Here is a 57,689-nt window from a genome sequence, read left to right on the forward strand (position 1 = left end):
TGTCCTGTGGGAGAACGACTGAGGAGGGCATGAAGGAACTTACAGAGGTGATTGGACAGTTCAAAATTCATCAAACTCTATAGTGAAAATGGGCACATTTTATTGAATGTAAAATATACCTTATGTTAAAAGTGCATGGCAAAAAAAATGGTTTTAAACCTAATTCTAAATATTTAGACTTCTTACAAATTATTGATTAGAGAAATGGTTTTGAAAAATTCTCTTTTCTGAAATTGAATCCCTGGACCCCACCCCATCTCCCAGTGCAGGAGCCATACCCCCACATTGGGTCAGGAACAACTCCAGTGGGAGCTCAGTGAAGGGGCTCCAAAATGCTCACCAAAAGGAAGAAGAATTTTGGGGCCAGTGCAGTGCATTTTATTTTTTAATATATTTTTACTAGAGGCCTGGTGCATGGAATTCATGCATGGGGGGGGGGACCTCAGACCGGCCTGCACCCTCTCCAATCCAGGACATCCCTCTCACAACCCAGGACTGCTGGCTCCTAACCACTCACCTGCCTGCCTGCCTGATTGCCCCTAACTGCTCTCCCCTGCCAGCCTGATCACCCCTAACTGCCTCTGCCTTGACCCCTGCCACCGTGGCTTTGTCCAGAAGGATGTCTGGATGTCCAGAAGACGTCCTGTCTAATTAGCATATTACCCATTTATTAGTATAGATTGATTACAGAGAGGAAGGGAGAGGGAGAGAGAGAGAAAAAAAAACACATCAGTGATGAGAGAGAATCATGGATCCGCTGCCTCCTGCACTTTCCACACTGGGGATCAAGCCCACAACCTGGGCATGTGCCCTGACTGGGAATTGAACCGTGACCTCCTGGTTCGTGGGTCAATACTCAAACACTGAGCCACACCAGCTGGGCAGTATTATTTATTTTTAAAACTTTAATTTCTAGACAGTGTTTGAAGACAGATTGCTGGCTCTGTTGCACGTTTACAAAAAGATGAGCAAAATGTCACATGCTGTGCAGAGAGGAGGGATGGAGGGTGAAGGGGGTAAGGGATCACTCAAGGGCAATGTTTTCTTTCTCAAGGACCCACGCCAAATCCATCCCAACTGGCACTTCAGCCAGGTACTTCTTCACAGGTACTTGACAAGTCGTGAAGGCCTTAAATTAATTTGAATTTTCATGACCATTGTCATCACATTAAAACCATCAGGTGCACCATGTATTAAAACAAAAATTAAAACCTGGACTAGCAGATTATGGTTTTCTGACATCCACCTAGAAAATATCCATCGGGAAATTAAGATTTAAAGTGGTTGTTGGCTTTTATTGTTGTTGATTTTAAATTCTTAGAAACATGTCTGGAAAACATACACAATCTGAAGTGTTCACTGACTGCGGTTGTAATCCTACCCATTTCACAGCTGAGCAAATTGAGGTTCAGGCTGCCCCAACCGGAGGGACAGAGGAGAGAGAGCTCCAGCACTTCAAGCTTGATAATAGGTATTCAAACAGCCCTGATTGGTTTGGCTCAGTGAATAGAGCGTCGGCCTGCGGACTGAAGGGTCCTGGGTTCGATTCTGGTCAAAGGCACATGCCCGGGTTATGGGCTCTATCCCCATTAGGGGGTGTGCAGAAGCAGCCAATCAATGATTCTCTCTCATCATTGATGTTTCTATCTCTCTCTCCCTCTCCCTTCCTCTCTGAAATCAATAAAAATGTATTTTTTTTTAAAAAAAGGTGTTTGAACAGGGTGCAGGCCAGGGGCACCTCCCTAAGGAATCTTGGATCCACCCAGCAGTCCTGCATGCCTGAGCCACTCCTACGAACGCCACCTCTGGGAACCCATCGCGCAGCCTTTCTCTCAGCTACCCATTTTGGGAGACGTGACCGTGACCGTGACCGTGACCGTGCACACCCCCAGATACAGCTGCGGTCCCCGCTGGCCTGACTCACCGGTCTCAACTACTGGCTTCGCTGGGCTGCCGTCTGCAGGGAGCCATTCTGCGCTCCAGGCCCCCGACAGGCAGCGAGATCAGCCAATGGCAATGCAGTGGAGGGCTGGCATGCAGTGTGAGAACGGACTTCAAATTCAGAGGAGCCACCGGCAGACCAATAGCTACGCATAAGAGGTGGGCTTTGGGCCGCCCCAGCCAATGGGAGGCGGTGCAGGTCTGAGACTTGCTACAAACCAGCAACTTAAAGTCAACAAAATAATAATGAAAATAAACTGTAATTGAAAAAAAAATAAAGATACTTTTAAATGAGTAGAAATGCAACTATAAGTTTTCCATCTAGAGCAGAGTATGGACGTTTCAACTTCTGAATATTTCTTTTTTTTAAAATATATTTTATTGATTTTTTTACAGAGAGGAAGGGAGAGGGATAGTTAGAAACATCCATCAGCTGCCTCCTGCACACTCCGCACTGGGTATGTGCCCACAACCATGGTACATGCCCTTGACTGGAATTGAACCTGGGACCCTTGAGTCCGCAGGCCGACACTCTATCCACTGAGCCAAACAGGTTAGGGCTGAATATGTCTTGAAGACATTTTTAATATATAGCCCTGGGGTCAGAGTGTGGGAAATTTACAAGTAAACCTAAACATTATTTTAGGAAAAGTCCAGCGCACTCTTCCTCCGGGGAGTACACCCCACCTCTCCCTTGCCCCTCTTCTTCCTCCATAGGTATGCATCTCTTAAACTCTAAGTGACCCCCTGAGACTTGCACCCAGGGGAGCAATGGGGAATAGCAGCTGTCAGGGGCTAACCCCCTACACCTGTCTCCAAGGCTCCTTTTCTCTGACTTTGCAGTGAGCTGACAGCAGCCCCACCTGGGCTCACTTTCCTATAACATTTCTGGAGATCCAAAGCAGCCTTCCTAGTCTCTCCCCAGTTGCTTCTACTGTCCTTGTTTCACTGTCCCCAGCGTTAATAACAAACTCTCAAAGTAAAAAGTCTTTCCTAACAAAATGTATTGAACATAATTTGAATTTGTTATCACTGTAATCCAAATTGGTGAAAAACACCATTAAACCAACAGATAAGATTCTTTTTTTCCAATTAACTTTTTAAAAGTTCATCATATGCTACATATAGTATTTCCATGTTTTTGTGAAATTATGCAAATGTGCAGGCTTGTACATTTTCAATTTTCAAGCCCAATGGTCAGAATACTAGAAAAACTAATTCTCAGTTATTTCTCAATAAAGCTGGGGACAATTTTATTGATTATTCTAGAGACCCAGTGCACAAATTGGTGCACCTTGAAAGGAACTGTGGGCCTTGAGGCTGCGGTTGGCACAGGGGCGGGTCTCAGCCCATCCTCCGCACCCCTGCCTAGCCCCTCCCGCTGCAGCCCCGGGTCCCCTTTCTGCCGGCAGCCCTGCACCAGCTGCTGCCGCTCCCAAGCGCTGATGGCACAGGTCCCGCTTGCACCTGCTGATGGCCCGGAGTGATTGGGACTGGCTCCAGCAGCGCGTGTGAGTGGCAGCTGCTGCCCCAATCACCCCTCAGGAGCAGGGGGAGGTGGAGAAACCCTCAGGGGAAATTGGGGCTGGCAGCCTCCGTTCACACCTGCTGATGGTGCCAAGTGATCAGGGCTGGCGCCAGATGCCGGCAGCGGGTGCGAGTGCCGGGTGGGGCCATGGCATGCAGGAGCAAAGAATTTTCAGTAACCACCAGAGGCTCACCCCAATGACAGCAACTGGCACCCTGCATTGGTCTGGTGCCCCCACTCACCTGCTCCACCATCCCTCCGCGGCCCACATCCACCATGTTCCATGCTCTCCTGCCTGCTGCCGATGCCTGCCATGTTCCACGCACGGCCCCTGGCGGTCAGCACACTTCACAGCAACCGGTTGTTCGGTTGTTCAGTTGTTCCGCCGTTCGGTCTATTTGCATATTAGGGTTTTATATACATAGATACATAAATATACAAAAAATTTCCAGTCTAAAAAAATCCAGTCTAAATAGCATTCTATCTCATGGAAACACTTTTCTAAAACAGAAGGAAAAAGAGATGTCTTATAGCATTAATGTAGAGTGAGGTGTCTAAAATTGGGATCAATCCACGTAGAGGCTGACATAGTTGAGGTTAGAGCAAGAGAGGAAAATCAGACCTCCCTTCTTCCTTCCTTGGTCCCAAGGATGAGGAGGTCAAACTTGCCAGGGAGAGCATTGAGTTTTCAACATATGAATTTGGGGTCAATGAAAACATTCAGTCTATACCAGTGCCTTAGAATAAAATACAATTATTAAATGTGGAAAAAATAATAGAGTTAAAAATCACCATTTTTCAGCCATTCTGTTTTTATTATTATTGATTTTAGAGAAAGAGAGAGAGAGAGACATTGATTTGTTGTTCCACTTATTTAAGAATTCATTGGTTGATTCTTTTTCAAAATATGTTTTTATTGATTTCAGAGAGAGGAGGGAAGAGGGAGAGATAGAAACATCAATGATGAAGGTGAATCATTGATCAGCTGCCTCCTGCACGGCCTCTACTGGGAATGGAGCCCCCAACCCGGGCATGTGTCCTGACAGGAATCGAACCATGACCTCCTGGTTCATGGGTCAATGCCCAGCCACTGTGCCACACCAGCCAGGCTCATTGGTTGATTCTTATATGTGCCCTGACCAGGGATCGAACCCACAGCCTTAGCATATCCAAACAATACTCGAACTCATTGAACTGTCCAGCCACGACTTTCAACCATTCTTGATTTAGGCGAGAATAATCACCTGGCAGTCGTCACCTTAACCACATGATCAAAGCTAATGTTGGAACAAATCTACTGTTCCAGATTAAACATGCCTACAAAGAATGTAATAATTAAATGAAATATGTGATGCCCTGGACATTGTGGCTCGGTTGGTTGGAGCATCTCATACACCAAAAGGTTGTGAGTTGGATTCCCAGTCAGGGCACATTCCCAGGTTGCAGGTTCGATCCCTGATCAGGGCATGTGTGGGAGGTGGCCGATTGATATTTCTCTCTCTCTTCCTCTCTCTCTTAAAAAAATGCAATGTGTGATTCTATCCTGAATGGGGGAAAATGCACTAAAGGGTACCATTAGGAAAACTGGCAAAATTTGAATAAAGACTACAGATTAAATATTTGTATCAATGTTACATTTTTTTAATTTGATAACTGAATTGTGACTTGGTGAGAGATTTCCTTGTTAGTAGGAGATACACTCTAATGTAGTTAACACACTTTTAATATATGTATTTATTCGTATTATACTAAAAGTAAATATAAGATTTCAAGACAAGTTATTATTACTTACAGGAATAACTACATCAGTTTTCCTTTACCCCAGTCCTTCCCCCTTCTGGGGCAATGTTGTAAGAGCCAAGTGGACAGGCCTGCATGTACAGGGATTGGACTGTAGGAGAGGAGTGCCAAAATTAGGATTCTGGTAGTTTATATTGGAATCAGACAGCTGCTCACCCTCTTCCCTTCTGAGAGACACAGAGAGAGAACCCATCGTATGTGATCCTAGTCCTGCAAAGTCCCCTGGAATGTAAATAACTGGCTCTGGGTTTCATTTCACTTTGAAATGTGAACACACACATTTGGAATGCTAAATATCTCCCTGTGATCTCCTCCTATCTAATCACCCTTTAAAATAGCCAAATTTGTAAAGAATCTTTATAGGATTTTATGTAAGCCAAACTGATAAAAATTGCCTGGAAGCAAGATGTCAAGTGCTTCAGAGAATAACAGTTTTGCAGTTTCTTGTATGCATTTGAAATTAAGAAAAGAGTGTAAGGAAGATTACATGAGGGTGGAAGAAAGCAAGGTGGGGATTGGATTGCAGGATAATTAACAAAATTATGTGCAGGCTCGATCCTCAGTGTGAGGTGTGCAGGAGGCAGCTCATCAATGATTCTCTCTCATCATTGATGTTTCTCTCTCCCTCTCCCTTCCTCTCTGAAATCAATAAAAATATATTTATTTTTTTAAAAAGAATCCTAGGTGCCGAAACCGGTTTGGCTCAGTGGATAGAGCGTCGGCCTGCGGACTGAAGGGTCCCGGGTTCGATTCCGGTCAAGGGCATGTACCTTGGTTGCGGGCACATCCCCAGTGGGAGGTGTGCAGGAGGCAGCTGATCGATGTTTCTCTCGCATCGATGTTTCTAGCTCTCTATCCCTCTCCCTTCCTCTCTGTAAAATATCAATAAAATATATTTAAAAAAATAAAAATAAAATAAAAAAGAATCCTAGGAACTAACTTCAGAAGATACAGACTCCGACCTTCAGTCATCTCAGCTCCAGGAGGTTTGCTGACCTTCAACCGTAGAACCAGGATGTCGATGACCAGGATGATGCAACCAGACCATTACTTGACCAGTTTCAAGATTCTTATCGGAATGGACTGTGCTGGCCTCCAGTAGAGAACCTTTAAATTCCTTCCCTTTGACCTCTTTGGTCTGCTTTCCCTTTCCCTCATAAAAATCTCTGTTTGCACCAAGATGTGGAAATGGGCTTTTTGCCAAGAATCTCTTATCTTCTCAGGTGACCAGTACTTTCCTCTTCCACCAGCATGTCTCACGAGTTTGGCTTTTGTGGTGGCAGGCAGCTGAACTTAGGTTCTGGTTACAAGGGTGCCCATCTAAGGGTACTGGGGAACCAAATGCCCAGAGAGTAGAAGCCAGCTGTAGTAGGGGAGATGAAAAGGTGTCCCTGAAGAACAGTTGGAGAACTAAAGAATGAAGCGAGGAGAGGGTTGGCCAAGTGCCAGCTGGGGTTGGGAGATAGAGGATCCACCGCCTAGAGGGGATGAAGCTAGTAACAGTGCTAGTTTCCTGATAAGAAAGCCTTTTGTGATCTAGATTAGGCAGGCAAACCTTTTTTTTTTAGGGGGGGAGAGAGTTCATGGTGTGAAAAGTGCCTGGCACATAAAAGGAATCTAAATATTTCTGGAATAAATGAGTAAATAATCCTTTAATTCAAAATATACTCAATAAAATAAATAAATAAATAAGTCAAAACAACTAAATATATATATACATTCATGTATATATATATATATATATATATATATACACACACACACATTCATATATATATATATATATATATATATATATATATATATATATATACACTTTAATGACCGAAAGTCATTAGAGAAGGGTTTTTTTCTCTCTACTTGAAATCAAGATAAAAACAACAGCACTTCATGGTGCAGTTTTTAATTTTTTTTTTTTGGAAGAAAAGAGATCCATGTCTTCCACACGAGTGGATTCTTCCACTCTTTTGCTGAAAGGATAAAAACGACCAATTAGATAAGGGCTAAATGAGTCATTTTCATGTATGTGCTTTTATACTGTTCTAAAAGTTCTTTTAATAAAGATTTTAAAAAATTGATCCAAACGTTTTGAATCTTTTTGATAAGCATGTATTTACTTCCTGTCTCTTGCCTTTTCATTCTTTTATGTTTTCTTTTTTTTTGAAAAGGGAATATTCAAGAAATAAAAAAGGAATATTCCAAACAAAAGGACTGCCCTAATTGTAAGATCTGAGAAATAAAAGAATGTAGCAAAATCAGCCATAATCTCTTCAGTAATAGCCATTGTCTGTTATTGTGATGTATTTCTTTTCAATGATGTATTTTCCTGAGCATTTATGTTATATGTCGCTATATCTTTCAAATACATTTTTAAATGAGAATAGGAATCGTAGGGAGATAAAAGCTGCAATATGAAATACTTGCATGTTAATTACATAATGGGGATATTTTTCCAAGATGCTAGTTATTCTTAGAAACCATTTATTCTGCCTCCTTGATTAGAAGGAAGTGCAGACGCCATCTGTTAGTTGAACAGCTGTAACTGGAACCTGATAGCCCTGTGGGTGGAGTGTGGGAGGTTAGGAGCCCTAGTTCCTGATTTCCTAACTGGTGTCTGCAGTGTCTTCTATGTATGCATGATTGTGGCTCAGAACACAGCGCCCTCTGCTGGGCTATGTTCAAAATTCCACCCAGGGAATTTTCTGGAAAGGAACAAGCCAAGGAGAATGCAGGGGGGGACTAAGAACCAAAGAAAACAAGTATTCATTTTATTTTATATGTAATTTGGGAACTGCTTGGAAGACACGATATTTTCTTTTTGAGAGAGAGAGAGGGAGAGAGAAAGAGAGAGAGAGAGAGGGAGGGAAGGAGAGAGGGAGGGAGGGAGAGAGAGAGAGAGAGGAAGGGAAGGAGGGAGGGAAGGAGGGAGAGAGAGAGAGAGAGAGAGAGAGAGAGAGAGAGAGAGAGAGAGATTGGTGACCAAACCTGAAACCTGGGTATGTGCCCTGACTGGGAATCGAATCTGCTACCTTTTGGTGTAAGAAGGTCACTCCAACCATTGCAGCCACACCAGCCAGGGAGGAATATACAATATTTACATCATGAAATTAGAAAGCTCATTTTTCTTCTCCCCTTATTAGCAACACCTGAGATATATTGATGTGTTAAGCTTAATTTTTAGTTAATTACTAAAACGATGCATTTATATCAACACTCTGGGAAGCAAAACTATTTCTTTTCAATATCCATAACTTTATTGTCTTTAGAATCTTAATTACTCCTGTGGATGAAAAGGGGCCACATACAAAACCTGACAAGCTCAGGGGAGGCCTGTGTGGTGGCTTTGCAAACTCAGAGAACTAAAGTCACCACCAAGGATGGTATTAACTTTGAAAACCTTTAACTAAAAACAGTTTAAGGCAGGTGGCCATGTCCTAGGCTAGAATCTTCCCTGACAAAAGTCTATCTTTACTTTAACTGAGCCTGTCTATTGTCATTTGCATCTAGGATGACATACTTTGGGAATGTCAGGATAACTCCCCTTTTTCCAGACCCCACAGGGCACAACCAGTACACCAGGGCACAGTCCATCAATCTTCTCGTTATTGTATCATGTTAATTTTTGACTGTGAACTACCCTGTACCCAGCTACATAAAAGATTTATGAGTGTGTCTATTATTTTACTTTTTATCCAATCCCAGAGCCCCCCCCCCCCCCCCAGCTTTGCTTTCTCCCGCCTCCCTAATCTATCACCAATGGATTTCAAGGGTACATGCCCGGGGTTGCTGGCTCCATCCCCAATAGGGGGCGTGCAGGAGGCAGCCGATCATGGATTCTCATCATTGATGTTTCTAGCTCTCCCTCTCCCTTCCTCTCTGAAATCAATAAAAATATATTTTAAAATAATTAAAAAATAAATAAAGTCAGGTGCAAAACTGCCATTCTCCGGAGCATTATCTCAATTTGTTGAGATTTTGCTGCCCTGCAATTGTCGACAGTTTGGCTCAAATAAACTCACAAAAATTCTCTATAGGTTTCAATGTTTCTTATGTTGATACTATTATTTTAAAAATATATTAAACTTCATATCCACCTGGGGGTAGTGTTTAAAATATGTTCTGTGACTCAGCGGGATTTTTTTTTTCAGCATCATTTATCTCCAGCCACACATTGGAGCAGTGACAAAAACAAAACAAAACACACTAGATTCGGTACTTTTAAAACCCTTTGATAAGAATCTCTAGGCATTATTAAATGTTGGTGTAGGCTTACTCTCTGCTCCTTCCAGTTAAGCTATATTAACAAAAGAGAAGGATACAATATATTTACATACAATGAGATACTTATATGTCCATTAAAATGAAGGCACTAACCTGGGAAAATGCTATTATTTTATTGCCAAGTGAATACAAATAAGTTGCAGAGCAATAAGCATTCACTGATCCCATTTTTTTTGTTGTTGTTGCCATCAATAAGAAATTTACATGTTTTTAAAAAAATCCAAATGCTGGCATTGTCCAGAAAAATTTAACAGGTTTATTTATATTGTTATAAAGTTGGACTGCTGAAACTTGTTCACTGAAACATCTGACTTGCATTAATGCTTTATGTCCCCGCATTTATATTTAAAAAATTCACACACAAACGAAAATGGAAAAAGTGTCAATACCTGATTTCTGTCCCCTATTTTCAACTTGCAATCATATCCTTGTGAGTGATGTATGTCCAGTAACCCCATGGAAAAAAAGTCCAACTTTCAGAACTACCAATAACAGGAAGAAGAGAAATTTTTTAAAAGAATGAAATGTTTTCCATCATAGTGGATTCTTAAGCATGTTCTCCACGTATGCGGCGTGCTAGCTGGATATCTTTTGGCATAACTGTTACACGTTTGACATGAAGAGCACGCAGGTTGGTGTCTTCAAAAAGGCCAACCACATAGGCCTCCTGCCTCCTGCAAAGCACCAATCGCTGCACGTTGGAAGCGCAGGTCTGTTTTGAAGTCCTGAGCAATTTCTCGCACCAGACGCTGGAAGGGAAGTTTGCGAATGAGAAGTTCAGTGGACTTCTGATAACGTCTAATTTCACGAAGTGCCACAGTACCGGGCCTGTAACGATGAGGTTTCTTCACCCCTCCAGTGGAGGGCGCACTCTGTCGAGCGGGTTTGGTAGCCAGCTGCTTCCTCGGGGCTTTGCCCCCGGTCGATTTGCGGGCAGTCTGCTTGGAGCCGTGGTACAGGGACCTCTTTACTTACCCCCCTTCTCCTTCGGCTGGAGCTCGGCGAGTGGAGGCGGCGCAGGCGTTGGAGAGCGACGGCGGCGCTGATCCCATCTTTGTTTAAAAAATTATGTTGCTATAGAAATAGCAAAATGTTCAGGAGCACAACAAACTATTATATTTTAGTAGGCCTAATTTATCAATGTTTTTTCTCTTTAATGACATCTGATTTGTCAATTATAAAAATATTCACCCTTGTTTTAATTTAATACTTCCGAGGTGTTGTTTTTGTTTTTTACATTTAAAACTTCTATCCAGGTGGAATTTCTTTTGCTGTAAGGGGTAAGTTTTTCCCCCCAAATAACTACTAGATGCCCTTGAAACAGTTGAAAATTATGTGGATTTGTCAGGAAAATGACATATAAGGAAACTGTTGAAAACTTTTAATGGAAGAAAATTTTTAGAACCCTTTAAATAGCAGCAGTTTTGTAAGTAGTGAGATGTAGAGGAAGAAAATGCTATAGAAAAGGCAATTAAACTAATCACTACCCAAAATACAATGTCAGGACATTACTGGAATAGGGAAAAGCCACAGTACTTGGAAATTCTGATACATGCTACTTTGGCACAAATGTCTCCAACTTGGTAAGCCAGTAAAGGGCTTTCATTGCCTTCATCTTCTATATATATAAAAGGCTAAGTGACTGACCGTATGTCTGTCTGTCTGTCTGTCCAACCGACAGACCGGCGGGTATATATGATGCACACTGGCAATTTAAAAATAAACGTTGACTGGCACATGTGTGATACATAATAAAGCTTTCACTGGCACCAATCGCACGCATGTGTTTCGATCTGTCATTGTCGATCGTGAATTTGGTTGACACTTCTATTACAGAGAAAGGGCAAATAGTGATACTAAAATATTTCTTCTAATTAATTTCCTTCAATGTGCACGAATCCGTGCACCAGGCCACTGGTAAGTTTATAAGAGATGAGTATTTAAAATAATTAATAGTACATGTAAAATTTGCTCTCTGGCTTTGAGCCAACAGAATGTGAAGCAGCTAACTGAATATGTGTTTCCTTTACCCATTTGTTGGGTGAAAATGTTGGGCAAAAAAAAATATTACTGGACATACATCACTCACAAAAATAAACTCAAAATGGGTTAAAGACTTAATTTTTAAGGCCTGAAACTGTAAAACTTCTAGAAGAAAACAGGAGGAAAGCTTCTTAACACTGGTCTTGTCAATGATGTCCTAGGTATTACACTAAAAGCACAAGCAAGAAGGGCAAAAATAAATAATTGGGACTACATCAAATAGAAAAGCTTCCGCACAGCAAAAGAAACCATCAACCAAATGAAAAGGCAACCTATAAAATTAGAGAAAATATTTGCAAATCACATATCTGTAAGAGGTTACTATGCAAAACAATAAAGAACTCATACAACTCAATAGCAAATAAAACAAACCATCTTAATAAAAAGTGGGCAGAGGAATGAATAGAGTGTTCCAAAGAAGACATACAAATGACCAGCAGGTATATGAAAAGGTGCCTCAACATCATTAATCATGAAAATGCAAGCCAAAATCACAATGAGATATTACCTCACACCAGTTAGAATGGCTATCATCAAAAAGACAAGAGATAAGTATTGACAAGGGTGTGGAGAAAAGGGAACCCCTAGTGTGCTGTTGGTGGGAATGCAAAATGGAGGTTCCTCAAAAAATGAAAAATAGAGCTACCATATGATCCAGCAATTCCACTTCTGGGTATTTATCCAAAGAAATTGAAATCGGGATCTTGTAGAGACATTTGCACTCCCATGTTCATTCACAACAGCCAAGATAAGGAAACAACGTAAGTGTCCCTCAATGGATGAATGGATAAAGAAGATGTGATAACCCTGGCTGGGTGGCTCAGATAGTTGGACCATCATCCTGTACACCAAAATGTTGTGGGTTTGATTCCTGGTCAGGGCACATGCCTGAGTTTTGGGTTCGAACCCCAGTAGGGGTGTGTACGGGAGGCAGCTGATGGGTGTTTCTCTCTCACATCAATGTCTCTCTCTCTCTCTCTCTCTCTCTCTCTCTCTCTCTCTCTCTCTCTTTCTCTCTCCCTCTCTCTCTTTCTCTCTCCCTTCATTTCTCTCTCAATTTAATAAACATATCCTCGAGTACAGATTTAAAAAAAGAAGATGTATATTATTCATCCATGAGAAAGAAAGAAACCCTGCTATTTGCAAAAACATGGATGGACCTTGAGGACATTATGCTGAGTGAAATAAGTCAGACAGAAAAAGACAAATACTGTATTATCTCATATGTGGAATCTGAAAAAAAAAAAAAAACAACTCAGAGAAACAGAAAGTATGTGGTGTTTACCAGGGGTTGGGGAGTAGGGGAAATGGGGAGATAAAGGGTAAAAATTTCCAGTTATAAGATTAACAAATTTAAGGATCTAATGTACAACACGGTGAATATAGCTAATCATACTATAGCCATATACTTAAATGTCTAGAGAGTAGATCTTAAATGTTCTCACCACAAAAAAACAATGGCAACTATGTGATGAGACGGGAAGTGGTAGTTAATGCTATGGTGGTAAGAATTTTGCTATCTATATATAAATAAAAGCGTAAGCAACCATTTAACTGTTTGATGTGCAATGACCACCAGGGGGCAGACGCTCAATGACAGGCATGGAAACCTGGAACAGACTGATGAATCTCAGAGGGAAGAGGGCAGGGGGGAGGGCAGGAAGAGATTAACCAAAAATCTGATATGCATACTAGAGGCCCAGTGCAGTGGGGTCTCTCGGCCTGGTCTGCGGGGATTGGGCCAAAACCAGCAGTCTGACATCCCCTGAGGGGTCCCAGATTGTGAGAGGGTGCAGGCCAGGCCGAGAGACCCCACCGGTGCACAAATCATGAGGTGTGGCATGAGGAGGGTGGGATGGGTGTGTATATTCAACTTCTGCTTGGGCCCTTCCCTTGTCCTCCCAGCAAAAGTGGAACACTTACCCCCTATTTGATGTAGGTGGGTGGGGTGGAAACCCATCTTTCCCCTTGGTCTGCTCCCACCTTCCCAGACTGGCATCCTCTACTAGTATTTACCTGTGTGTGTGGGGGGGGGGGTGGGAGGCGGGGGTTAGCCCACCCGCCTGCTGGGCCCTACTGACACCAGAGGTGAGGGGAATGTGGAATTCTGATTAGACCCAAAGGCACTGCCTTGCTTAGTCTGTGATGCCAGGGAGGGTGGAGGCTCACTTCCCTTCCTTCTGAGGGTTGGGGTGGAATATCAGCTCCCTGTGCCTCTGGTGAACTGTGGGATTGGGAGGGGGGTTCATTGATGTCTTGCTGGTATTAGCTAAAAGGTTTTCTGTTAGGCCAACCTTTGCCCAGACCTTTAGCAAAGGGGAACAGGTTTTCCTCCTAGCTCTTTTTAAAAAGTTCTTTCTTCTCGATTTACTCCCCTCTTCTCCCCTCCCCTCCCCTCTCCTCTCTTCTCCTCTGTGCTTATTAGAAGTTCTGGATTGGAGGCTCTGGAGCCCCTTGTCCAAACTTTATGGGCTGCAATAAGGAAGCTGAGGAAATTCACTGCTGTGTTGTTCCTCAAGTCCTGAAGTTCCAGCCGTGGGCAAACTACGGCCCGCGGGCCGGATCCGGCTGTTCTCTCCGGTTCTCTTGCTCTCCCCTCCGCTTCTTTACTTTGAATTTATATTAGTTCACACAAACACTCCATCCATGCTTTTGTTCCGGCCCTCCGGTCCAGTTTAAGAACCCATGGTGGCCCTCGAGTCCAAAAGTTTGCCCACCCCTGTGACCTAGGCCATTGGTCTTCTTCCTACTGCTCAGTGTCCTCCTATACCTGTTTGTTGTGTTAGGTACAGGGATTGTTGATTGTAAGAGGGAGGGCTTGGGAGGGATGGGCGGGGGTGGGGGGCACTCCGTCTCCACTGGAGTTGGGAGTCCTGTCGCTATTTATTTTGGTGCTCAAATTATCCAGATTTGGCACAGTGAGAGCCCCTTCAATCTTCCTGCTGTATCGGTAAGTCCCCACATCTTCTGAACTCTCCTTTGTTTTCTGTCACAAGATGTTCCAATAAAGCCATTTCCCCAAAGAGCCCTGTATCCTGTAGATGAGAGTGATATTTCGAAAACGTGACTTGGGGGATGGGGGCTAGACGATGCCTTCCTCATCTGTCAGGGGCTCCAACACTCAGCTTTCCCAGATTGAAGCTGTGTGAAAGACGAGGTTAGATGTGCCTCTGATCAGGGTAAAAACACCTGAGGTCCTCTCACCTGGCTCTCTAATAACCCTGACATGGGTTGCTAGGAGGGTATGGGCTTGGCTTTGGGGGTGAGTTTGCACTTTGACAAATGCAGTCTTAGCTGGAGGGTTTGAGGAAGCTCTAAGAGCTGAACCAATGGATGCCTTCGCTTACTCGGGGGCGGGGATAGGTTACTTGATGAGCAAGGAACCTGTTCGCAGGATTGGTGCCTTCCTGTTTCGTCAAGTCACTGCCAGTGTTGGGCCTGAGGGGTCTGCCTTGGAACAGACGAGAACCTTCCCCGGAAACTGTTCCCACCGCGAGCGCCTTGTCGCCCCCTCCAGCATCTCCCCCTCTCTCCGCTCCTCTGCCATCCTTCTCTCCAGCCTTTCCGATCCTCTCCAGCATCTACCCCGGCTGTTTACGTCTTACCCCACTCCCTCCTTTCCAGATCTCCCCGTACCTCACAGATTCCCCGCCCTTTCAAGTCTGTGGGCTCCTGTCATTGGTGCCACCTGCTCTGCCGAGAAAGCCTTCTGCGCTTCTGCGTTAGCAACAAAGGCGGGGCTTGTTGGACGGGGGGCGGGGGGAGGGCGCTGCTGGAATAGTGAATTAGGCCTTATTCCCTAGTTTACAAACTGGAGAGTATGGAGGGCTCATAAGTGCCAGTCACCCGCCCCCCGTCTTAGCATGTCCTGTCTAAGACCTCATGAGGTCTCATAAAATTATCAGGGTTTTCTTTTTTAAGCTTTATTGAAGTATAACTGATGTAGGAAAACATGCACTTACTTCATGAATACATCTTGATGGAGTTTGGACATATACATATACCAGTGATACCATCACCACAAGCAAGATACTAAACATATCTATCACCTCTAAAATTGTTCGTGTGTGTGTGTGTGTGTGTGTGTTTCTTTTGGTGATAAGAACACTTGAAGAGATCTTTTTTTTTTTTTTTAAAGGTTTCTCTCTCTCACCCTCTCTTGATGTTTAGAGAGAGAGGAAAGAAGAGGGAGAAAGAAAAATATCTACGTGAGAGCTGAACATGGATCATCTGCCTCCCACATGCCCCCCACCTGGTCATGTGCCCTGATGGGGAATAGAATGCCTAACCACATCGACCAGGATGAGATCTATCCTTTTAATATATTTAAAGTGTACAATACCTAATTGTTAACTACATAGGCTACATATGGTTAACTATGTATCAGTTCTATGTTGTGCCGAAAATCCATAGAACTTATTCATCTTGCATAACTAAAACTTTATACCTATGGAGCAACAATTCCCCATTCCCCCTCTCTCAGCCCCTAGCAATCACCATTCTATTCTCTGCTTCTGTGGCTATTTTAGATGCCTCTTGTAAGTATAGTTATGCAATATTTGTCCTTCTGTGACTGGCTTATTTTACCTAGCCTAATATCCTCTAGGTTTATCCATGTTGTTGAAAATGGCAGGATTTCCTTTTTAACAAGTGATTAATATTCCATTTTATACATATACCACATTTTTGTACCCATTCATCTGTCAATGGGTGTTTGGGTTGTTTCTGTATATTAGCTGTTGTGAATAATTCTGCAGTGAGCACGGGAGTACAGCTATCTCTTCAAGATGCTGATTTCAATTATTTTGGATAAATACCCAGAAATGGAATTGCTGGATCATATAATAGTTCTATTTCGAATTTTTTTGAGGACCCTCCATAGTGTTTTCCATAGTGGTTTCACCAATTTACATTCCCACCAACAGCATATAGGGGTTCCAATTTCTCCACATCCTCACTAACATTTTTTTATATATATGTAAGAGTCATTCTGACAGTTGTGAGGTTATATTTCATTATGGTTTTAATTTGTATTTCTCTGATTATTAGTGATGTTGAGCACCTTTTCATATACCTGGTGTCCATTTGTAAGTCTTTTTTTTAAACTAAGTTTTTTTCTAAAATTGATTTCAGAAAGAGAGATGTAAGAGAGAAACATCCATTGGTTGCCCCTGTACCACAACCCAGGTATGTGCCCTGATCGGGAATCAAACCCGTGACCTTTTGGCACTTGGGAGGACACTCCAACCAATCGAGCCACACTGGCCAGAGCTGTATGTCTTATTTAGAAAAATATTTATTCAAGTCCTTTGCTGATCTTTTTTTAAAAAATATATTTTATTGATTTTTTACAGAGAGGAAGGGAGTGGGATAGAGTTAGAAACATCGATGGGAGAGAAACATCAATCAGCTGCCTCTTGCACACCTCCTACTGGGGATGTGCCCGCAACCAAGGTACATGCCCTTGACCGGAATCGAACCCGGGACCCTTCAGTCCGCAGGCTGATGCTCTATCCACTGAGCCACACCGGTTAGGGCCCTTTGCTGATCTTTTAATTGGATTGGTTTTTGTTGTTGTTGTTGTTGTTGTTGTTGTGTGTGTGTGTTTGTTTTGTTTTTACTGTTGAGTTGCAGGAGATTCCTATATATCTTGGATATTAAATTTTATCAGGTGGTCTGCAAATATTTTCTGTAATTCCATAGATTGCCTTTTCACTCAATGGATTGTTTCTTTTGCTGTGCAGAAGCTCTTTTGTTTGATGTATTCCTACTTATCTATTTTTGGTTTTGTTTCCTGTGCTTTTGGAATCAAATCTAAGAAATCATTGCAAAATCAATGTCAAGAAGCTTTTACCGTATGTTTTCTTCCAGGAGTTCCACAGTTTCAGGTCGTACATTTAAGCCTCTAATCCAGGCGTCCTCAAACTACGGCCTGCGGGCCACATGCGGCCCGCCGAGGACATTTATCGGGCCCGCCGGGTGCCGCTGCCTGTCCTGCTTAGCAGCCGACTCGTCCTGGGCCCGCAGTGCGCATAGGAATTTGTTCATAGTTTTTTTTTAAACTATAGTCTGGCCCTCCAACGGTCTGAGGGACAGTGAACTGGCCCCCTGTTTAAAGGACCCCTGCTCTAATCCATGTTGAGTTGGTTTTTGTGTACGGTATAAGATAGGACTCCAATTTTATTCATTTACTTGTGGCAATTATTTAAAAACTAGAGGCCCAGTGCATGAAAATTCGTGCACTTTGGGTGGGGCGGTCCCTCAGCCTGGCCTGCGCCCTCTCACAGTCTGGGACCCCTCGGGCGATGTCCACCTGCCATCTTAAGCCCGCTCCCTGGGGGACTGGGTCTAAGCCGGCACTCAGACATCCCTCTGGCAACCCGGTAGCCTTCGGGGGATGTCCACAGTCAGACATCCTTAGCGCTGCCGAGGAGGCAGGAGAGGCTCCCATCACTGCCGCTGCGCTCAGCCATCAGCCCAGCTTGTGGCTGAGCAGAGCTCCCCCTGTGAGAGTGCACTGACTACCAGGGGGCAGCTGCTGCATTGAGTGTCTGCCCCCTGGTGGTCAGTGCATGTCATAGCGACCGTTAGGATCAATTTGTATATTACCCTTTTATTATATAGAATGAGGAGACGGGCTCAAGGATTTGGACAAAGTCGTACAGTTCTTGGCAAAGCCTGGATCAGGAGAGATGCCCACCTGGCACTCTGGGTATGGAGAGAGTACCCCAAGATGCAGCAAGTGGTTCTTGTGGGCTAGAGGCGGAGGGGATGGGAGAGAACAGGAAGGAACAAAAGCACAAGCCAGGGTCCCCCAGGCCTCTTTATCTCAGTGAGGTCATTGTGGTTCCACAGTGTTCATCCCTGGGCCCTCCTGGGCAGCTCATGGCAAAAGCCCTGGGGATCCTGGGGCTGCCAGGGCTGACATAATTGCTGCTTTTCCACATTCTGGTTTTTTTTTTATATACTTTTACTAAATATGTATGATTCCCTGAAGTTCAAGTATGTTTGCAAGTATTTAAAGTTTATGTAAATGATATCAATTGTATGTGTTCTTATGTATTGTGCCTTATTATTTCTCTCAACATATTTCCTGGAGATGACTCCTTTCTTGGGTTCAGTGCAAATAACTTTTAACACTATAGATTGTATTATTTTAAAAATATGTTTTTAGTTCAGCCAGCATGGCTCAGTAGTTGAGCATCAACTTATAAACAAGGAGGTCATGATTCAATTCCTGGTCAGGGCACATGCCCAGGTTGCTGTCTCCATCCCCAGTGTGGGGCATGCAGCAGGCAGCCCATCGATGATTCTCTCTCATCATAGATGCTTCTCTCTCTCTCTCCCTCTCCTTTCCTTTCTGAAATCAATAAAAATGTATTTTTTAAAATATGTTTTTATTGATTTTAGAGATAGGAAGGAGAGGGAGAAACACTGATGAGAGAGAAACATCAATATGTTATTTTGCAAATACTTTATCCCAGTTTGTGGCTTGTCTTCTCATTCTCTTGAGATGCTATTTTTTTAATATATTTTATTGATTTTTTTTACAGAGAGGAAGGGAGAGGGATAGAGAGTCAGAAACATCGATGAGAGAGAAACATCGATCAGCTGCCTCCTGCACACCTCCCACTGGGGATGTGCCCGTAACCAAGGTACATGCCCTTGACCGGAATCGAACCCGGGACCCTTCAGTCCGCAGGCCGACACTCTATCCACTGAGCCACACCGGTTAGGGCGATGCTATTTTTTAAAATATATATTTGAAGGTTGTTTTTATTTTTTTATGTACAAAGAGATAGCATTCTGTCATAAGGTGGATGTCTTGAACGACCCATTCATGGAAGTTCACTTAGTCCAACTTAATGAAGCCTTTGTCCTTTGTGTACTGACGGAAACCCTGGCGGCACATGTGGAGGCTGTAATTCTGGATCAGACCATGGAGGTTTGAGCAGACATGGCAAGAATGAGAACCCTGGCCGAATTTCCTCGGATGGCTCCAGTACAGTTGCTGGTGACCCATCTTGCTCTTTCTGTGGCAACGAGGCAAAAGGAAAGCTTGAGATGCTATTTTTAATTTATGTTGTCTAAATGTTTATTGCTGGTGTATAGAAACGCAATGGATTTGGGTGTATCTAGCCTATGTTACAGCAACTTCGATGAAATCTCTTACTATTTCTAATTCTTTCTTTGTAGAATCTTGGGTTTTCTGGATAAACAATTATATTTTCTTATATGTAACAGTAATTTTTCTATCCTTTTCTATCCAGAGCAGGTGGTTGGTTGGCTGAATTCAAGATGGACAAGTGGTTGGGAAGCTGCCAAGGTAGGGCGAGGGGCCATGGGCACAAGATGGTGGGAGTCTAAAAAGCTCTCAAAGAGCAGGCAGAGCTCCCACAGCAACCCCCACCCTCAGAAGAAGCTTTGAACTGCAGAAGGCAAATGATATGACTAACTTGAAAGGAAGGCTGCTTGGGAAGGGTGTGCCAGCCTGGCTAACTAGGTCACCTCCTGTTCTCCCTCTCTCCCAGAAGCCCTTCCCAGAGCTGTCAAGAGCATTAGCATCTCTCTGGGACCTTGCTCAAGTATCAGGATCCAGAACAAGTCTTACCTCCTGGCCTGTACCCACAAGAACACTCACAGGCCTGCTTTCTGACAGAATTTGCCCCAGAGAGGGGAAGGGTAGCAACCTAGCATTTATTTGACACCTATTGTATGCCAGGCTCCATGGAGGCTCTTTTCCTGTAGGCCAGTGGTTCTCAACCTTCCTAATGCCGCGACCCTTGAATGCAGTTCCTCATGTTGTGGTGACCCCCAGCCATAAAATTATTTTCGTTGCTACTTCATAACTGTAATTTTGCTACTGTTATGAATCGTCATGTAAATATCTGTGTTTTCCGATGGTCTTAGGCTCTACAGCAGCGATTCTCAAGATTCCTAACAGTAGCAAAACTACAGTTACGAAGTAGCAACGAAAATAATTTTATGGTTGGGGGTCACCACAACATGAGGAACTGCATTCAAGGGTCGCGGCATTAGAAAGGTTGAGAACCACTGCTCTAGGCAATCTACTTTCAAGTTCACAAGAATCTTGCAAAAGGAGTATTTGTATCTGCCTTCCCCCACACTTCCTGCCTTAATTCAAGTCTTCGTCCTCTCTCACCTGGATTATGATTTTCATTTCCTAAATTATTCTCTTTGTTTCCAGACTTTTCTTTCATTTTGTTTATTTGCCTTTATAGACAAAGTCAAAACATTTCCAACTCAGTTTTATTCAAACCCAGCAATGGTAGCAAAGAGCATTGACAAGTGACAGGCATGACACCTAACGTCTGGATCAAAGGCAATGAGGGAGCTCTTGAGTGCCTGTCAGCCCTTGCCCCTTCGGTATTACTATTCCTTCCTCCCCTACACTTGGCTGTCACCTTTGACATCAGTTAAACACATGCAGGAAAGAAAGTCACTTTCAAGGAGATTGGGCTCCACCTCATTACCAAGAAGTACCTCCAGTTCTGAGGAAAAGCAGAGCTTGAGATGCCACCCTGCTCCCTGTACTTGGCCTGCCCCATCCACAGTCCCCGTTACCCAGGACCTGGCTGGGCCTTGGGAAGGAGAAAAAGTGAGGAAGATACTCTCCACTTGGCAGTATTTGGAAGCTGGAGAGATTGTGACTCACTGACCAGATGAGCCCTCCAAACTAACAGGCAGAACTCTGAGGAGTTATCAGCCTGTTCTGGGGGAAGACTTCTTCATTTTTTATTTTTATTTATTTATTTTTAATATATTTTATTGATTTTTTTACAGAGAGCAAGGGAGAGGGATAGAGAGTTAGAGACATCAATGAGAGAGAAACATCGATCAGCTGCCTCCTGCACACCCCCTACTGGGGAAGTACCCGCAACCAAGGTACATGCCCTTGACTGGAATCAAACCCAGGACCCTTGAGTCCACAGGCCGACGCTCTATCCACTGAGCCAAACCGGTTAGGGCAGGGAAGACTTCTTTAAAGAACACCAACTTTATTCACACATGGCTTGGGTCAAATACTTGTGCAGAAATCCTAGCAAATGGCTTACTCATCCTGATTCCAGGAGGATTGGCATATTTAAAAATTGTCATTGAGCCCTAGCCAGTATGGCTCAGTGGATAGAGCGTCGGCCTGTGGACTCAAGGGTCCCAGGTTCGATTCCGGTCAAGGGCATGTACCTTGGTTGCGGGCACATACCCAGTAGGGGGTGTGCAGGAGGCAGCTGATTGATGTGTCTCTCTCATCGATGTTTCTAACTCTCTATCCCTCTCCCTTCCTCTCTGTAAAAAATCAATAAAATATATTTTTAAAAATTGTCATTGATTATAGTGAGGAGGGAAAGTTGGCGAAAGCCAGTCTTCTAAAGGCAAAAAGAGCTCTGATTCTCAGGGTACTGAGTTCAGGCGCCAACACCAGTCCTAACTCTCCGCTTCCTTTTTTGTTCCCCCAGATGCCCCTCCACACTGCCAGTGGTCAACCTGCCCAACAGTAGTCACAAAATTCCTCTCCTCACATTTGTCCTCCATGCTCTGGCTGCTGCCCACCTCACCCACCTCCCCTCCTCTGGGACAGCCTTGGGCTCTGAGAGCTGGAACTTGGGGCTGGGCCAATGAGCACCTTTTTCTTTGCCAAGGGAGCCCAGACCTTCTTTGTTAACTTGGTAAATTCTTCCTCACCCCCCACAGCTTAGTTCTAAGGTAATTTCATGGGAGCAGCATTTTCTGGCCCCCTCCTGACCAGTTCTTCCCAGCTTCCTCTCCACATGCTTCCTGGCTCCACTTGGCCATAATGCCATCTTTCTTCCTTCATCCTTTGAGCTCCTTCTTATTCCAACTGCCTGAGAGCTTGACAGATACTTGCTGAATGTGTGCATCTACCTAATAAAAGAGTAACATGCTAATTGATGGTACCTTCATGGCACCCACCAGCCAATCAGGAGTGAGTATGCAAATTAACCCAACAAAGATGGTGGGTTAATTTGCATACACAGGTGCCGAGCAGCCAGGGGCCCTCCACACCACCCCAGCTGCTCTGGGCCTTTGGGCAGCTTGGGAAGGCGGAAAAGCGGCTCTGGGCCGGAGTGGAAAGGCGGCTCTGGCCAGAGCGAAGGCGGTGCTGGCATCCATGGGAAGGAAGGCCCATTCTTTCACGAATCTTCGTGCATTGGTCCTCTAGTAGAAGAATAAATGGAGAAATGTGTACAGATCCTCAGGCTTTGTGAGTTTCAATCACATATCTAGATCTATGTTGTATGAATGAATCTGTGTCCAGGCTAGGATCACTGGGCTCTAGTGTTTGCACCCTTCCTCCTCCTCCAGGCAGCCCTCTTGGTGAACTGGCTGTGCTTGGACGGTCTGTGGAGTTCCCGGGGCAACAGCTGTCTGGATTCTGGAATCAACCTTCATGTTTGGCTGCTGGGAGTCATGCCTTGCCTGGAAACCATTCCTAGGTGTCTTGGGCCAGGCTATCTGGTCCCGGATCTGGGACAGCAGGAGGGATAGCTTGGTCCAAGCACAAAAGGTACACAGAAACTTGTAAATGGGGATTCTGGTAGAGAGAATGCTAAATGAACCCCTCACCTGGGGTGACTTGACTCTGGGCTTGTGAAGTCTCACTGAGGTCCTTCCCGGCTCCATGGAATGACTCAGCCTGGGAACTGAACCAAGAGAAGGCCCTCAGGCCAGGAGTCAGGTTCAGATTTGAGGTCATTCTGAACTGGGGAGGGGAGTGTTGAACCCAGGCAGCCTGAATTCTAGACACCTGCAAAGGGCACAGAGAGGTGGCTGCCTTCTGTCTCCCACAAGCCCCTCCCACCGCTCCTGAATAATTGTCCTGTTGTCTGGAAGTGTCACTTTTAAGTATTTCTGGAGTCCTTGGCCAGGGAGGAGTGTCCAAGATTCTCTCCTTGATCAAACCCTACTCTGGCTCCCCTGAACTTCTCAACTCGCCCTCGACTTTTGAATTTCTGTGTTCCTGTCTGCATTGTCCAATTTTTAGCAAGAATCCTGCTAAGTCAGTTTAGCTAGAACCCCTACCCCCCCCCCTCATATTTGATTGGGTTACTCCTCCTCCACATTCCCAGTGATCTGATCGCCCTGGCCTGCCTTCAGCAAGAATCCTTTTAGGTCAGTTTACCCAGAATCCCCTTGACCCCTGATGTTTCCTCTTAGTAATTTTCCATCCACCAACACGCCCCCTATAAATTCCCACCTGCTCATGCTGTATTCAGAAGTGAACGTGGTTCTATTGCAATAGTCCTGAATAAAATCTGTTTTTACCCCTTTACCTCCTGCTGAGCTCTGGGTTTTCTTTGACAATGGCAGGTCCCAGCCCCCCGGAGACCCCAGGCCTGGGCCATCTTGTCTCACTTCCTCTACCCTATGGCCAACAAGGGGCCAAGGCTTCAAAGTCCCCATCGCAGCCCAAGTTCATTCTTTTCTGGCATCTCCTCCCAGGACCACAGAGGGTGAGAGGCCAGGAACTGCAAGAGGGGGCTCGGGGAGCAGGAGGCAAGCGGTCCCAGCTCAAGATTAACCCCTCTCCCGTCCCAAGTAGCCAGCTGTCCCGTCCCTCCCTCCCCTCCCCCCCCCCCCCCCCCCCCCCGCCTTTTGGGTCTGCTCATTCCCCTGGGTCTGTCAATTTAGGGGGCTTCTCCAGTCCAGATCCCTAAATTGACAAGCGGACGACTAGAAAGGGACTGGGGCCCAGCCGGTGTGGCTTAATGGTTGAGCATGAACCCAAGAGATCACTGGTTCGATTCTCGGTCAGGTTGAGGGCTCGATCCCCATTAGGGGGATGCAGGAGGCAGCCAATGGATGATTTTGTCTCGTCAATGTTCTCTCTCTCTCTCTCTCTCTCTCTCTCTCTCTCTCTCTCTCTGTCTTTCTCTCTCTGTGTCTCTCTCTCTGTGTGTCTCTCTGTGTCTCTGTGTGTGTGTCTCTCTTCCTCTCTCTCTTCCTCTCTCTCTCTCTTCCTCTCTCTCTCTCTTCCTCTCTCTCTCTCTCTCTCTCCCTCTCTCTCTCTCTCTCTCTCTCTGAATATTTTAAAAAAAGGAAGAAAGGGACTGGGGAGAGAGGGAGAGGGAAAAGCAGTGAGTGAAGCAGCAAAATGGAGGAAGCGGCGGTGAAGGGAAAGAGAACGAAGAGCAGCCGCCCCTTGCAGGTTTACAGCGTGAACGGCAGGAGGCGCCAGAGACCGCGTGAGGCCAAGGCCAAGTGCAATGCGGCAAAGCGCCCGCCACTTCTCCCGCAGTACGCAGGGCTGGCCTCCGCCTTCTGACTCGGGCTGCTCCGCCTCCTCCAGCAACCACTGCGGCGCCGCCAGCCCCGCTCCCGCCAGCTTCCGCCCCGCCCCCCGGACCCGGGTCCTTCACCCCGCTCCTCCCCAGCATCCTCCATCTTCTCGCCCATCTTCTCCACCTTCTCGTCCACATTCATCCTTTGCTAGGTGATAGATCAGTGGACAGAGAGGGTGTGTGTTGTAAAGATCTTTATCCAAGCTCTGTTTGTGAAAAGGGACGCATTGGAAATACCAGTTAGGGAGCAATAAATTAAGGCAACCCGAGTAGATATTCTCTCTAAAAATATGAAACCATTTAAAATATCGTTTATCAAGACTATGCAGCATCGTGAACAATTTTCATATTATATTGAAGTGATAAATGCAAGCTACGCACGGATCTCTATGTAAAAACGTCAATGACACAGAGACAACAAAGACTCCCCTTAAATATGAACAATGGTTTCCTACAGGTGTGGCAATGCTTTTCCATACCGCTCACGTTTATAGAGTATGTCTAAATGCATGCTAAAATAACACGCAGCCTTTTCGTTCTACAAATCAAAGAAGCAAGCTGCTTCAGGGGCTGTGGCTGGGCAGGAGGGGGAGCCTGGGCAGGGCTTGAGTTGGGCACGTACACGAGTGCTCCTCAGTGATGTTATGTCAGCTCTCCCCAGGCTCTCGGGTGTAGACGCTACACATCTCTGAAACCCAAAGTGCTCTGCTCCCCTCCCCCTGTGCTCAAGTGTCCCTTATCCTTAAGACACACACACACACACACACACACACACACACACACACACACCCCAAACCTCAAATCTTACTCCATAGGCTTCTTGAAATCATCTCTTAGTATTTCTCTGCTCAAAACAGCTAACGATCTCTCAACCGATCTAATGAATTGAAGAATCTATCCACGGCTGGCTTCAGGCGCACACACATGCTCCACTTTGCTTCTTCACTGCTTTTCCCTCTCCCACCTCCCCCAGTCCCTTTCTTTTTTAAAAAAAATATCTACAGTTTTCTGGTAACTGCAGTTTTCCTCATAGGTTTATGTATCAAAGAAGGCAGCTTTCCATTCCCAAATCCTCCTCACGTTGCTGATGGTGTTCAGGGCAATCCATGCCCCTGAGCCTTGGGCCCTGAGCCCTGATGGGGAGTGCAGAGCACCTGCTGTGTCACTGTGGGCCCAGAGGCTTTGGTGTAATAGATGAGACTGAAGTGCTGGGTACACATCGGGTGCTCAATATATCTTTGTGGAATACAACATACATTAAATGGTCACCAACATAAGTTAAAATATTGGCAAACCGACCAGCAAGGTTTCTTTTTACAAGCAAGATTTTAAAAGACACATTGTAGCCCTCGCTGGATTGGCTCGGTGCATAGAGCGTTGGCCTGAAGTGGACTGAAGTGTCCCGGTTTGATTCCGGTCAAGGGCACATGCCCAAGTTGTGGGCTCAATCCCCCAGTGTGGGGCGTGCAGGAGGCAGCCAATCAATGAGTCTCTCTCATCATTGATGTTTCTATCTCTCTCTCTCTCCCTCTCCCTTCCTCTCTGAAATCAATAAAAAATATATTTAAAACATAAATATTAAATAAAAGACATATTTTAAAATTTCAAAGTGTAAAATATACACTGAGTGGCCAGATGATTATGATCTCTAAATGCATAATAATCTGGCCACTCAGTGCATATCCTATACAATAAAAGGCTAATATGCAAATTGTCCCCTCGACCAGGAGTTCGGCCAGCAAGCAGGCCGGCCAACCGCCCATGTCCCCTCCCCCTGGCCAGGCTGGCCGGACCCCACCCATGCACGAATTCATGCACTGGGCCTGAATTCAATATATATATATATATATATATATATATATATATATATATACATACATACACACACACACACACACACACACACACACTGAGTGGCCAGATTATTATGCGTTCAGAGATCATCATAATCTGGCCACTCAGTGTATTTTATAGTTATCTTCAGGCACTACCCAGGCTATGGTCCCTTAAAGTAAATTCCACCTGAACATATTGGGCCCAGGCTGGCAGATGACCCAATGCTCTCCAGATGGGTGTGGGAGGACAAACTTAGCATCTTCTGTCAAAGTAGGAAGGGGCATTCTGTCTTCATCCTTCTAACCCAATGGAGTAGGCAGAGAGTGGTCTCGTGCTGTGCATGGGACCTGATTTACAGCTCTGGCTACAGGGGGATTGGGACATAACCAAGGTGCTGAAAGAGCCGCCTTTTTTGGCCAAAACACTCCTTGGGGGATGAAGCGGGAACAGCTGCAAGATAAACTGGGGGAGTGGAGGTGAGAAACAGAAGCCACTCCTATTCCATTCCCCTCACTCCCTTTCTCCTTAGTCAGATCCTCTCCTCCTGTGTTGCTGCACTCGACATGTCCCTTCTCTTCCAATTGGTCACTGTGACTGGAATAAATGGAGGGATGAGTCAGGACTTGGCAATGATGGAGGAGCTGGAAGGGAGGGGTGGACCTCTGGCTCTAACACTTCCTATTACAAATCCAATCCCTGCCTTCAGCTGCTGGACAGGTAGCTGGGAGAAGGGGACCTAGTGACCAAGAGTCAACTTTGGTCATCTTTCCTCCTCTCCCCAGCTCTCTTTTGCTGATATTTCTGCCCCATGTCTCAGGCCAACCTGACACTTAGCCCCACTGTTTCAGACCCTGCCAGGACCTCTGACCCCACCCCATCCACTGGACATCAAATTCTGATCCCGAATGTTATTAGGATGTGAAACATATGTATCTTGAAATCAAGAATACATGGTACTTTTCTAAATGTCAAAGTAAAGATTAAAATGGCATTTTTGAGTCTCACCTGTTAAAAGGAATTTAACATACATCTCATCATTGTTATGTCCTTCCCCATCTCTGTTTCTTGTCATTTTAATATAATCTAGGGTTTATGGTTCATATAGTTATCAATATACTATTTTATACAATAATATTTTGACAAGTTTGACATTTGGTTTTATAACTGGATTTAGAATTTTATAAACCATGATTATGTCTAACCTGCTTCAGGCCTCTCTGACAGGGCCTGCCAGGACCAGCACCATCCAACAGAAATATAATGCAAGCCTCCCTGGTTGGTGTGGCTCGGTTGGTTGGGCATTGTCCTGTGCACCTAAAGGTTGCCTGTTCGATTCCCAGTCAGGGCACATGCTTGGGTTGCAGGCTTGATCCTGGTTGAGGGGCATGCAGGAGGCAGCTTATGGATGCTTTGCTCTCCCATCAATATTTCTCTCCCTCTCCCTTCCACTCGCTCTCCAAAAACCAATAAAAATATTTTTAAATTGAATTTATTGGGGTGACAATGGTTAATAAAATTATGTAGGTTTCAGATGTATTCTATATTACATCATCTGTATATTGTATTGTATGTTCACCACCCCAAGTCAAGTCTCCTTCCATCATCATTTATCTGCCCTTTACCCTCTCCTACCTCCCCCAACCCCCTTTCCCTCTGGTAATCACTATATGGCTGTCTGTCTGCAACAAATATGTTTCCATCATTTTAAAAATTTATACAGAATTTAAAACTCCTTATGAAGAAATAAAAAACCAAGTATGATCCAATAAAATATTTTTAAAAGAAATACAATGCAAGCCACATATGTAATTTTCTTGTAGCTGCTTTATAAAAAGTAAAAAAGAAGTTAAATTATTTTTTTCTTTTTAAAAAAATATACTTTTATTGATATCGGAGAGGAAGGGAGAGGGAGAGAGAGCTAGAAACATCGATGAGAGAGAGAATCATTGATCAGCTGCCTCCTGCATGTCCCCTACTGGGGACAGAGCACACAACCCAGGCATGTGCCCTTGACTGGAATCGAACCCCAGGACCTTTCAGTCCACAGGCCGACACTCTATCCACTGAGCAAAACCAGCTAGGGCCAGTGCCTTTGCTCTTAATCGCTACATTAAATATATTAAATAAATATATTTTTATTGTTGATAGTGTTACAGATATCTCCCATTCCCTCTCCCCTTTACCTTTGCACTAATTTGGCATCCCCCTCCCCACCTCAGCTTCTGGCCCTCACCATTCTACTTCCTGTTTTTATCAAACGAAATATACTCTTAAAAATAATTTCACCATTTGACCAGCAATCCCACTTCTGGCTCTCCCAAGCCCACATCGAGGTATGTCAGTCTGTTCCATGCCTCCTCCATGCTTCGGGTCTTATTTTGTTGGTCAATTCCTTTTGTTCATTAGATTCCACAAGTCAGTGAGATCATGTGATATTTGTCTTTCTCAGATTGGCTTATTTCACTTAGCATAATATTTTCCAGGTCCATCCATACTGTCCCAAAGGGTAAGAGATCCCTCTTTTTTACAGCTGCATAGTATTCCATGGTATAAATGTACCACAGCTTTGTTATGGCTGTTTCCAAATCTTAGCTGTTGTAAATTGTGCTGCAATGAACATAGGGATGCATATATTCTTTCTGATTGGTGTTTTGGGGTTTTTAGGATATATTCCCAGAAGTGGGATTGCTGGTCAAATGGTGAAATTATTTTTAAGAGTATATTTCGTTTGATAAAAACGGGAAGTAGAATGGTGAGGGCCAGAAGCTGGGGGGGAGGGGGATGCCAAATTACTGAAAATATCCTATCTAATAAAATAGCAATATGCAAATTGACCACACCTCTGCTACAAGCCACGCCCCATCAGCCAATCAGGAGCGAGTATGCAAATTAACCCAACCAAGATAGCTGTGGCCACGGAGCTGCAGCAAGCAGAAGGCTTGGGTTTCCCCAGCAATGGAGGAAGCCAAGCTTCCCTGCTGCCCTGGCCAGCCCAGGCCTACACTCAAGGCTACAAAGTTTCAATTATAGAAGATACATAAATCCCAATAAAAATGGCTGCAGCCAAGGAGTGAGCAGGAGGCTTGGCTCTGCTCAAGGCTACAAAGTTTCAATTGTAGAAGATAAATAAACCCCACATACCAGGGCCTCCGCTTGGGTCTCTGGGGAGCGTGGCTGGCCTGCAAACCACCACAAGCCCCTGGCCCAGGCCGCCCCATGCCCCAAGGGAACCCCCATCCTGATCTGGGACACCCTTCAGGGCAAACCAGCTGGCCCCCCACCCATGCACCAGGCCTCTATCCTATCTAATCCTATCTAATAAAAGGATAATATGCAAATTGACCATCACTCCAAAACACAAGATGGCTGCCCCCATGTGGTCAAAGATCCTGCCCCCATGTGGACACAAGATGGCCACAACAAGATGGCCAGCAGGGGAGGGCAGTTGGGAGGGACCAGACCTGCAGGGGAGGGCAGTTAGGTGCAATCAGGCTGGCAGGGGAGCAGTTAGGTATCAATCAGGCTGGCAGGGGAGTGGTTAGGGGGTTATCAGGCTGGCAGGCAGAAGCAGTTAGGGGCAATCAGGAAGGCAGGCAGGTGAGCAGTTGGGAGCCAGCAGCCCTGGATTATGAGAGGGATGTCCGACTGCCTGGTTAGGCCCGATCCTACCTGTATTGGGCCTAAATGGGCAGTCAGACATCCCTTGAGGGGTCCCAGATTGGAGAGGGTGCAGGCTGGGCTGAGGGACACACCCCCTCCTGTGCACGAATTTTGTGCACCGGGCCTCTAGTGCTTAATAACAGTTCATTTTCAAAACTTAAAAGAATCTGCAGAAATGAATAATTTTTTTTGTCAGAGCCTGTTTTCAAACTGATGACTGTTCTGGTCCAGGTATTGCTGCTAACACAATGCAATGGAAACACAAACATCAAGAATTGTTTGTTTGGTATTTGTGTGCCCTCAATTCATGGACTGTTGCTGGTTTTTTACCATAAACTTGATCTTTCATGAATCCCCATAAAAAAAAGTCTAGTGGCACTTTAGGATAAATTTTCTTTGTTCAAAGTTTAGACTGGCTTCACCCATTATTTCAGATCAGTTAAACCTGAAAAGGAGTGAAGATTAAGTGAGACATCAGCTGTTAAATTGCGTACACATTTTGGGGATACCCTGTGTGCAAGGCTGGTGAAAGTCTGAGTCCCTGAGAACATTGTGGAGCCCGTGCACAAAATGGCTTTGGAATCTGTGTGAACAGGACTAGTCTTTTGAGCAAATAGGTCTTTAGGCAGCAATTGAAGACTCCGTGGCAGCCAGGGTGGGGAGTGGCAGAGATGGGAACTTGCTTCCTCTTTCCTGGGACTGTGACCAGCTTCCTGGTGGACTCCCCAGCCCTGGTTCAGCACCTGCAGAACCGCCCCCCTTCCTTCCCCCTACATCCCCCCCACCCTGGGAAGGGCAATGCTTGCTGCTCAGACCAGGCGAGGTGGCTTCCTTGGTCTGGGAGGAAAGAGTGGAGTGCACGTTCCCAGCCCCTGCACCCCAGTTTCCAGCTGTGAGCAGGGGGATGCCAGTATGGAAAGCAGGGAAAAGGTATTGGTATGGGTTTAGGGTTTAACACTGGATGTCTCCCGCCCAGTTTCCTTCATCCCCAGGCCATGAGGAAGGGGTTACTGCCGAGGCCAATCAGGTGCCCAGAAGCTACATGGAGGCTTTGCAGCTGCTCTTGAGGGAGGTCAGTGTTTGGACGCCAGTCCACTGCCAAGGAGTAGTGTCCAGTCAGGAGACGGCAGGTCCCATGCAGGAGCAACAAGAGCCTGGTCTGCTGAGAAGTCATAGATGTCTCACGGTTGTCAAGAAAACCCATTCCACCTTCATGTCCAAACATGGGTCCTGCCATATGTGAGCCATAAAAATGGGGCCCAGCCCTGGCCAGTGGCACAGTTGGTTGGAGGGTTGTCCTGTGTAACTCCCCCCCACCCCCCGCGACCTTCCAAAAAGGTGGAAGGTTCAGTTCCCGGTCAGGGCACATACCCAGTTTGCAGGTTCAAGCCCCAGTTGGAGTGTATTCAGGGGGCAACCCTATCGGTGTTTCTCTCTCACACAAATGTTTCTCCCTCTCATTCTAAAGTCAATCAACATACTTGGGTGAGGATAAAAAGAAGGGCCTGTGAGGAAGGAACCGAGAGATGGCATGGCAGTGATGCCTGCTGCTCTCAACAGCACTGTCGTCCATGCCTCAGGATGCCCTCCGCATGGTCACAGACTCAGAGGAACGAGGTGTCTGAGCCTGGCCTTCGCCCGTGCAGAGCTGCAGCCCCACGTGGATCTATGCCCCGCATGCTCTGCACCTCTGGAGAACGCACGGCTATCTGCCACATTGTTCATGTTGAAGCCATCAGTTTTGTGAACTGGGTGTAACTAGAGAGGGCTCATCCTGGGCTTACCACATAGGACCAAACTCCTAGACATTCCCCCAACGGCATGTAATCAAGTTCAGCTATCAGGGAGCAGAGTTTTTTAAATCTACATGTAAGTGAACATGAAATGTCTGCTTCAAAGTAAGTGTTCAATAGTTTTATGTGGAGATTAAAAATGTCGGCAGAGTAAGTGGATGCTGCATGGTCATGCTCCCAAGACCAAACTGGAATTACAACTAAGAAAAACTACCTGAACAATCAACGGGAGACTCACTGGAGAGAACCCTGATATCCAAGAACCGAAAGGGAAGACTGAATAGAGACTGGTAGGAGGGTCGGAGGTGAGAAAGGGCTGGCCAGGCTCCCACAGAAAGCAGCTGAAGTTTGGGAGGGATATCTCAGCTGTTGGGGGTTGCCACTGAGAACTCTGGGCTCTAATCCACAAGCTGGGCCCCCAGCAGAGAACAACAGAACTGAGAAGGGTACCCACATCTGGCTGTGAAAAGCAGCAGGGTTGCTGTCTACCAGGGAGAGATGGCTGGTAATTCAGGCACCCTCTTAAAGGGCCAATGCACAAAATCCCTGTGCAGCCACTGACCTTGGGCTCCAGCAGAGGGAGGGCAGAGTGGACTGGAACTGTGGGAGCAGAAGCCAGGGTTCGGGGCTCTGGGGTTAAAGCTCAGAAGGAAGACACACCAGTTTCCTGTGCTGAGTCATTCCCTCATGCTAAACCTGAAAAGGAGTGCAGAAATGAATAATTTTTTTGTGGAGGTCATGTTTCTCACACAGACATTTGCTATACAGGCGACCTTGCCTGGGGGGAAGACAGATGACCCACCCCATTGGAAAACACCTTGCCCCATGGTTGAGTTGCTCAGGCCCATTAAGAGTCTGAGAATGACAATTAGCCTCCGGCAGAAGCAATTGCCCCACCCTGTTGAAAAAACTTGCCACACCTGAGGGTGTTTGCATGAGAGCAATTCAAGACAAAATTCTCTCAGTCTATAGGCAGAGGAGGTTTCTGGAGGCTTTAAATCTTTACCTGATCTAAATAGTCAGAAACAGTGTTTGACACTGTCCTACACTTGAGATTGAGAGACATAGCAGATCTACCTAATACATAGTCACAAACCCAAACAGGCATCCAAAATAAGGAGACAAACAACCCCCAAATGAAAGAACAAGAGAATTCTCTAGATGAGATAAATGAAATGGAGATAAATCTATCGGATACGGAGTTCAGAATTCTATATAATAAAGAGGTAATATGCAAATTGACTGTTACTCCAACACACAAGATGGCTGCCCCATGTGGTCAAAGATGGCTGCCACAAGATGGCTGGCAGGGGAGGGCAGTTGGGGGCGATCAGGCCAGCAGGGGAGGGCAGTTGGGGGGGACCAGGCCTGCAGGGGAGGGCAGTTGGGGGGGACCAGGCCTGCAGGGGAGGGCAGTTGGGGGGGACCCAGGCCTGCAGGGGAGAGCAGTTAGGGGTGACTAGGCCTGCAGGGGAGGGCAGTTAGGAGCAATCTGGCTGGCAGGGGAGCAGTTAGGCATCAATCAGGCTGGTAGGGGAGTGGTTAGGGGGTGATCAGGCTGGCAGGGGAGTGGTTAGGGGATGATCAGGCTGGCAGCAGAAGTGGTTAGGGGCAATCAGGAAGGCAGGCAGGCGAGTGGTTGGGAGCCAACAGTGTGTGTGTATCTATCTATCTATCTATCTATCTATCTATCTATCTATCTATCTATCTTTGTTAACATAAGAAACATCCAAACCTGTAGAGAATTTTTATGTTTATTTGAGCCAAATTGACAGCATATGCCAGGGAGCAAAATCTCAAATGCTTGAGAATAAGTTTTTTTTTTTTTTTTCAGAGTTGTATGGTTTTATTAACGCAAATACAATGTAGACACAATCTGTCTATTTTTTCTTTGCTGTGCAGCCTGGCATTGGGGTTGGTGACCCTAATGGCCAGCTGGGCTGCTCTTTCCACAGTGGCTTTGCAGCTCTTTGAGGAGACATTGGGAGCAATCTCAGCACAGTGAGACTTGTTGCACATCAGCAGCACTTTAAGCTCCTTCATGTTGTGGACCAGGAACTTCAAAAGCCACTGGGCAAAAAAATAAAAATAAAAGCTACTGGGCAGTTTTTCACCTTGTTTTATACATCACAACCAAAGGAGGAGATGTACTAGTAAGTGGGTTTCATGAAATCCATCGGTGATAGATGAGGGAGGTGGGAGAAAGCAGAGCGGGGAACCTCTGGGATTGGATAAAAAGTAAAATAATAGACACATGCCGAAACTGGTTTGGCTCAGTGGATAGAGTGTCGGCCTGCGGACTGAAGGGTCCCGGGTTCGATTCCGGTCAAGGGCATGTACCTTGGTTGCGGGCACATCCCCAGTGGGGAGTGTGCAAGAGGCAGCTGATCGATGTTTCTCTCTCATCGATGTTTCTAGCTCTCTATCCCTCTCCCTTCCTCTCTGTAAAAAAACAATAAAATATATTTTAAAAAAATGATAGACACATACTTCCTTTACATAGGTGGGTACAGGACAGTTATAGTCAATAATTAATAAGATAACAATAAGAATGAGGGAATTTGTGGTCTCTGCTCTGATGCCCTGATGCATTGGTTGTGCCCTGAGGGGTCTGGGAAAAGGGAAGTTACAAGTTACCTGACATTCCACAGGTGTGTTATCTAGATGAAAAAACCACAATAGGCTCAGTTAAGATCCACGTTGATCTTTGTCAGGAAAGATACCAGTCTAGGACATGACTACCCACCACAGCTGCTTTCTAATTTAAAACGTTTTCATGTCAGACCATCTTTTGTGGTGACTTTCCTGGGGTCCTCAAACTACGGCCCGCAGGCCACATGCGGCCCGCCGAGGACATTTATCCGGCCGCTGGGTGCCGCTGCCTGTCCTGCTTAGCAGCCGACTCGTCCCGGGCCCGCAGTGAGCATAGGAATTTGTTCATAGTTTTTTTTTTAAACTATAGTCCAGCCCTCCAACTGTCTGAGGGACAGTGAACTGGCCCCCTGTTTAAAAAGTTTGAGGACCCCTGCAAAAGTTTAGGCCTTCCCTAAGCTAGTCAGGTTAGCCTGTGGCCCCTTTTTGTCCACACAGACATAGAAATGACTTCCATCTACTTATGTAATTGTTCCCCTTCCTTTTCTCATAAGTACCCCTTGCCTTTACCTTCTAGTTGAAACACTGTTTGGGTTTCTACCTGTATCAATGATTCTGGAATAGCTAGTCCTTTGAATCTCAAATAAACACTTGATGCCTCTTTCTTTGGCTTTCTATTTTTAGGTTAATACCCAATATACCCTCAATTATATTATTTCAACATGTAATCAATCTGAAAATATTAGTCATTCACCACTTAACTAAGGGGATATGAAATAAATACATCATTAGAGGATTTTGTTGGCATGTGAACATCAGAGAGTGCACTTGCACAACATAAATGGTATAGCCTACTACACATGCAGCTTATATTGCTATGTAGGGGGAGGAAAAAATAATTTTTCCTCTACTTTTCTAGGTTCTTGGCTGAGACATCCCTGTAATAAAAGGCCTATTAACAGGAGAAAAACAAATAAAAAGTTAACATGTTTACCTCCTGTATACATGAGACAGACCCAGGAAAACTGAGTAACTTGCCAAAAGGACTGAAGTCACAACCTTAAATACCACCTTCAGCTGAAGAAAAAGATGTTGGCAGGGATGAGACCAGTTATAGGACACTAGAGGCCCAGTGCACGAAATTTGTGCAAAGGTAGGGTCCCTAGTGGCTGCCAGCTGCTGGCTGCTGGCCGGGGCCTCCCTTCCCTCTGCTGCCTGCGGCCGCTGGCCAGGGCGAGACCAGCTGGGGGGAGGGGCTGCGGGCAGTTGGCTGACTGGCCCCAACCCTGGTGGAACTCCTGGTCGAGGGGACAATTTGCATATTAGGCTTTTATTATATAGGATTACCAAGTAAAGCACAATAAACAAAGGTAAGGTTGTTATGCAGATATAGGTCTCTATCTTATACATTGATGAGTCTCTAGAGATAAGGTCTTCCCCTCTTCCTGGTACAGCAAGGGCAACAGACTTACAAATGGAGATTTCCCTTATAGATGGGTAACTTCTACTTGGTTTTCAGAGCTTCTCCCATGTCTGCTATTTCTTAAAATTAACCAACCTAAAATAATCATTATGGCAAATAGACATATTTTAGGATAACAAATTCTATCGCTCCTATGCTACAAACCTGCACAGCATGTTGCTGTACTGAATACTATCAGCAATTGCAACACAATGGTATTTGTGTAATGCATTGCACTCAGACATTAAGATGGCTATGGCATCACTAGATAATAGGAATTTTACAGCTCCATTATAATCTTATGAGACCATTGTCCAATTGTAACAGAGTGAAATGCTTGGCCTCTCTGACTCCATCTTGTTCAAGTCTGCTTTGTTCCCATGGTCTTTGGGTTAATAGCTTCTGCTTAGTCTTGCATGTAAACATGCTAATCATGAGAATTCTGCTTGCAGCTTGAGTTATACAAAAGCAGCCTTTTACCAGAAAGTGCCTCCAGAAGTATGTACAAAAATAATGATTGTTTATCAAAGATTTGCAGGAACCTTATGACTAGACTCACATCAACTATCGTGAACAAAGAACAAAGAGGTTTCACAATCTTCCTCAGACCTCTGCTGGTACCCAGATGTCTGTGGTCATCAATTACCTCTTGTCCCTTCCATTTCCTCCTTCCCTTGACATAAAAGAAGCCTGAATTCTGTACTTTCTTAATATGGTTCTTTAGGACCTAGTCTGCCATTTTCTTGGCTTGCTGGCTTTCTGAATAAAGTCACTTTTCTTGCTCCAACTTGTCACTCCACTCATTACTTGTCGTGTGGCAAGTAGTACAAACTTGGACATCATTGACTTAAGTGTCATTATGCAGCACATGACTGTAATGAGATATTGTACGTTCTTTTTTCATACTAGATCATTGAAATCCCACATGTAGTTTACATGTCTCAGTTTCTATGCCTAGTGTCTACTGAATTGGAAAGTGCAAGTTTATGAACTCTCCATTCTTTTATAGGCCAGATGAGGAACCTTGCATTAACTTAATTTGAAGATGAAATACTGGCATGTTATTTTCAACTAGAGGCCCAGTGCACAAAATTCGTGTACTTGGGGGGGGGGTCCCTCAGCCCAGCCTGCACCCTCCCCTTAGGGGGAGTGGGCCTAAGCCAGCAATTGGACATCCTTAGCACTGCTGCAGAGGCAGGAGAGGCTCCCGCCACCGCCGCTGCGCTCACCAGCCGTGAGCCCGGCTTCTGGGTGAGCAGCGCTCCCCCTGTGGGAGCACACTGACCACCAGGGGGCAGATCCTGTGTTGAGCGTCTGCCCCCTGGTGGTCAGTGCACATCATAGCGACCGGTCATTCCCCCGTTTGGTCAATTTGCATATTAACCTTTTATTATATAGGATTATGTCATATTAGAGAATAAACACTTTTAGTCACAGTTAAAGTAGTTGCAATTCTTCCTTATTTCATAAATACAATGTGTTGAAACAAAAAGTAGCAGATATTTCTGAACAATGTCGACTATATTTGTTTTATTACTCATCTTAATAATGATGACCATTTATTAAGTACTTACCTCTTGCCAACTCATAAGTGTTTTATGGACCTTCTGGAAGCATATTGTTAAGGACATGGGACTCTGGAAGCAGGCTGTGGATTAATCTTGATTCAATCATTTATTAGTTGTGTAACTTTGCATAAGGGAATTGACTGCTTTAATCCTGCTTTCTCACTTATAATATGGGGAATATAATAATGCCTACCATATGGTTGTGAGGATTCAATGAGGTTATTCTTATCAAGACCTTACCCCATTTTGCCAGCTCATGTAATCCCTCAATAAAAGTTCACCTGTTACTTTACCCAATCCTTATGACAATCATGTCAGGTAGGCATTATTATGTCTATTTGAGAGGTGAGGAAACTGGGATTAAGTAGCTTTTCCAAGGTTTCAGGAGCTGTTAGACAATGAAACTGGCTTTTAAATCTGTTACCCAGATCCCATGATAATCACCCCTCAGTCTCAATTCTCACCATGAGCTACACAAGCAGAAGAATTGGTTATGTATGATTTGGGATCCATGCAACACAGAGGCTTCTTACGAGGTTTTAATATGAAAACTGAAGATAAGTAACTGCAGAGCCTTTGGGTAGCAAATGACTCCAACAAGTAAATAGAACAATTATAAATAATTTTATTGGCAGGACTTTTGGATACTTTCAGAAAATGTGAGTAGCCATATAACTTGTTCTGTTCATAAATTGATCTCTGTTAACTATAAATATTCAGAGTAAACAGAACAGCATAAAGCATTTTAAAAAGCACCCATATTCTCATTGTCCCAATAAAATCATCAGGCTTATTTTTTCCTGTATATTTATAGACGGACAACAGAGAAACAGATAAACAGAGAGAGTACATATAGAAATGGGACTGGAGTGTGTGTGTGTGTGTGTGTGTGTGCGTGTGTGTGTGTGTGTGTGTGTGTAGATATTTACAATATCAGGATCAGGAAATTCTGAAAAGTACCTCCCTGCATATCATGGTTGACTTGTCATTGATGTGACCAGGTTTGGAGTTAAATTAAGCAGCAGGGAATGTTCAGAGTTAGGGGATTAACCTGGGTTGAGCAGTCAACTGGGAGATCATTGGGAGGGGCTGTGCTAGTTTGGGTCTGGCTAGGGAACAAGTGGTGCCTGAGATCCCCATGTGTACTTTGCTGTATGGGAACATCACGTCCTTGTGGACTGACCCATGTTTGATGGACTCACATTCCCAGTTCCTGGAAGGCAGCCTTTGTCTCTGTCTCTCTCCACTTCCCCCTACAAGCCATCGACTGGTCCTAAAGGGTTTCTGGTTTTCAGACCCAGGGTACTATCCACTTTCTGTGGCTTCCCTACACCTGCCCACACTTTTGCAATTTTCTTAGTCCCCTTGAATTACCCAGTTTGAGGATGTCAATATGTTTTGCGCCAGGTTGGCAGGATAGAAATACCCTAAAAGTATTTTTATTATTCACATTCCCTTCTCATATGCCTTCTCATTTTGGTATATTGTGTTGTCATGATGCTATTTGTGTTCAGATTCTACATTTTCTACTGCATTATTTAATGTACAAGTCCATAGCTTACATTGGGGTTCACTTTTTGTTTTTTACATTCTATGGGTTTGGACAAATGGATAATGAATGTATCAGGAATTACAGTATCATGGCCCTAAAAATCCTCTGTGCTCCACCTATTTATCTTTCACTCTCCTCATGAAACTCAGGAACCACTGATCTTTTTACTGTCTCTATAATTTTTTAATGTTTTTTATTGTGATAAAACAAACACATAATATAAAATTTACTGTCTTAATCATTTTAAGTATACAATCCAGTAGTGTTAAGTATATTCACATTGTTGCATAACAGATCTCAAGAACTTTTTTATCTTGCAAATTGAAGCCCTACTTATTTATTATTACTTTTTGAAACCCTGTTTATTAAACAACTCCTCATTTTCCTTTCTCCCAGCCTCTGCTGACTACTCTCCCACTTTTTGTTTCTATGAATTTGACTACTCTAAGTACCTCATAAAAATGGAATCATACAGCATTTGTCTTTTTGTGACTGGATTATTTCACTTAACACAATGTTCTCAAGGTTCATCCATGTTGTAGCATGTGACAGGAGCGAACAGCATTGGTTTCCCGTCAGCCCTGTCCTAAGAGGCCCCTGGGTCTCAGTGTCCCTCGGTAATTGCTGCAAGCACCTCTGAGAGAAAGCCACCCTCGAGTTCTGCCCACTGCCAGACAGTCCAGTTTCTCCCCGTATGAGTCTGGGTCCCCGGAGTGTCACCAGGAACTGCAGTTCAGAGCCGTCCGGAGCTTGTGTTTCCCTGCGGATTGAGAAAGACAGCCATGTACTCAGTTGCCAGCCCTTTCCCTGCACGCGCCTCTGTACCTCTGCACTTTACTTCCGCAGCTCCTCTGAGTCTCAGTGTGCTTTTCTCTTTCCCTCTAGTTGTAGAATTTCCACTCAGCCAGCCTTCCTGTGGTTCTGGATGATGTCCGTTTTGTCTTTTAGTTGTAGTTTTGAAATTGTTGTGTGAGGTAGCAAGGTCAGGTGTTTATTTATGCCATCATCTTGGTTTTCTCCCTATGTGGGGTCTTAGTCTTATGAAATATATGCCTCTTAGTGATTAAGGGTCAGTAATTAAGGGCTTTGGGGATCAAGCAAGTGGGTTTCCTGGGGACAAAGATAGAAGCAATTCTGGATCAATATTTGTTAATAAGCACCAGATTCTGGGGTCAGCGTTGCTGAGCATGTGAGGCAGTGATTAGGAGGTTTTAGAAATGAGCAGATGGAGCATCGGGGTGGTCATTTATTGAGTGTGTATTGGGTCAGTGATTCACAGTTCAGCAATGTCAATGATTATGTCCCTAGGAGATAGCTATTGAGAAATAAAATATATAACCCCCAAACATCTAGACCAACTTCTTTGCTGTGGGGGACCATACTGTGCATTGTAGGCATTTAGCAGCATCCCTGGCCGCTACCCATTAGATGCCAGTAGTACCATCACTCCCGCATTGTAAAAATCAGAAAGTGTCTCCAGACATTGCCAAATGTCCCTTGGGGGGAACAAAATTGCCCCCTGTTGAGAACCACTGTCCTAGAAATAAGATCAAAGAATTGCACTGAATGTAAATGATTAAACTCCCATAATGATAGAAAATTCCGGATTGGATATATAAGTGAAATACAGCTATATTCGATTTAAAATGGAAACAATTGAAAGAAATAGGGAGGTTGAAAATAGTAACATGGGAGACTTTTTTGTAAGCACGTTGGGTCTGGTTGTACAGTTTCCTGTCACCATGTACATTCCAGTTGGGGGATATGACTGGATTTCTAGGCTTTCTAGAGGTTAAAAGTCATGGGAATTCAGTTCTGAAATTCAGAGGAAGATAATAGTGAGGTGTCCTTGTGATCAGGAAGAGCTTGTGGTTGGTGGGAAAGTGTGGAATCTGAATCATGCTGTCAGCAGGCAGCTGATGTTTGGTTTTGAGAATGCCCATGAAGAGATGAACATCCTTGCCCCCTGTGAACTGTCTTAATTTTAACGTGAGATCTGGGGCTGGTGGCAGGTACGCTGCCTTCTTCTATTATTTTTGCTTGTGTACAACTTGAGCCGGACTTCTGATTCTGACATGATGGAGTAAGGAGGCTGACAAATCCTCTCCCCCAAAACCAGCTTTAAGAGCTGGAAAAAAACTCCAAAATAACCATTTCAGTACTCTGGAATGAGACCAAATGCATACTCCAAACTGAGAGGTGTTTTATTCATCAAAACTGTTCAAGTTTGGCTCAGAGCAGTTCCATTTGTGGACGTTTTCCCAGTGTGGTGCCCATCCTTCCATCAGTGCTGTCGGGGCAGTAGTTCAACCAGGGCAGGGTAGGCCAGGAAAGCAGCGAGCTTCACTGCAGCTGCTGGAGATGGCTCACATAATTTGGAGCATAGCCAGTTTAAGTGACTATCTTAGCAGCAAGCAAAGGAAGGGGGGCAGCAGAAGCATTAGCCACACCTTCCAGCCTCTTGGGGGCAGGCAATGGACTAGTAAACCGGAATCTAACATGGAGAGCTGGGAGGTGAGACATCCACAGGGAACCTGATAAACTCTCCCTATGCCTTAGGCCGACCGGAGCCCATGCGCATGTGTTGCAGAGTTCAGAAGAGACCCACACCACCCACGTATCTCTGGCTTACGGAACCTGTGTATGCACAGAGGACACACGGGTAAGCCCAGTGAAAAAATAAAAGCCAGGGCACACTTGTAAACGTCCTGAGATTTGAATGTGCTCTAACGCAACAAGGCAAGTCAAACGTGACTTGACATGTTTTTGCATAACCTCTGATCGATCTTTGCCTGAACGCTAAGTTGTACAGACATGGGGGTGACCCCTCAAAAGTAAGCCTTAAGCAGAAAACACAAAACAAAAAAGATCTGAGCAGAGACGCCATTGGCTGCACATTGCAGAGGAAACTTATGTGCACATCGAAATCTGTACTTGACAGATTTAGCTTAGCTCTAAAGCCTGGACAACATGCATGACCCAGCTATCTGAGGGCTCTGAACAGTAAATAGTGGCAGAAGGACTGGGGAAGAAGATCAGAATATGAAGTTCCACTTAATTGGCGGTGAATTTACCTTTTTTTTTTTTTTTTTCGTTTAGTATGCTCCAGCCTGAAGTAAATACAGATTAAAACTGCACATGAGCCCTAACCGGTTTGGCTCAGTGGATAGAGCGTCGGCCTGCGGACTGAAGGGTCCCAGGTTCGATTCCGGTCAAGGGCATGTACCTTGGTTGCGGGCACATCCCCAGTGGGAGGTGTGCAGGAGGCAGCTGATCGATGTGTCTCTCTCATTGATGTTTCTAACTCTCTATCCCTCTCCCTTCCTCTCTGTAAAAAATGAATAAAATATATTTTGGAAAAAAAAACTTCACATGAGCACTGTGGTGCAGACTGAGATCCAGGCCTTTATTTCCGGTCTGGAGAATGGGGGTTGGGGGGAGGGAAGGACGCCTCCTTTTTTATCAGGGAGGGAGAGAGAATCAGGGTAAACTTAGCACCAGAAAAGTGCAATTACCTTCCATAAAGCTTTCCTGTGACCAAATCTGATTTCACTCTGCCTGATGGCCACCTGCCTCATCAGCCTGTAATCTCCATTATGGATGACTTGCAAGTAGGGCCTCCTTGGCCCTCCAGAAGAGAGGAAATTCGTGGCAGATGGACAGCCTGTGTATGGAGTTCTCAGGTGCCTTCACCTGAGTGAGAAACCTGCCTTCATCAGGATGTCAGATGTCTGGCAGGCAACCCTCTGTGACACCAAGGTAAGTAATGATTGGAAGAACTACTGTCAATGGACTTTTGCATTGAAATTTTGGATTCTGTCTCGAATTTGAATCAGAAAAACAAAATCCTGGAGGAATACATTCTTCAGGCTCCAAAGGGATGCTAAAAGGAGGCTCAGTGCCAACGGATTCACACAAAGGAAAACAACCTGATAAGAGAAACTAATTAAGAACTTGAAAAAGTGACAGTGACTCCTGTGAATCTTGCTGCTTGATTGGGGCTTTAAAAATAGCTTCAGCCCTGACCGGTGTGGCTCAGTGGATAGAGCGTTGGCCTGCGGACTGAAGGGTCCCAGGTTCGATTCCAGTCAAGGGCATGTACCTTGGTTGCGGGCACATCCCCAGTGGGAGGTGTGCAGGAGGCAGCTGATCGATGTTTCTCTCTCATCGATGTTTCTAGCTCTCTATCCCTCTCCCTTCCTCTCTGTAAAAAATCAATAACATATATTTTAAAAATAGCTTCAGTTAATGAGCCTGTCTATATGCTCTTGGGAAACAATTCCACCGAATTAACAAACCAACTGTAGTATTTAGAATGTCTGCTTAAAAATAAAAACAAAAAAAAAGAAAGAAAAAAAGGAATGCCTAATGCTCAGAGAATGTGGAAATCCTCCACTATTTTTCTTCCCTCTGGTCTCCTGTGCCCAGTCCCCTGAAGCAATCTCAAGGTGACATGCAGTGGCCAAAGGGGACCTCATAGGAGCCAAAACCCTGAGGAAGGCGAACGTTCCTCTCCAGTAGGTGGAGCTGTGCTCCCAGTAGGTGAAACCTACATTCTCCCCAGAGGGAAGAATTGGTAAAGCCACCCCATAAAACTGTTTATGAACTCCAAGGTCAGTAAAGTTTTCCTGTAAATGGCCAGGCAGTAAATATTTTAGACTTCGTGCACCATACAGTCTGTCACCACTACTCAACTCTGCTGTTATAGCAGGAAAGCAACCCATACAAGAACAACTGAGTGTGGCTGATTCCAATAAAACTTTATTTACAAACACAGGCAGGAGGTCGGTTTTGGCTCCTCGGCTGTAGTTTGCTGGCCTCTGTCATAGAGAAACCTGTACGTGAATGTTCATAGCAGCTCTACTCATAATTGCTTCAAACTGGAAACAACTCAAATGTTCTTCAAAGAGTGAATATACAAAGAAATTGTGATACATTCATACAACAGAATATACAAACAATGCTGAGTATTGCTACTTAGCAATAAAGAGGAATGAACCATTGATATATGCATCAATATAGATGAATCTCAAAGTATTACGCTGAGTGAAAGAAACCAGGCTCAGAGCAAATTTTCCTGATGATTCCATTTATATGACGTTCTGGTAAAAAGAAAAACAAAAAACTATAGGGACAGAGAAGAGATCAGGAAGTATCAAAAGCATAGCAGTTAAAAATGATGAGGTAGGATCCCCGAAACCTCCTCCTCTCTGACCTTTGTGAGTCTGTTTCATGTATCCATGCCTCATCCTCACAGGCCCTTGTGAGCAGCACAGCACACAGCAAGACTTGGGTTTCAATCCTGGCTCTGCTACTCAACCAGTGCATGAGGTCCTCGCTGTGCTTATCTCTCTGGGTCTGTTTCCCCATGTGTAAGACCACATACGACACCTATCTCTTAGACTTCCCTGAGGCTGAAATGAGACCATATATATGGACCACTTCCCATAGCACCTGGCATTCCCGAGCGTGCCATTCAGCGTGTGTTTGCCACTGCTGATGTCTAACTGAGACATCTGACCTGAGGCTCTCTTCCCAGTCCCAATGGCATCAGGTCGTTTACAACTTACATTTAGAATTTAACATGTTTACAAGTATTAAGTTGTCATCCACTAAGATGGATTGGTTGATAGAGGGATGGAGAGATGTATCAAATATAGCAATATGTTATAGAGCTAAAGCAAACTATTGATAAAGTAAATATAACAAAATCTTAATTTTATAATCTAGATGATAGGTGGATGGGTATTCACCACACAATTTTTTGAACTTTTCTGGATGTTTGAATACTTTCATAAGAAAATGTGAAAAAAAAACGCTAATAATTCATGAAATATATAAAACTAAAAGAGCAAATTTAGAGCTGGATAGCAGTTCCTAGGAGCTCATTATATCATTCTTTTATTTTGTGTATGTTTGAAATTTTTCAGATTACAAGGATTTAAAAATTTTTTACTGGAATGCAAATTGGGGACACTGTGCTAGGTGAAATAAGGCAGTCACAAAAAGACAAATATTGTATGGTTCCAGTTTTATGAATTACCTAGAGCTGTCAAATTCATAGACAGAAAGTAGAATGGTGGTTTCCACGGACTGGGGGAGGAGGAAAAATGGAGAGTTTAGTGCTTAACGGAAACAGAGTTTCAGATTTGCAAGATGAAAAAGTTATGGAGATTGACTGTACAACAATGTGAAAATATTTAACACTACTGAACTGTACACTCCAAAATGGTTAAGATGGTGTCCTGGCCAGTGTGATTCAGTTGGTTGAGTGTCCTCCTATGCACTGAAAGGTCACTAATTTGATTCCTGGTCAGGGCACATGCCCAGATTCAATCCCCTGGAATTGATGTGTTTTTCCTCTCTCTCTCTCTCTAAACAAACAAAAAAACAAAACGCAATAACAAAACCATTTTACAATGGTTAAGATGATAACTTTTATGTTATGTGTATTTTATGACAATGTTTAAATTTTTTTTGAAATTTACTGGTCAAATATATCATGGAGGCACTTGATATAGGCCATAGTGCTAGATACAGTATACAAAGTTCAGTAAAACTCGACTCTAGATTTTAATCATAATGAAATACTGGAAATACCATGAAATTCTGGGTAAAATCAATGAGTTTCAATTTCAGTTCTTCCTTTTTTTAGGTGTGAGAATAAAAAGAAGTTATTTCTATTTCACTTTATTTTAAAGATAAGTATAAAAATTCCTATAGGTCAATGTGAAGATTGAAGATTTATTTATTTATTTACTCTTTTTTTCTCTTCTTTTTTTTCAAAACTATTATATATATATATATATACTAATAAAAGCCTAGGTGGCCTTCACACCCTCACGCGACACCCTCATGTCATCACAAGTTGGCCATCACAAGATAGCTCACAGGGGAGGGCAGTTGTGGGTATCAGGCCAGCAGGGGAGGGCAGTTGGGGGGGGGACCAGGCCAGCAGGAGAGGGCAGTTAGTGGTGACCAGGCCTGCAGGGAAGGGCAATTAGGGGCGACCAGGCCTGCAGGGGAGGGCAGTTGGGGGGGATCAGGCCTGCAGGGGAGGGCAGATGGATGCCATCAGGCTGGCAGGGGAGGGCAGTTGGGGACGGGATCAGGCCAGCAGGGGCGGCAGTTGAGAGCGGCCAGGCCGGCAAGGGAGGGCAGTTGGGGGCAATCGGGCCGGCAGGGGAGAAGTTAGGCATCAATCAGGCTGGCAGGGGAGTGGTTAGGAGGTGATCAGGCTGGCAGGCAGAAGTGGTTAGGGGCAATCAGGAAGGCAGGCAGGTGAGCAGTTAGGAGCCCGCAGTCCCGGATTGTGAGAGGGATATCAGACTGCTGGTTTAGGCCCCTGAGGGGTCCCAGTTTGGAGAGGTTGCAGGCCGGGCTGAGGGACACCCTCCACCCGTGCACAAATTTTGTGCACCAGGCAGCTGGATGCAGAGGCCAGAGCCGGTTCCAGTTTTTTGTTTGTTTTTTAATCCTCACCCGATGATATTTTTTCATTGATTTTCAGAGAGAGGGAAAGACAGAGAGAAACATTGATGTGAGGGAAACACATCAATTGGTTGCCTCCTGCACACACCCTGACCAGGGCCTGGGCTGGGGAAGAGCCTGCAACCAAGGTATGTGCCCTTGACCAGAATCAAACCCAGACCCTTTGGTCCACAGGCCGACGCTCTATCCACTGAGCCAAATCAGCTAGGACTGGTTCAATTTTTATCTCTTTACGGGTAGTGGCATGTCTTCTCATTAGGGAGCACATAATGTCTTGTGTCATTCTTTTTATGATGTTAGCAGCTGAGATGTTCAATGCCTAGATCCATTCGTTGGTGGTTGCAAAGTGGTGATATTCAAGTTCTAACAATTTTTTTTGTTTGTTAATTGCAATACTTTTATAGAGATGCTTTCACTCATCTATCATTTGGTTACCAATGCTATAGTTCATATAGGAAAGGCAGGATAAAGGTTTTATTCTTTTCCTTTTATATACCAGTTTTCAAGAAAATTACTTGGTTTCCTATCATCCTCCAAAAGTCAGTTATCTTCTTGGAGCTTAGATTGTCTCATCTGTGGCCAGTGGGAAACTGCTGAAGCCAGGTCCTTTAGCCATGACCCTCCTAGGCCTTGACAGCTTTCTTACCATCTGTTATGATGACAAGATTCAAGGGTTATCTTTACATTTTCAATCCCAGACCTGGAATCAGCCATTTCTGAAATAAATTAAATTAAATTAAATTAAATTAAATTAAATTAAATTAAAATGCTAGTTTGTTTTTCATAACTTGGTTGCCAGGGTTGCTCATTCTTTCTAGGCCTCTTCAGAAGCGTGCGTGCACACACACACACACACACACACACACACACACACACACATACACACATTCTTTTTTATTTTATTTTTTATAATTTTTTTATTGTCTAAAGTTTTACATATGTCCCCTTTATTCTCAATTGACCCCCTCGCCCATCCCTTCCCAGCCCAGGCAAGCCCCCACTGCCCCAGTGTCTGTGTACATTGGTTATGTTAATATGCATGCACATAAGTCCTTTGCTTGCTCTCTAATTCCCCCTCCCCTGCCATTTGTCTCTGGATCAATCTATTCTTGTTCATCAAATTATGTTGATCATCATATGCCACATATGAGTGAGATCATGTGATATTTATCTTTCTCCAACTGGCTTATTTCACTTAGCATAATGCTCTCCAGTTCCATCCATGCTGTTGCAAATGGTAAGAATCCCTTCTTTTTTTATAGCGGCGTAGTACACATTCTTTTTATAAAAAAAAATAAACTACCTTATGAGATTGTACTACTTGCAATTCAAATTCAGGAATATAGGTTATTTTTTGGTCAACTTATTCTAGATTATATCTGTATTTCCTTTCTTCCACATCAAAAATACAGGTTCTTGAAGCTAACAGAGGATAATAAATTAGAATATCTCATAATTATTCATTTAGTTTATACCACTGTGTTAGGGGTGCCCAAGACTACCTCACATCCGGTGACTCACTAGGAGTGATGGAGCATCTATTTGTGTGAGAGTAGGTAGTTAGGGAGATGTGAGCAGAGGACAAACTGACCAAAAACACCCAGTGCTTAAGTAAACAAGGGAAAGGGAGACTAGAAAACTAAAACAGCCATCAAAATTAGACAAAGGCTGGGGAAAGAAAGGCAGTAAAAAGGACACCTGCAGACACACGAAATTCTAAGAAGCCTACCAGCTAAAGGACGAATGGTGCAGGGCCATTAGCACAAAGCGTGGGAGGGGCAAGAATAAAACAAAGGCCAGGATTTAGACCCCCGGATGTACTTGAATAAAGCGTTGATGCTCTTGGCAATCTCCCCATCTCTCGCGTTGAAATCTTTCCTCCGGGAGACAAGAACCGGGTCTTGCTGATGCCCCGTGCCGCTGACAGTTTTGATTAAACGCCAGCCCGGAGCCGATTCAAGAAAGCCCCCAAACGGTAAGCATCTAGCCTCGCCCTCCCTTGGGCTAGAGGCTTTGCGTTCCCTCTCTCCCCCTCTCCCACCCTCTCTCTCTCTAAGCCTCACTCTCCTGGGCACCGGTCACCCAGTTAAATGCCGCAAGGGTGGGTGCCACTTGAAGGCTCCTGTGGAAGGTAAGACTGCTCAGCCCGGGGCAGCAACACCCCCCCCACACACACCCGCTAGACAAAGGCTGATAACATCTCAATACTGACCCAAGCCCCAGGCAATGAATTTGGAGGGAAAGACATTCTTACTTTCGCTTTTGTTGCTGTTGTTCATCCTCACCCCAGGATATTTTTTCATTGATTTTTAGAGAGAGTGGAAGGGAGGACCCTTCAAGTCCGCAGGCCTATGCTCAACCCAAGGAGCCAAACCCGCTGAGGCTTGCGTTTGCTTTTGCACTTGAACCGGCTCCTAATAATTGGGGAGGCCCAGTCTCTGAGCTTGAGCAGGCATTTCTTCAGGGAAGTAAATATCACCTGTCATTAAAATTGGACTCATCCGGGAAGAGCATGTAAGGGTTGGCCAGCTGGCATTTGGGGTCCCCTCCCGCTGTCTTAGACACGTAGAAGGAGCAGGGACAGCCAGCAGTCAGCTCCTGGAAGCCTTTCCTATAAGCAGCACACTCCGGGAGAATTTTGCTCAGGCTCCACAGATCTATTAGTCAATGATGTCCGGGTTCAGATTATCAACACCACCGACTGCCCCTACGCATCTTCTTTCAGAAACTTCCACGTTTTACCTCCTGAACCTTATTTACCCGTCTGGTATTCTTTCTTTTGCCTCCCTCTCCTCGCAGCTGTGTTTGAAGTGCAGGCGAGGTGCCTGCTGTATATGCGGAAGGGCGGGTCGCAACTATTCCTTAAGGCGTCTAGTTGCTCAGACGAAGGATCGAGTTCCTCATTTTCCTTGCTTGTTGCACCACATAAGGAGAGAACACTGGCCTAATTCTGTGATGAATGCTTTTCTTATTTATTTTTTGTTTCACCGCTGCTTGAAAAGTCTACAGAGCTCCATTTATTATCAGCCCCTGCGAGATTTTTCTCGCTTACTTAGATTCAGCTACTTATATCCTGTCAGGCCTGACATCTCCCACGTTCAAGCTTATGTTCATTGGCAGCAGGGTTCCCTTTTCAGTCAACTTGTAGCCCTACTGTGCTCCTCTTGGGACTCAAGAATACTCCTTATTAAATATTTAGACATTTCAGACCTTAATTGCCGCCAGCACTTTTGCTGTCTCTGTCGGGGAAGCCACTGGAAAGATGAACGCATCCCACGGGCCTTCTTCATCAAGAACGGACTCCCCTGTCTACTTAAACATTTGGTTTGTCCAATATTACGCCCTATTGACACGGAGATAGCCTCATCAGGAAAACACCTAAACTCAAAAGACTTATTAGAGTGGATCACATACTACATATATATTTTTCACAGACTAATCATAAGACGCTACAAGGTACTCATGCTTCAAGAGATAGCAGGACTTCAACTCCTAAGAACGCTATCCAGCTTTCCAGAGTATGGGTTGAGACCAAGGCACTCAGGGGTGGGGAAGGGATCGAAAAGATAGAGGAAAATATAGGGCTCAAAAAATCCAGAACCTGGACATGTTGAGTCACTAGGGAAGCTTTGGCCAAGGCTTTAAGAGAATTTCTAAAGAGGTCTAGAAATACTCTACAGATAGAACTTGGCAAAGGGGATGCCCGAGCCTGTCCACACTTTCTATTCATTCGAACAAGGTCATAGGACACTCTGGCCCATTCACACTCTCCTCTCCAGCCTCATTGCCCAGACCTCTCTTTTCTATTTTCCAGATGGTCAACACCACCTCCATATCACAGGACTCACCACTGGGATGTATTATCAAGAAGTAGGATAAATATGACCCCCAAGCCCTCAGAAAGAACAGATTAATCTTCTTCTGTAATACAGCCTGGCCACAATATAAATTAGATGACCAAGAGGTCTGGCCCCATATGGAAGCATAAATTATAATACCCTGCTAATGATCCTGTACCCTTCACAGAGGACCCACAACCCCTAAGCTATAGCCATTACAAGAGGGTATCGGACCCTCTGGTCCTGCATGGGTCCAGGTCCCATTCTCCATTCGGGATGACAGACAGGTAAAATCAGACCTTGGAACAATTTCAGATGATTCCAAAAAATACATGACAACTTCCTTAAAGTAACCTGAACCTTTGACTTTGTGTGGAAAGCTATGCAGGGATCATGGGGCAAACTGTTGTACCAGAGCAGCGAGCTGAAGTAACTGAAGCAGCTCAAATATTTGGGGATGACACCCACCTAACTCAGCTTCAAATATACCCTGTAGGAGCTGTTGCAGTCCCAAATCCAGACCCCCACTGGGGCTATAACAACCAACGAGACAGGGCTCTTCGAGATCACTTTTTACATTGCTTAATAGAAGGAATGAAAAAAATTGAAAGCACAACTAAAATGATAATAAACTTTCAGCCACCGACCAAGGGCCCCAAGAAAACCTTCTGTCTTTTTAGAAATATTAAAAGAGACCCTTCGTGCCAAAACCGGTTTGGCTCAGTGGATAGAGCGTCGGCCTGCGGACTGAAGGTTCCCGGGTTCGATTCCGGTCAAGGGCATGTACCTTGGTTGCGGGCACATCCCCAGTGGGAGGTGTGCAGGAGGCAGCTGATCGATGTTTCTCTCTCATCGATGTTTCTGGCTCTCTGTCCCTCTCCCTTCCTCTCTGTAAAATATCAATAAAATACATTTAAAAAAAAAAAAGAAATATTAAAAGAGACCCTTCGTAATCATACCAACGTAGATCCCAACTCACCTGAGGGACAATTAATTGTAAAATATCACTTCCTAACTCAGGCAGCCCCAGACATCTGGTACAAATTACAAAAACTAGCCTTCGGTCCAGGGACACCGCTGACTGAGATCCCAAAGGCAGCACCCTCAGTTCACTATAATAAAGAAATGGAGGAGGAAGAGGAGAACAAAGAAACAAAAGAGCAAAGACCAAAAGCAGGCTCAGCTACTCTCTGCCCTCAGGCCCAGCCTTCTCAGAAGGGGGGAAACCCTAAGGCGCCTGTTGGAACTGAAGCCGAAAGCACCTTGTCCCAAGTGTAAGGAGCCTGATCACTGGGTCTGTGACTGTCCTGGGTCCCGAAGGGGACATGGGCCGGAACCACTCATGACCCTTGACTGAGGAGGCTCTCTACTCCAGCCAGTTCCCAACAAGAACATCCATTTGAATGGGATGGAGCCCAGGGTCACGCCAGATGTGGAAAGTAGAAATGGGAGCTGCCTACTCTATGCTAAATAATTTCTCTGGACCTCTTCTACCTTCTGACTCCTGCCAAGTAATTGGGATGAGTGGAAAACCCTCTATCAGGAGATTTAGTCCTCCCCTGTGTTATCTTTGGGACCTTTTCCCATCCATTCTTGGTGATGTCAGAATGCCCTATCCTGCTTTTAGGGACGAACACCCTCAGTAAGCTAGGGGCACAAAAAATCAACACCAAGCCAGTATCTTTTTCTCTGAACGGGTCCTTGAAACTGAGGAAATTATAGATCATTCCCTAAAGTTGGCAGTTTAACCCGGAGGTCTGGGCTGATGGAAGGGCTAAGACAGCAATACCTATAAAAATAAAACTAAAAAATCCCACAAACTTTCTCCATAGGAAGCAATATCCTATGAAGCCAGAGGCCAGAAAAAGACTTCAAATAATAATTAATCAATTCCTGAAACATGGGCTATTAATTTCTATTAATTTGCCCTGCAATAAATACTCTTATCCTCCCTGTTAAAACTAAAATAAAATGGAGAATATAGATTAGTGCACGATCTACAAATTATAAATGAGGCTGTTGTCCCAATCCACCCTATAGTTCCCAACCCTTACACTATCCTAGGAGAAATAGCTTCTCAGATCCAATGGTTTTCAGTCTCAAGGATGCTTTCTTTTCCATTCCTTTGAGCCCCTGCTCTCAATGCTTATTTGCCTTTGAATGGACCAAGGAGGACAATATAAGCCAACTACTAACCTGGACTGGATTGCCCCAGGGCTTTAGGAATAGCCCTCATTTATTTGGTGGCACTAGCCTATCGAAGATCGAAGATCGCAGGAACCTGCTAGTAATTCTTGAAGTGGGGCGGAAAGCTCCTACAATATATAGATGATTTACTCTACCCCTCCGAGGAAAAAGGAATACAGCACACTGTATTATTCATTTTGACACTGGGAAAATGTATTCTTTCCTGGAAGAAAATCCAAACAGTTGCCCAAATACCTACCCCAACCACTTGGAAACAGCTTCTAAGATTAGCCAGGTGCTGTAGACTCTGGATTTTAGGATATGGAGAAATTTCAAAGCCCCTATACTCAGCCCTAAGGGGAGGGACAGACACAGACGCCCTGCCCTGGGACCAAGAGCAAAGACAGACCTTTAGGCAACTAAAACAGGCCCTAACCCAGGCCCCAGCCCTCTGACTCCCAATACTAGGTAAGCCATTCCAATTGTATGTAACAGAGGAAAAAAGAATGGCCTTGGGCGTCCTGTCATAGGTCCTTGGCCCAACCAAAAGACTGGTAAGCTATCTATCCAAAGGTTTAGATTCAGTAGCACAGGGATGGCCACACTGTTTTAGGATTGTTGTAGTCGCTACATTACTGGTAGAAGCCTCTAAAATGTCTTTAGGCCAACAATTTGTCCTTTCCACCTCTTATCAAATAGGCCCCTTGTTAGACCTAAAAGGACCTCATTGGCTCACAGATAGTTGAATACTCAGATACAAGGTACTGTTACTGGAAAATCCCCAGGTTAAAATAGAAAAAATGTAACACCCTAAATCCTGCCACCTTAATGCCACTCCCTGAAAAGGACCAACCTATACATTCTGGTTGTGAAACCTTTGAACAAATTTATGCAAGTAGACAGGACCCTACAGAACAGCCTTTAGATAATCCAGAGGAAAATTGTTTCACAGACGGATGCAGCTTTGTACTAAATGGACCCCATCATGCGGTACGCTATAGTTTCTTTACATCAAATTATAGAGGCCAAATCTCTTCCTTCGGGAACTTCTGCACACTAGCTGAATTAATAACACTCACCAGGTCCCTAGAATTAGGGCAAGATAAAAAAAATTGAATATATATACACAGACTCTAAGAATGCTGTTCTAATACTTCATGATCATACTATCTGGAAGGAAAGGGGATATATAACAGCAAAGGATACCCCTATTAAACACAGGCCTCAAATTTTTAAATTATTACAGGCAATTCATTTACCTAAAGAAATAGCAGTTATACACTGAAAGGGGCATCAAAATAAAATAACACAAGGAAACAAATACGCTGATAAAGTTGCAAAGGTAGCCGCCACCTCTGAAGATATATTCTTGGGAGCACTAATTCCATCCTTACCTACAGAACTACCAACCCCTAAATATACCCAAGAAGAAATACAATGGACATCCCAACAGAATACACCAAGGGGCCAACAGGATGGTTCCAATTAGAGGGACTCCTTTATGTACCCTCAGTTTTAACAATGGAAAATCATAGAAGCCCTCCATGAACTACAATAGTCTCTCAACTCATTAGCCAATAAAATCTTAGACAATCGTATTGCCCTAGAGACTATCTCTTAGCTGCAGAATGAGGAGTTTGCGCTATTCAAAATACTGCATGCTGTACCAACATCAATAATTCCGCTAAAGTAGAAACAAGAGTACGTGAAATTCCAAATCATGCAACCTGGTTAAAAGGCCTCAGAGAAACCCAACTTTTGCCCGGTATGGTGACCTCGCTTACTTGGAACTGGAAATATTGGTTATGGTCTCTCTTCGGAGTTCTTTTAATCTCTCTCCTCATCATATTAGTGATAACACTGTTTGGTCCTTGTTTGTTTAACCTACTTGTAAAATTTGTCTCTTCCAGGTTACAACTATTGCACCTGTAAATGATGCTTCGCCAGGGTTTTCAAACCCCACCCCCCCACCCCCGCCACACATATGCAGAGACAACTCAACCCCTTGATCAAGCTGGCCAAAGATTCTGATTCTGAGAAACCTACCCTCTGCCCTGACAGACAGCAAGAGAATGAGACCCAATCCCCAACTTCGCCCGTTTGTCAGCAGGAAGTAGCCAGATGAGTGTCTACGTCCATGATCTCCCAATGAATTGGGTCTCATAACTCTTGAGGGGGGAAATGTTAGAGTAGGTAGTTAGATAGATATGAGCAGGGCAGAGAAAGGACAAACTGACCAAAAAAAAAAAAAAAAAACATGCTTAAGTAAACAAGGGAAAGGGTGAATAGAAAACTAAAACAGCCACCAAAGGCTGAATGGTACAGGGAGATTAGTATGAAGCATGGGAGGGGCAAGAATAAGTCAAAAGCCAGGACTTAGACCCAATGGGGCACTCCAGCTTCACTTGATGTACTTTTGCTTGAATAAAGCTTTGCTGCTCGTTGCAATTTCCCTGTCTCTCGTGTTGAAATCTTTCCTCCAGGAGACAAGAACCTGGTTTTGCTGATTCCCAGCGCCACTGACATTTGTATTCACAGCTAAGGTTTATTAGAGCAAACAGATATGCAACAGAATCAGCAATGGGAAAAGACCCAGGCAGAGTTTGAAGGATGCCATGCTCAGGCTTCCTTATGAGTCAGGCAGAACTGGCTGTTTCCTAGCAACACATGTGTGATGTTTCCGCCCAAGGAAGCCGTTAGAGACTCAGTGCCCAAGGTTTTTGTTGGGGGTTGGTCATTAGACACTCGGCCTAGCATGTACCAAAATTGCAGACTCTTAGAATGAAAGCAGATGATAAGCATAAACCACACTGTTTGCACAAAGTCTGAGCACCATGAGCCATTCTTACCAGTTAAGGAATAGTGGAAACACTTCCCAAGTGCACGTTTCCAATCAAGGGCCAACCCTTCAAAGGATAGCAGGCTTTGTTAACCCATTTCTGGATAGTTGACCCCTTGGACCTTGGCCAAGGCAACTTTTACAACACAATGATCAGTCGGATCCCTTGCATCAGGTGAGACCTACCTGCAGTATTAACCTCAGTTATACCCTACAGGGGGTCCTAGATTTCACCAATTTAAACAAATCCTATTAACCACAAAGATTTATCTTAGAAAGCCAGGTACCTTCCTCCTTAAATTTCTATATTAGCCCCTTTTTACCTGGCTCATGGCATCCATTCAGGCACAGTATACTCTGGTCAGTAAGTGGAAGCTGACTGGTAAGCCATTAGGCTGAGGCAGTGTTGGGATAGTCAAGGCACACACACAGGCCCAGATAGGCCCCCAGTGTCGCCTCTCACTATGAAGCCTCCCGCCCAGTCCAACCAAATAATTGTTTAGTCCTTGGTTTCAGAGGGACTGCCTGAAAGCATCCAATTTCTTTCAGTTTTGCTTCCATCATTCCTAGCATGTGTGTGGACACCTGGAGGTGCTCTGCATGGAAAGTGCGGGGGATGGTGCCACCCCTGCTGCCTGTCAGGTGTGATCTACAGTCAGTTTGAATTCAAGGTACTCACAGCAGCTTGGAAATGAAATACCATGAGGCATTCTTTTTTTTTTTTTTTTTTTTTCAGGAAAAGGGGAAAGCTTCCAGGAGCAGTTCAGAAAAACAAAGATCATTAATGCCTTCTCTACTCCCTGGCATCTCCCCAGGCTTTATTATTATTATTATTATTATTATTATTATTATTATTATTATTATTACTAGAGGCCCAGTGCACGAATTTGTGCACCAGCGGGGTCCCTTGACCTGGCCTGCAGGATCGGGCCAAACTGGCTCGCCGACATCCCCTGAGGGGTCCCGGATTGTGAGAGGGCACAGGCCAGGCTGAGGGACCCCATTGATGCACAACTGGGGCTGGGGAGAGATATGGGAGGTTGGCCAGCTGGGGAGGGACTGTGGGAGGGCTCCAGGGAATGTCTGGTCCATCTCACTCAGTCCTGATCTGCCAGACCCCAGCAGCAAGCTAACCTACTGGTCAGAGCATCTGCCCCCTGTTAGTCAGTACACATCATAGAGAGCCTTAGCATATCATTGGCATATTATGCTTTTATTGAACGGCTGACCAGTCGACCAGACACTTAGCATATTAGGGTTTTATTATATAGGACTAGAGGCCCAGTGCACAAAATTTGTGCATGGGTGGGGGGACGTTGTCCCTCAGCCCAGCCTGCACCCTCTCCAATCTGGGACCCCTCGAGGGATATCCAACTGCCCGTTTAGGTCCCATCGGTGGTATCGGGTCTAAATGGGCAGTTGGACATCCCTCTCACAATCCAGGACTGCTGGCTCCCAACCGCTCACCAGCCTCTGCCTGATTACCCCTAACTGCTTCTGCCTGTCAGCCTGATCACCCCCTAACCACTCCCCTGCCAGCCTGATCAATGCCTAACTGCTCCCTGGCTGGCCCAATTGCCCCTAACTGCCCTCCCATGCCATTCTGGTCACCCCTAACTGTCCTCCCCTGCAGGCCTGCCCCCCCAACTGCCCTCCCCTGAAGGCCTGGTCGCCCCCGCCCAACTGCCCTCTCCTGCTGACCTGGTCCCCCCCAACTGTCCTCCCCTGCTGGCCTGGTCTCCCCCAACTGCCCTCCTCTGCTGGCCCAGTCACCCCTAACTGCCCTCTCTGCTGGCCTGATCGCCCACAACTGCCCTCCTCTGCAGGCCTGGGTCCCTCCCAACTGCCCTCCCCTGCAGGCCTGGTCCCCCCCAACTGCCCTCCCTTGCTAGCCTGGTCACCCCCAACTGCCCTTCTCTGCTGGCCTGGTCACCCCCAACTGCCCACAACTGCCC

General features: G+C 44.8%; 1 protein-coding gene and 1 pseudogene across 2 annotated transcripts; both read right to left on the reverse strand.

The window, feature by feature from the left end:
• Window positions 1-10,097: 10,097 nt before the first annotated feature.
• LOC308240339 (histone H3.3A-like) lies at window positions 10,098-11,104 on the reverse strand (annotated as a pseudogene). Its single transcript has 2 exons — window positions 11,087-11,104; window positions 10,098-10,488 (listed from the first exon to the last, which is right to left on the reverse strand). The product of its transcript is annotated as a histone H3.3A-like (transcript).
• Window positions 11,105-19,445: 8,341 nt separating this feature from the next.
• Window positions 19,446-19,616, reverse strand: LOC308240052 (small ribosomal subunit protein uS14-like; the record flags this gene model as incomplete). The annotated part of the gene is made up of 1 exon (XM_080652946.1): window positions 19,446-19,616. One exon carries the CDS (start codon window positions 19,614-19,616, stop codon window positions 19,446-19,448), a length of 171 nt encoding a protein of 56 aa, XP_080509072.1.
• Between the last annotated feature and the right edge of the window lie 38,073 nt (window positions 19,617-57,689).

This window comes from Plecotus auritus (genome assembly GCF_963455305.1).
Source record: "Plecotus auritus genome assembly, chromosome: X".
In the NCBI taxonomy this organism is placed as follows: Eukaryota; Metazoa; Chordata; class Mammalia; order Chiroptera; family Vespertilionidae; genus Plecotus; species Plecotus auritus.